General features: G+C 35.5%; 1 protein-coding gene across 1 annotated transcript; it reads right to left on the reverse strand.

Annotated features, from left to right (window-relative positions):
* Positions 1-15071: 15071 nt before the first annotated feature.
* LOC113516423 (ionotropic receptor 75a) lies at positions 15072-34882 on the reverse strand. Its single transcript, XM_052894571.1, has 16 exons — positions 34768-34882; positions 31907-32090; positions 30538-30704; positions 30028-30175; positions 29029-29124; positions 28301-28380; positions 27173-27300; positions 26627-26684; positions 25745-25860; positions 25026-25234; positions 23725-23769; positions 22467-22651; positions 19953-20091; positions 17462-17624; positions 16401-16589; positions 15072-15615 (listed from the first exon to the last, which is right to left on the reverse strand). Exons 2-16 carry the CDS (start codon positions 32061-32063, stop codon positions 15501-15503), a joined length of 1995 nt encoding a protein of 664 aa, XP_052750531.1. The 5' UTR covers positions 32064-32090; positions 34768-34882; the 3' UTR covers positions 15072-15500.
* Between the last annotated feature and the right edge of the window lie 37207 nt (positions 34883-72089).

Below are 72089 nucleotides of genomic sequence, written 5' to 3' on the forward strand. Positions count from 1 at the left end.
CAACACAGGGGGCAAACGAGCATGCGGCTCACCTGATGGTAAGTGACTACCGCCGCCCATGATCACCCACAACACCAGCGGCATTACAGGTGTGCTGCCGGCCTTTTAAAAAGGAATATACTCTTTTCTTGAAGGTTATGTTGTCGTATCGGTTCGGAAATACTGCTGCTGGAAGTTAATTCCAAAGAATGGTTGTGCGTGGAAGAAAGTGCCTTGAAAAATGCACGGTTATGTAATGTTATTTTATTAAGGGAAGGAATTCGTCTTTTAGATGACTCCCATTCACTATTTCTATGTAGCCACATCGTCATTATCATTCCTCAGGCTTTTTCCCATTAATTGAAGTCGGAACATTATGTTTCAGTCCTACATTCTAATTTTGACTTATTCATCTCACTCGTTACTTCACTTCATTCATACTTCACATATATTTGACAACATCCGGTGCATAGTGGTAAACACCTTGTCCTGTGCAAATGCGGTCACAGATTCGATGCCTGGTCGAGCCAATTTAGGTAAATTTTCAGAATTGGCTCGAGTGTGTGTTGTTCTGAATTGTGTGCTCAGAATCACGTTGTCTGTTTTCATATAACATAAAATAGCTTGAAAACCAAGCGATTGTTGTAACCATGTGGCACTTATCATTACTTATTTTTAATATTTTTTTTTAAATATCATTATTCAGCAAAAGATAATAAGGTACAAAAGGTGGACTTAATGCTATTAGCATTCTCTACCAGTCATTCTTTGGAATGAACTATGTATATATCAGCGTATGTAACAATCAGAAACGCGGTACTTCATTACTGGTATAGGTAATAATAGGTAATAACATGTTACTGCCTGCTACTTCGTCTGTTGCAATGTACCCATACGAGGTAGCAGGCAAAGAGTTAATAATAAAATACAACTGATTTTATTATTTATTTATATTTATTTAGCATGCTACTTGGTTTGGTTTTGTCTTATAATTATTTCTTTCAAAATTACTTTAAAACGGCAATTTAATATAATAAATGGAGCAAAATAAAAGCAATAAAATTGGATACAATAGGGAAATAAAAAAGAATTCAAGCCGTTAAGGTCATTGACATTTGTAACCCTTTACCCCCTGAACAGAGCCCTAGAGGCCACAAGAAACCGCGAAGCTAGTGCTACCACCGCGCGGATTCATTCGTCACACGCACAGTTGAAACCGACGTGTGATAAAACCAATGCGGTTTCGCACCATACATCACTCGGGCCCGCACAATATCTCCTGTCACGATATATTTAAGCTGAAAACTTGTTATATTAATGTGTACATAAAAAAAAGTGGATTTATAGTTGTTTTGTATTGCATAAAATGTAGGCAGTTATAAATTCTTTAATTGCGAATTCTGGATATTTACAATTTCAATTGGTCTTATAATAATTATGAACGCACCAAAAAAAAAGCAAGGTGCACGTAAAAAGTGATTATATTATATGTAATATAACATATATATGTTATGTTTTTATTGATTACCATCTAGCACGCAGTTTCGGAATTAAAACCGAAACACAGCCATACAAACACAAATGCTTCACGGTTGAAACACGAATGAGACAGAGGTACCCAAGCAATCTACTTTTGTACAAAGTCTTCCTCTGGTAATATCCCATAACGTTAGCTTCCTACAATCTTCCCCAATAAAGGATTTATCTAATGCAAAAAATATTTTTTAAATCTTTACTATATTAATATAAATTATTTACAAACGATAGTAAAAACCACCTGTCCAGTAAAAGAACGGTACTAAAATATAAGTTTGATGCACAATCAATTCGCTTCGTAAACTCTATACAACTTGTGTAGCGCTTCGAAACTTTACAGCAGTAGCGGCATAAAATATAAACGGGCAGCAATAAAATTATTTACCTATTTCAATCCTGACGGAGATATCATTAGTATGTGGGCGTTAGTGGGCAGGTGCATTACACTAGCTGCGCTCAAGACTTCTCTACGTAGAATGTAGTATTTTCAATTCGGTAAATTTTATAAATTTACGTACATTTATCGATTTATTATCACTTAACAGTAACTAAGACAACTTTGACACGAAAATGTGAATTTTGAATTCATATTTTTCGTGCATGTTATGCGATATCCTTCCTTTCCCGTTGGAATTTCGCGAACTTCTTGCTCGCTGGATTCCTACATTATAAAAGGAATCTCTATTCAAAATTTCATATAACCCCAGCCATAAAAGGATTTCTATTTATGGGAATTAACAGCTTTATTGCTAGCAATATACGCTGCAAGATCCACTACTACGTGTTCACCCTTAAAAAACGTTGTGGTTTTTTTTAATGGATGATAATGGAATGGTAACACCGCCTGCGCTAACGGTATACGCTGGCGGGGCACCAGTGAGGGATGACAGATGAGTCAGTTAGCCCATCGTGATGAATTGCACTAGAATTAACCACGATGGTTTCCAGGGGGAACCACGTGGAGGTCGACCTGACAGGGTATGCTGCTAGTAATGAGGCTATTTGACCCCATTACTAACAACCCCTTTCCCCCCAAACCGTCGTAGTTAGATCCCAGTGCATTAATCATGATGAGCCGTCTGACCTAACTCCGTGCTTATCTATCATACTTCGCTTGTACTTCGCCAGTATAAAGCAAAAGTGCAAATGAGTTCCTGTTGATATTAACAGGAGAATGTTAAAAAATCCAACTATTAAGAAATCTCCAGCTAGTCGTTCTCGAGTTTTGTATTTGACAACAAACTTTGCCATTCCTTTTTATTCAGATTTTAGAAGTGGCAAGTATGATAAGAGGCATGAAAGTGCAGCAGGCAAGTGATACAAGTATATGTAAAGTACTCGTATTTATGTATGTAAAATGAAGCAGGATTTTTTTGACTTTACTGAATTACCTCAAAATACCACCTGTTTTGCTAAAAATAGATGTAGCACGTCTCTAAAATTATACAATTCGTTACCTGACTGTATTAAAAACTTATCAGTAATGAAATTTAAAAGGACGTTAAATCAAATACTACGTGATAACTGTATTTTGGAAATTTAATATATGATGTCATGTATCAATTAATCTTTATATTTACATGTATGTTATTACTATGACAGTATATGTATATATTTATATTTATGATACTGCAATAAATTTTAATTAAAAGTTTAGAGTCACTTTTCCCTCTGCCTACTATGAAAGGGACAAGGCTAAAGATAGATAGATAAAAAAAATATTCCAAAATTATTTTGCATGTCGATGAAACAGATCTTCAAAAACCTATACGATGATTGAATTGATAACATAGCTTTTTTGTAAGAGAGATTGGCCCAAACAAGTCTTATCTGACAAAGCCCTTTCGGGAGGTCCTACAGAGGGCTTAGAAGTGAACCCTTTCAGGAAGAGATCAATGCGCGCGTACCGCGTGGGAGGCGGCGGCGCAAGTTGCAAACTGATAGAATTATTAACTACTTATCCAGAATTAGTTGCAATAAATACGCGATCGGTTTCGCCTTTTAAGACATTTTCAAAGGTAATGAATATAAATTTTAAACGTTTGTTTTTGTTCATGCAAATTTCCACCAATAAACTTAATTATAATTACGTTTGTTTATATTTTTTCTGTGTATTATTATATTTAAAAAAAAAAGTATTTAAGTAGTATTTTTTTCAAAATGTCTGTTTTATTTCTAGGATATCATAGGTCGCGGCTGAAGCACAAAAATAGATATATACACCGATGGAAACAAATTGAACTTTTAAATAAAATCCTTTAATAGGTAACTCTCCTTAACGTGGTAATAGTAAACTAATAACTTACTCTTATAGGGAGAGACTTGCGCCCTATAATAGTTGAAACAACCAGAGTAGCAACGACCGAAAAATGCTCAGTTGGTTTCATAGTCTTAAAAAATATGGTATTACATATAAAAGAACATACATACAAATTTATGTGTCCAAAAAAAAACTAAAACACGCTCACCGCTCGTGCCACACACCACATGTGACAGATATCAGATACGGTTGAGTCTCAAATAAAATCCCGACAAAGTGAAAAGCTGATGCGCGCCCGGCCGCGGCTGCTACGCGTTCAACTTTTAATGTCGTGAGGTTTATATTCCACCGACTGTTTCGTATATAAACCGCGCCTACGCTGCACTTAAGTGTATTTTGTTTTGTGTACAAAAGCTAAAAATAATTCTGTATGCTGGCTGTGTGGGAATAGACTCTTCTAGGCACGACCAACAATCTTCTTTCTGTTTAAAATAGATTCAAATGTGTCTATTCTACTTGGAACGCATGCACCAATTCTGTACGCAATAAATATGAAATTACGCATTAAAAATATATATGCTATTATACTTATATTATAACAATAATACAAAAAAAATTCAACAGATCCATACGTAAACGATTATTGTAACCTTTGGACGCCTGCAACACTCGTGACTTACCCCTAAGGGGGGAAAATTGGTAGAGACAAGTGTAACTGGCCGAATTATTGCGAATTTGTAAATTCACTGTCAAATACCATCCTTCAAACCGAAACACAGCCATGCAAACACTATTGCTTCACGGTAGAAACACGAATGGGAGAGAGGTGCCCAAGCAAACGACTTTTGTACAAAATCACCCTCTGGTCTCATCTGATCAGCATTTACTTAAATACATAAAATAAAAATGAAAACATTCACATGTCTACGTTCCGAAATAAAAATGCTAAATACACTTGCAATACCTAGTTGTAAAATGTTTATTCTAGCACAAACATCAAATTACATTTCCATTACGTACTTTTTTGTTTTCTTTCTTTCACTTCTCGAGTAACACAAGTGAATGTGTAATAAAATGAACAGTTACCGCTGAATACTTAATGTCTGGCTGATTTATAGTACCTGCTACTTCTCTCGGAGCAATATCTTAAAAGCTTTTAATATCTATATGCTACTGCGATTCGTGTCATTTTTCATGGTAAAACATTACATATTTAGGATCCTGTGGCGTTTCGATGATGTAGCACTTTGAAATTGTACTCCATAACAAAATTGCATAGTAAATCTATAATTTTTACAGTCGTATTATGGAATGAGTAGACTTAATATACAGCCCGTGGTTTCTTCTAGAACTCTGGACTATTTTAAACCATCTTCTAGACTTAGAATACGGTAAGTTAATAAACAACTAACACACTAGGCGTGGAGGTATTATATAATAGTCCTCGGAAATGGCAAAGCATAGGAATTATAATGGATCTGACAGTGGGTTTTGTAACATCTAGATTTTGATATAATTTCTACGGAATCATGTGTGAATATATCATTTGAAGTAAAGAAATTTAAAATTGATTTATAAATGACGGAGTTCTGAGGTAACAAATATAAGAAAATACAATCGAACGGAGAGAACCTTTGTCTTTTTTGAAGTCGACTGAAAGAGAAGAAGTCGATTAAATTAATTACAAATTCTATGAAGAAACTAATTTGCTTATAGATAAAATTTTTGTATAAAACAAAAAAAAAATAACAAAATCCACGCAAAATGTATTTTCACTACAGTATCTAACCCAATGAGGATACGCCCTTATAATTCTAACTACGTACAAACAGTCTCGCTATCAAGTATTAAGTTTAAATATACATTATTCACAGGACATGCATTTTATACCGGCGGGACATAAAAGTTTTATTGGCGTCGTAAAACGATCGCCAATATTGACTCCGCGTCCGGCCGCTGGACGGCGCTTCAAATACGTCGATTTATTGTCAACCCACGACTATGGACGTTAATAAAAATTTTAAATTATGCCTCCCAAACTTACGTTGGAACGGAGCTGAAATATGACCAAATGTGTGGAATGTTTTAATGGACGGTCACAGGGACGATGTGAATATGACGACTAAAAATAAATTAACACTGATTAATTTTTATTGAATAAGTAGCTTTTAGCTCACTACTTAGATACAGATTAGAGAGATAGGTAGTATATTTTATCTTTATTTTTCCTTATAGAATCTGTATAAATGTAGTAAACATACTTCAATTTCGCTCGTGTTTCTAGTAAAGACAAACAGCCATGTTTACGTGAATGTTTTTCAACATGGCCGTGAAATTTCAGGACACAATACCCTAACATCGTAATGGTTACCATTCTTAAGTTGCATATATATTTTTTCGTTCTATGGTCTGTAACAATTATCTATGAGCGACTTTTTAAAAAATCAAATTATTTAGTCTATTTAAATTCATTTTACAATGCGTAGACTTTGTACAAAAGTCGTTTGCTTCTCTCTGTCCCATTCGTGTTTCTACCGTGCAGCAGTTGTTTTAGTTTGAAGGGTTCACCCTTTCTATATCCTGTGATATTGGGATATCCACATATCCCAATATGGCAGTGAATTTATAGAGAGTAAAGTAATAAAACCTTAGTACTCAGAAATGGGGGAAACAGTACTCTGTTACGTCCATGGTACTGATCATGTCTATAGGCGACGATTGCCACTGTATCAGGTGGGCCGTCAGTTTGTTTGCCATTCTAAGTTACATAAAAAAATTCAATTAACTATCTTGTTTAAGTGATATATCACTACAATATTAGCTCTTGCTCGCGGCTTTGCACGCATAGTGTCATGTGGAAGCAAGTTATTTAAGTTGAAATTTTCAAAAATCCCTTCATAGCGGATGCTTACGTCAAACAATAAACCTATATTATTTCTAGACTCAATAGTCTTGTCTCTGTGATTTTATAAGTATAAATTTAAAAAATCACTACATAGTATAAAACAAAGTCGCTGTCGCTGTCTGTCCGTCCCTATGTATTTTTAATTCTTTAAAACTGCCCAAACGGATTTTGAAGCGGTTTTTTTTAATAGATACGAGTGATTCAAGAGGAAGGTTTATATGTATAATACATGCATAATATTGTAGAGAAACACTGATAATTTTAAAGGTTTCTAATGTGATGTGATGCAATGTGTAACAATGCGAAGCCGGGGCGGGTCGCTAGTATATAATAAAATAAAAATATGAATTATTCTCTTTTTCCTGTAAAGAACATATTGTTTCTTTTTCCTATTTTTAAGACGAGTATTTGTTTGACAAAGCTTCAATATTCTTTTTTAATATAAAATCCTTCATTCACTGTTTAACTGCTGGCTTCTTCTCTGAATTTCATCAGAATCAGTGCAATTAATTAACTGTGAAAACGTTATAAACAAGCAAACAAACTCACTTCCGCATTCATAATATGGGTCACGAGTTAAGATTTACTTGGCGCTTGATGAAACTTTGAACGTAACGTGATGAACGTAGCTTGTTTATTTTGTTAACATTAAACCACAGATTACATAACAGTTACTACGTAAATCAATTTCAATGGGAAATCATTTCTCTCCCTTCTCATTTAAGAGTTTTTTCTTGTCGATGCAACTAAGTCATGCATTCTCTTCCAGCCAGCTCTTTTACAGGCCATATCTTTGACGACATGACACCTTTTTCTATCTGTCCCATGTAATTATTCCTCGGTCTTCGCCTTTCTCTTTTGCTCTTTATTTTTCCTTCTAGTATGCTAGTAATAGTGACCCAGCAATTTGCCTCATCTATTCTCTATTGTTTTGATTAATGTTCTTTTCCCATTCGCCCTTTACAAAACTTCCTGGTTCGTTACTTTTTCTATCCATTCTCCTCCGTCTTTCATTCGTCCAATCTTTCTTTCCTTTTGCGTTATTATCCATGTTTGACACCCATATAATTCTATGCCCCAAATGTAAGATTTTATAATTTTGACGGTTTATTTTTGATATTTTTGATGTAAATATATGACAAAGATAAAATAAAACGATATATAGTATAAAAGTCCGGCTATATGGTCCCGGCATAGAATAGGCCACCCCTTCCTTTCTCGTGGATGTCGTAAGAGGCGACTAAGAAAAGGCGAGAGATGGGTATCAACGTCCCTTTTAAAACATCTCTAAAACCTGACTGCGGTTGCCAATCCGCCTGCCAAGCGTGGCAACTATTAGCGAAACCCCCCCAAGGCTGATATAATGATGATGATAAAAGAAAGTCACTGCCCGCATCTGTCTGTTTCTCCTTTGCTTCTTCTAAAGCACACAACAAATTTTGATATCCATCTTTTTGATATTTTTTTACAGAAAATTTTAATGTACAGATTTTAAATTTATACATTATTATTAATCAGATTAATCAATATTATACATCATCACCAACCATTACCTTTCCACTATTAAACATAAGCCTTCCCCAAAAAAAGAGAGTTTTACCAGTAGTTGCCACGAGTGGTAAGGCGAATTGGCAACCGCAGTTAGCCTTTAGTGATGTTTAACTGGAACGCTGCTACTAACCCTCAACTATTAGGTTCCCTTAGTCGTCTCTTACTCCTACATATTTAATACGCAATCTTATATGTACAGTACTAAATTGTATTTGCAGGTATATATTTAGTAAATGTATACATTATTTATAATAATTAGCTATTATAATTCATAAATCTAATTAGCGTGTGTAAAATATGTATATATTTGTATTAATATAATCTGCTTAGGGGCTAATAGCTTAACGTATACACGAAGCAAATAGTTTTACCACCAACTTACTGTATACAACCAATCTAATAACTATGCAGAACATAATCAATGTATGTTATTATTAATTTAATCTGTCCATTTGTTCTTTAATATATTATTATGTAATACATTGATTTATCTTTTAATTGAATAAATAATAATAAAGGAAAACATTTATAATAGAAACAAGAATAGAATAGAATAAAAACATTTATTGCCATACAATTACAATATAAAATATAAATAACATATACAAAAAGTGTCCCATACCCGGCAAAAGGAACCGGCTCAGCTGATGCTGTGAGTGTCCCAGCGCAATGTGTACAGCTGCACAGCGCTGGTTTACAGCCAGTCCCTCTCTTAACAAAACATAACCAAAGTTATACTTTATGCTACTGTATTTCACTTGAATTTTCTAATTGTCATTATAATATTTTTTTATGTTTTTGATGCAATAAAGCAGTGTACAATTCACGGCTGATACAACAACTAATAGATATCAGATTTCTTATCATAATCATGATTTTGGCCATTATCTGTCCACTGCTGGACATAAGCCTCCCCAAAAAGACTGCCATAAAGAACGGCCCTGAGCCACCTGCATACATTGACTACCTACAACACATTTCAGATCGTCACTCCATCTAGTGGAGGATCATCCTATACTGCATTTACCCGTACGCAGTTACCACTCAAGAACCAGACTTGTTATATTTTTTTATACAACTTCGAATTGCAAACAATCTGACGGCCCACCTGATGGAAACTGGTAACCGTCGCCTATAGACATGAGCAGTACCATGGACATACTGTACTGTTTCGCCCATAAAACCCCCCATGCGTTGCCATTTCTGAGGACTTAGGTATTACTCCTCTGTACCCTGTAAATTCACGCCACATCCCACCCTTCAAACCGAAACACAGCCATGCAAACATAACTGCAAGCAATAATACATTTATTTTATAATCACACTACTAGCACACTAAATTTGAAGAGGTTTTCACAGTTATATTCTTAAAAATTTAATTTAAAATTTCATATATATCTTATCTTGATACAATAAGTCAGAAGTCGTGTATTATTACATCAGTATTTCAACTTCCAAAATCCACACATATCAAGTCGCGGACCGTGAGTATTTCGCGGCTCACTTTTGGCCACAACAGAATATCAGTGTTTTGCTCTTTTTAGGGCAAAGCAATAAACTGAGTTGTGGCCATTTTGTATAACTGTGGCACACGCATGAAGAAAAAAAATTGTTACTAATTTTATGCATTCTGATTTTTTTTTTAATTTTTTGTACACGTATCTTTTTTAATCTTTTTTCACTTTGCATTTGTGTCTTTTGCTGTTTGTGAGCTGTAAGTAATGCAAATAAATTATTTATCAGTCATAGGAAAATTTTATACAAATGTTGCCTGGTCTTTGTATGGCCTTTGAAACAATATACTTCAAATAATAAGGATCTTCTTCACAATCAGGTAAGTAGGTGAAGGTGTCCAGAATATTATAATACATCTCAACAGAGTGACATCTATCATCTTTGGAACATGTATTGAAATATTTGCAATTGTTACTACCAAAGTTCGTATGAATACAAAGTGAGACTTAATTTTCTTGTGAAAAACGCCCACCAAATTAATTGGTAATTAGAGTAAGTTTTGATAGGTAATTGGTATGTCTGAAACGGGAATATTCAATTCCGTCTGTTTGTACAGTGTATTGAAATGGAATTTTGGATATGTGGCGCTCGGAGTTAATTAGAAATTGATTGCGAAGCCTTACGATAGTTGTGACGCCTGGCTTCCACCACCCGTGCTTAATGTGCCGGAAAATTGTTCGTGTTTATTTATAATCATATTTAGTAACTGTATTTTAAATAATTCTCTAGCAAATTTGTAGATGTACACTTATCAATAATGACTCACGGAACCTAAACATGGTCGTACACGGTTGCCCGTATGCAAAACCCTTAAGTTACTCGGCAAGCTATGGAGGTAACTATGCTAGGAGTTTCTTAACGTGATAGAATCTGAAATGAGGATATTAGCAGAAGAACAAACTGAATTGAATAGAAAAAAGAGAGATATATATATAGAACAAGCTGAAGTGGCAAAGGGCTGGTCACGTTGCTCGAAGAACCGACGACCGATGGGGAAGAAAAGTTCATTTGTGGAGACCCCGTGCAGACAAAGGCAGTGTAGCACAACCTCGCACTATATGGAACAACGACCCCAAATGCATTGCAGGGAGTAGATAGATAGATGGATAGATACTCTTTATTATTTCCTCCAAAAGAATATAATAGTAAACTTATTATAAATATATATATATATATATATATATATATATATATATATATATATATATATATATATATATGTACTTACTTAATTCTATAACATACATTGAGAAATGACAAACAAACTGACGGCCCACCTGATTGAATGTGGTAACCATTGTCGCCTATAGACATGAACAACACAACGGCATTCACAGAATACTCTACAAATGCCACCATTTAAGAGTGTCCATTCTTGAGAACTGCGGTATTAAGGTAAGGAGGCTGCCTTGTAATCTCACTGTCAAATCCCACGCTACAAACCAAAACACTGCCATGTAAACACAACTGCTTAACAGCAAAAACATAATCATATCAGCTTTTACTGTCCACTGCTGAACATAAGCCTCCCCCTAGGGGGTTTAACCGGAGGAGAAGGGCTTGTTAGTGATGGGGACTGCCAGTCCCATTGCTAGCAATACACCCTGCCAGGTCGACCTCCCCGTGATCCCCCCTGGAAACCATCGTGCTAAATGCCAGGTGTATCTATCACGGTGGGCTAACTGACCTGCCTTTTCATTCTCACCTATCATCCGCTAGCGTATACCGTTAGCGCAGGCGGGGTTACCATTCCATTGTCATCCACTAAAAAAACAAAGGGATTTAGCCAATAGTTGCCACGCTTCGCAATTAGGCTTTGGAGATGTTTTAAGAGGGCCCTGCTGCCCAACCGTGGCCCTCCCTTAGTCGCCTCCTACGACACCCACAGGAAAGGAATGGGTGGCCAATTCTATGCCAGAACCACACGGCGAAACATGAATAGAACAGAGATATTTAAGCAGCCGACTTCTGTAGTCTTCCACCTGCAAATAGAGGCAAAAAAAAATTGTTTATTTCTGCTTAAAATGTAATGTAAATTAAGTTAATAATGAATACAATATTGGTTATTAATCAACATGTAGTATTCGATGGAATTATCAGCGGTGAAATCGAAATATATCAAGCCCTATTGATATTATACAAATATCCAAGCCAATAATATTCATATTGAATGTAAATTCAACATTTCGAAATCTGTAACTACCATATATGTGATATTCAATAAAGAATATTTTGTATTCGTTAACCGGTAGATTATACTGCAGTTTAATAAACCCAGTTTTGTCCACGCTAGATAGTAATAAAACCATAATTAACGCCCCTAGCACAGTACAAATATAAATCATATATGTACGTCGTATAGCTCCCAGTGTACAGTACAACAGAGATACGCCTACATTTACTTGGTAATAATACCATATCAATCAATGCTATGCTTTTTTTTTTTTATTTACAGTGTGTTATAAATATGGCTTTACAAAACTAAACCAGGAATGAAAAATGTAAACCTATAAACATAACAGAAAAATTGAGATAAGACGAAATATCTTCACTGTTTTAAATTACTTAGAAAAACACAATTTTTTTATTCATCCGATTCTTTTGCTTCGTTCCGCGATTACGTCGCCAATTCTGAGCCGATTCTTACGATTCTTGTTGCAATCAATTAGATTTACTTTTTTTTATACCACTGAGGTTTCAAACAAGCATACGGCCTACCTGATGATAAGCGGTTACCGTAGCCTATGAACGCCTGCAATACCAGAGGTATTACACGCGCGTTGCCGACCCTGAAAAAACCTCTTTACCTACCTTTTAAAGAAATCCATGCTGTTCATTGCTGTAGTGCTTAGGAAAGTAGTAAGCTTGGTAGGGAGCTTATTCCATAACCTGAGCCCTTGTGGGAGAAAACATCTCTGAAACCGCGTTGTACGCGACCATTTAGGCTGTAGGGTATGAGGGTGAACTCCCTGTCGATGGCGAGCCGTGAAAAAATCAAAATCCATTCCTTAAAACTAGTGTTAGTAATCAAATTGTGTCTTTATTTTGCTAGATTTTTTTAAATTACCATTACTACTACATAATACAAGGTATACACACATATCTATTATTATGTTTTTTATTTAATGAGTGATAATGGTGTAGTTACCCCGCCCGCGCTATCGGTATACACTGGCCGGGCACCAGTGAAGGGTGATAGGTGAGGATAAAGCAGGTCAGTTAGCCCATCGTGACGAATTCAACTAGAATTGTTCACAGTGGTTCCCAGGGGGAACCACGTGGAGGTCGACTTAATAGGGTATATTGCTAGCAATGGGACTGGCAAACTCCATTGCTAACAATCCCTTTCCCCCCTCTATTATGTATTGATGAAATTATTATTTTTTTTTTTTGATTTTTAACAATATAAAGATTTTAAATTTTGGTAATATTTTTTTTTATTTATTAAGAAAAAAACATTTTTGAGACCCTATTAATGAATAACTAACCCTAGTTTTAAGGAATGGATTTCATTAATAAACACTGTATATTTGTTCTACCTTCAGGACTTTACTATTTTATGTATATATTTTTTTATTTTACAAAATGTATTCAAATGTGAATATAAAAATACCAGAAGTTCTCACAAAACGATAAATAACGAAGTAATCTTTAAACCTCTCGCAATCAGACTGCCAACAGTGTCCGGCAACTGTCAACTTTATTCCAATACATTAAAGGCGACATTGTCGGCTGCTATTTTTTGCTCCATCTAGCCTGTTAAGTAATATAATATCCCCGTGACATTTTCCATCTGTATGCAAATGCACCGGCGACGAGACAAGAACGGGACGGGGCTGAGGCCGCGACGAGTTCGGAATGAAAACGTCTTTAAATACAAGTAATGTCTGCATAGCCATTAACAATGCTTGACAATGTTGACAGTTTGGTCTTATATGGAGTCTCGTATTATAAATACAGCTTATAAACTTGATAAGTCGACTCTTATACAGTTATTAAAGCTGCTTAGATCATGGGATTTTTAAACTTTTTAAAAGTTTTTAAATTTAAACTGATGTTATAAACAGGAAAGATTTCATTTTTTTGGGTGTAATGAAATGAAATTTTGTCACGGATTTTGAGAAAAGTAACCGCTTCTAGTGTACCACTTCAAGAACACAACTATGAAAATTGCATTCGTCTTGGTGTAATAGTTTTTACGTGATTACAGAACAAACATACAGACAAACATTCTAGAACTTACCGTTTTGGCTTCTAATGCCCTTATTAAAATCCCACTATGATTTCCTAAATAATTCCTATGTACAGACATAGTTTTGATACAATTTTGTTATTAGTATGGAAGCCAGTTTGATATCGGTCTTAAATCGCCAGCATGTACACCTATTTTTTTTTTTATTTATATAATTTCTATGTATTTAAGTATTGTTTTGTAATGCTCTTAGTGTTAGTTATATCAATGTTAGTTATATAAACATATTTATCATTCTTATTAATATATAAATAAATATAAATTAAAATATTAAAAAAAAAATTATAAAAAAAAAAAACAAGATTTAAAAACCCAAGCACTTTATTCACATTGTCTAACAAAAACCGTGATAAGTTAAATACTTATCAAAGATAAAAAAAATAGGAGAAGATATTATTATAATAATCTATTAAGATTTAATTTTAATTTTAAAATAACAATAGTCAATCAAAAACAATCTTGAACGTTAATTTTGGGAAAACACTTAAACTCCCAATAGACAAACGCTGCTGTCTACTTAGTGCATCAAGTGAGCGAATTGAATGAGGGCCCATCGGGAGTAAACAAGAATTGATCGCGTCATTTATAACGGAGCGATTTAGATAGCCCGCGCGACGCGCCGCCATCACTCACGGGCCGCGGCGGACGCGGGACGAGCGCGAGACGGGCGCGGGACGGGCGCGGGCCCCGCGCGGGACGCGTACGTGAGACGCGCGCCGAGTCAGTGTAGTGTAGGGATGCACGTAGTTGGCAAAATATCGATACAACATAGACAAGTGATACATTAGTGGCTGCAGCGTATGTGTGCATGAGATAGAGCAAAAGCGAAACAGAAGCATCCTGCGTTTTGCTTTTTAAGTGTGCGTTAACAATAACAAATGTGTTATATTAATTATATCTATATTTGTTTGCTACTTCTATAAAGGAACTGCTCTCTAGACAAATGGCAAGCGAATTCTCCGATGGCATCAACATCGCTAGTTCGTGAGATAGAATGAGATAGCAACGCCGGATGTCTCATTCTAACTCACGGACTCACACAAGGACAACACACTAACTTATCTAGAGGGCCAGTGGTATTTATATTTAATATTGTTAACTTAATAATAATCCAATAATCCTGTTTTAGATTGCTTAGATTAATACAGGATTTCTGAAATCTAGCTAATTATTATAACTTCTAACCAGCATTGATAGCACATAAATATATTAATATGTCGATATTTTTCCTATAATACTGATATTGTGATACTGAAATAAAAATTTACATGTCTGTATACGAGCTGACTATATTGTATAAATGTAATATAATTAAAACTTTATATAATACCGCATTTTGCAAATAAATAATTCGAATTGATTAAAGATCCCAGTATCGATATTAAATTATGTATATTTTAGTCCTTGATGCCGATAATATCGACAAATACCGCTCCCCCCTGGGCCGGCGGCGAGGGAGCGCGTCAAACATCTTCCCGTTATTGTTTTTTTACTCTCCTGAATTATGTCCTCAATGTGGCTCTGTGCGTTATGTGCGCGATTACGCGGCCGCGCTGCGGTGCGATTGACTTTTTGTAAGTTGATCGGTTTATCGCCGCTTGTTTTTTCTGCTCCATCCTGGAATGTAATGGATGTGTTTTATTTCTGTACTTTTTAAAGATATTACTCTGTTTTTGGGTGAAGTTATAAAGGCCTCAATTATAATGTTTTTATATTTTTCTCATTACGGATTAATCCTACGTATATTATTTTTAGACAGCAATTCTAGATAAGAAATCGTAAGAATAAGCTCGCATCGTAAAGCTCGCTGTGACTTACAAATCTTTCACATCATATTTCCATAATCATATTTCACCAAAATTACGCCGTATATTCTTATATATTATTACTATGCGAAATTATGACAATTATTATTAAATCAGCCATTAACTGTCCACTGCTGGACATAGGCTTCCCTCATAAGGGAGGTTTGGTATTAGTTGCCACGTTTCGCAAGTGGGTTAGCAACCGCAGTTAGGCTTTAGGGATGTTTTAAGAGCTGCTGCTCATCCCTTGGTCAATAAGCTTCCTTAGTTGCGTCTTACGACACCCACAGGATAAGAAGGGATAGCCCATTCTATGCTGGGACCAGAAGGCTTAACAAATATGCGTATACTTTCTTAATAATATTATTTAACAATGTTAATTGAAAGTTCAGTAAATTTTGTAAATTTTACTATTTACATAAAGCAGTTTACTGTACATATCATTTTTCTTTTTTACCATAGATTAAACAACATGCAAACGAATGTATCGAAAGAATAATAATCAACGGTGAACGCCGCTCCATCATTTCATCACATTTAGAAATAGCAAAAACGTCTTTATTGATATTTTCGTTTACCGTTTATCTAGAGCCTTACCTGTGCCATATTATCTCAATTATTAATATGAATACAGCCAGCAAAATAAGTAGAAAGAACAAAAAGAAGGCAGGAGCAGCTTGGCCGAGGGCGAGCGCGCGCGGAGTGCTCCCCGAGCACGCGGGCGTGACGGCGGCGACTCGTGCGCGTGACGCTGTGTAGTGCCCGCGCTCGAATAAACGCATAAGACTGTCAAAAAAATTTTATTTTTTAAAGTTAAATAAGAAGATGTAATACCTCCTTATCCATAAGAAGGTCAAATCTCCTATAAACCTATTTTAGCTATAGAAATATTTTTCTTTTTTGCGTTAATTTCGTAATTTAAAAGCCAGTGACAAGATACTAATAGTTGAAATAGACTTGTAGGATATTTTAGTTTTTGTGAATAAGAGGGTTGCTCCACTCTCCTATTGGTTACTCTGACTCTATAAACTGTATAGCGCTGGAACTAATTGCTTAAATTCATACAAACTTTCCTTATCAAAAATGTATGATACTGAATCCATAGTAGTAGGTTCTTACTTTGGAGGATCTGTAAGATTCAGAGGGTCCACTGCTGGATATAGGCCTCCTCCATAGATCATTGGGGAGTTTTACAGTAGTTGCCATGCTTGGCAGGTGGGTTGGCAACCGCAATCAGGACTTTGATGATATTTTAAGAGGGACGCTGGTGCCTCCTCTCCGCTGGTATTCCTCGATTATAAGCTCCCTTAATTTTCTCTTAAGACTCCCACGGGAAAGGAAGAGGTGGTCCATTTTATTCCGGGAGCTACACGGCAATGTTTATTTTTTGATGGGTGAAAATGGTATGGTAACCCCACCTTCGCTAACGGGATACGATGGCGGAGCACCAGTGAAGGGTGATAGATGAGAATAAAAACAGGCCAGTTAGCCCATCATGATGAATTCATCAGGAATTAACCATGAAAGTTTCCAGGGAGAACCGCGAGGAGATCGACCTGGTTGGATATATTACTAGCAATGGGATTCTCAGTCTCCATTACTAACAATCCCTTTCCCCCCACACGGCAATATTTCCTACATAACCAGCTGCAATTTACCTCCATATAAAGAACTCCTTATAAGGGCTCTGCTTCTGCGCCATAATGTAGACATACGCTGGCGCCATCATTTGCAGGGATCCCAGTGCACACAGCTCCCGGTCTTCGAAGGTTTTCGATATCACTTGATTGGCTGTATACGGCTCAGTATGGTAAGCAAACCCTGGCAAAAGGACAAATAGAAACTTGAAGGTGCTGTTGTGTTATGGTTTCGTGATTGACCATAATTTTACATAATTTTAAGTTATGGCACCTCTGTCCCATTCGTGTTTCTACCGTGAAGAAGTTGTATTTGCATGGCTGTGTTTCGGTTTGAAGGGTGGGATATGGTGTGAAATTACTGGGTACAGAGGAATAACACTTGAGTCCTCAGGAATGGCAACGCATGGGGGGTATCATGGGCGAAACAGTACACTCTGTTATGTCCATGGTACTGCTCATGTCTATAGGCGACGATTACCACTTTCCATCAGGTGGGCCGTCAGCTTGTTTGCCATTCTAAGTTGTATAAAAGAAAAATCGCAATCAATATGAAATTAATACAAAAGAAAATCCCTTACAAATACAAAAAGAAATTTCAAAATTGATAACATATCACATACGAATACAGGGGAATATAAAACGTCTCTGTTATGAAGTCACATGAGACTACAGTTTGACTTAATCCCTTTGCCCCTTTCACTATCACTTGTATTCACTATCACGCCTATTTACCTTAATTTCCACTTTACCGAGCCCTTGCAATCTCATTATGTAAAACTTAATACGTACAACTGCGCAGTATCCGTAAATGTATTCATACCTCAAATCGTTTCGTATTAAACTGGCTAATCCCTAAATCATATTATTCCGCTACTCACAATAACCGAATGCTATTAATCTTTAAGCCTACGATTGTTCCTTGCAGTGTCGTCAACTTCAAAGCGAATGAAGTAAAGGTAAATGTGTAAGGAAAGCGCCCTTTGGCACGTGGTTCTCATTGCCTACCTTATAATGTGCCTTGTGTGAATACAGAGAATGAGAGGGGGGGGGGGGGTGTTAGTAATGTGGACTACTAGTCCCTAGCAATAGTCGGCCTCCACGTAGTTCCCCCTGGAAAACAATGTATTGAATTCCACGTGTATACTTCACGATGAGCTAACTGACTTGCCTTTTCGTTCTCACCTATCATCCCTCACTGGTGCTCCGCCAGCGTTTCCCGTTAGCACAGGTGGGGATACCATTCCATTATCATCCAATGAAAAAGTAGCCATGTTTCGAAGTAAAAGGTCATTTCATTTTTAAATTACAGGACAGATATGAGTTTACATCTGGCCGCAAAACACGACAGATGGCTTTTTATGTAACTTTTGCCGGCCGCTGCCCGCTTGTATGTGTCCAGTTTTGGGAAATAGGTATTTTGTTGATGATTGATTGACTGATTGACAGACCGTCAGACTGACTGACTGACTGACAGATTAACTGACTGACTAAATTATTGACTGACTAATTGAATGACTGATTGATTGACTGACTGATTGACTGACTAACTGATTGACTGACTGATGGACGGACTGAGTAACTGTCTGACTAAATTATTGACTGACTAATTGAATGACTGATTGATTGATTGACTGACTGACTGACTGACTGACTGACTGATTGACTAATTGACTGACTGATTGAGTGACTGATGGACTGACTGATGGACTGATTGACTGACTCACTGGTGGACTGATTGATTGATTGACTGACTGACTGACTGATTGAGTGACTGGTGGACTGATTGACTGGCTGACTGATTGACTGACTCACTGATGGACTGATTGACCGATTGGTTGACTGATTGATTGATTGATTGATTGACAGATAGATAGACAGACAGACTGAGAGGGACAGAGGTCCCCAGCAATCGACTTTTGTACAAAGTCTCCATCTGGTGGTTAACGATATAGAGTTATCACCTGACAAAAAGTACTATATTGAGTTCAGATCTATAATCCAATTACTCATTTAAATAATTTTTAATTTTAAATGAAACTTTCTGTGCATCAAAATAGTTGAAACTATTCGCTTTATTTGCCTGATTAAATCAAATAGTACATTACTGCAGCGGCCAGCAACTGAGGCATTGATGGACGAACGTGCAAATCCATCAATGCCTAGTTGTGGCCAAGACTTGTATAGTACTTTTCTCAAACAATGCGCGGAAATCAAAAACCACAATTTTACTTTTTAAATTCAATGACGAATAAGGAACAATAATAATTTTTAACGCGCCATAATGTTCCTTTGTTTTTTTTCTCAATAAACAGCTTTCTATTTGCAAGCCAGTTCAAAATTTTAATAAAACCTTGTATTAGTGACCTCCTTGATAGGCGTGTTTCGAAGTAAAATGTCATTCCATTTTTAAATTACAGGACAGATATGAGTTTACATAGTAATTTATCTGGCCGCAAAACACGACAGATATGACTTTTCATACAACTTTTACAAAAAAATGTATACTTGCCACCCTTCCGTACAAGTTCAATGCCATCCTCGACGCGTTGCATCAGTGGCACAGTTCGTTTGGCACGCGTTACCTTCTTCTCTCTCAGCTCGTCTTCTTTAACATTTTTGTAACCACTGTAGTAGAAGAAACCCGGATTCTGTATTCAGAAAAGAAAAAATGTTTGGGCATGTTACACGTGATCTAGTCCAAAACTAAGCAGAGCTTTTAATATAATATATATTTTTTTATAAATACATAGGTACATAGTATACGCAGTGTAGGCCGACCCCCCCACTTAATAGAGTGACGACCTAAAATGCATTGCAGGGAGTTAATGGATGCAGGTGGCTCAGGACCGTTCCTTATGTCAGGACTGTATCTCGGGACAGTCTATGTCGGAGGCCTATTCCCAGCAGTGGACGGATAATGGCTGAAATAATGATGCAGAACTTTCGACCTTTGAAACGAAACGAACCTTTGACCATCAGATGATGAGACTGTATTAAACTGCTACACTACTAACATCATTATAAAACAAGTGCATTATAATGTTATATCTTGTATTTATTTTTTGCGTAGGTAGATATTCTGAACTAATTTTAGATTTAACTTCAATATTCAATTTAATTTTATTTTTAAATTTGTTTTACTCAATATATAAAATACGTTTATGCTGCAAAGAAATAGCGTAAATCCTGACAGACCTATACTTACTACAATACTACCTAGCGGCGCAACCGCATGAAGTTAGCGCAAGTAGTGTGTCGTATTGGTCTGGGATAGTTTGTAGGATCATCTGCTGTTATGTTCGCACAATATACCTACAGTGCGAGTATTATAGCGGATGCACCATATTACTATTACTATAAAGTATGGTTTTGCTTGCTTAACGGATGCTTATGTTTTACGCTGTCGATAACTATAATTGGCTAGCGTGTAGTATTTTTTTTTTATGGGTGAAAATGGTATGGTAGCCCCGCCTGCGCTAACGGGATACGCTGGCGGAGCACCAGTGAAGGGCGATAGATGAGAATGAAAACAGGCCAGTTAGCCCATCATGATGAACTCATCAGAAATTAACCATGATAGTTTCCAGGCGGAACCGCGTGAAGGTAAACCTGGTTGGGTATATTGCTAGCAATGAGATTCTCAGTCTCCATTACTAACGATCCCTTTCCCCCCAGCGTGTAGTAATTGTAATGTAATATGTATTGAATTTTGTAAAAAGCTGTTATTATCCCAAATAAAATTAATTAATTAATTAATTAATGTAGTAAAGTCAACAGTCTCCACCGGCCACTAACGCACAAATAAATAGTACAAATGCAATACATTTAATATTTCCATTTTGTACAAATAACTGGCGCGTAATTAAGCTGTCAAATTTATTAGTTCACAACTTTTTAATTGCCGACACTGTAACTGAAGTAAATCCAATTTGATTCAATACACTCACAACTAACAAGTCAATATTATATATATAGTTTTCAATATACAGAATGTTTTCTTTCTAAAGTCGAAACGTTCTAATTAACACAAATTAAGAAATAGTTATTGGTACGATAACTAAAACATTGAATTTTTTTATACAACTTAGAATGACAAACAAGCTGACGGCCCACCTGATGAAAAGTGGTAACCGTCGCCTACAGACATAAGGGCATCACAGAATATTCTGTCATACCCCTAGTACCCTATATGCATTGTCTTTTTTTTCTTAATGGGTGATAATGGAATGGTAAATCCACCCGCGCTGTCGGTATACACCGGCGGGGCGCCAGTGAAGGATGATAGGTGAAGATGAAGCAGGTCAGTCAGCCCATCGTGACGAATTCGACAAGAATTGTTCACGATGGTTTCCAGGGGGAACCTCGTGGAGGTCGACCTAATAGAGCATATTGCTAGCAATGAGGCTGATAAACTCCATTGCTAACAATCCCTTTGCACAACCCCCTATGCATTGTAATTTTTAAGGACTATCTTCTTATGGTATCCTCTAATTTCACTTTACAGCAAAAAGAGCAACGGGAAGTAATTGCTAGTAATGAGGTCTAGCAACTCCTTTGTTAACAATATATCCTATTAGATCGACCTCCACGCAGTTTTCTCTGGAAAGCATCACGGCTATTTCTTGTTTAATTCGTCATGATGGGCTAAATGTTTTGTTTTTGTTTTATACAACTTAGAATAGCAAACAAGCTGAAAGTCCACCTGATGGAAAGTGATAACAGTCACCTATAGATATGAGCAGTACCATGGACATAACAGAGTATACTGTTTCGCCCATGATACCTCCCATGCGTTGCCATTTCTGAGGACTCAAGTGTTATTCCTCTGTACCCAGTAAATTCACGCCATATCCGACCCTTCAAACCGAAACACAGTCATGCAAACACAACTGCAAACACACCAAAAATGATATGCTTTTATTCCTCACTAGTGCCTCGTCAGTGTATACCGACATAGGTCGACAGGGATTACCATTCCATGTTCACTCATTCGAAAATCAGTTAAAAATATACAAGGACTTACATCCAGCCAGCCCCTGGTATAGCCTATATCCTCAAAGATGAGCTGCAGGTCGCTGTTTATGAGGCCGTCCATCGTGGCAATGGTGGGAGCTGCAGCATTCAGCAGCCAGGAGACCACGCTGCTGGTATAGTAGTTGTAAAGCAGCATACTCGTCAGACCTATTACCAGTAGTGTTACCCGACGACCTGATCAAGTATTTTTTATGTAGAATTTATTAAATACCTAGTTTCGTACCCTATCTAGGTAGATAGACCGCACGAATGCTAAAGTTTAATGAGTTAAGGGGCCGCCTTAAAATCAACGCTCTATAGGTACATCTCGCTGGAGATGTGCATATATATAGCAACAGCTCAGGCGGATCACGTTACCAGCAAAATGATTTTTTTTTCTATATTTATTGTTGTTATTTTTACCTGTAATTATTATTGTTGTTGGCAATAAAGAATCTATCTACATAGATTAGTGCACTATACCCTGATCTATTGAATAACTTTCTATGTAATTTATATTTTATATCTTTTATTTGTTAAAAATCTTTATGACACATAATTTAGATTGGACACATTAAACGATTTAATGTACAATGGCGGACTTATTCCACAGAGGGATCTCTTACAGTCAACCTTTGAGAGGCTGGAAGAAAATTATAGAATGTTCAAGGGTAAAAATAAAAATAAACTCATTAATACCTAGTTAAAATTGAACATATAATACAATAAAAAATAACTGTATATACCTTCATATGTAAATAATAACATAACCTACATAAATATATATATATATATATATATATATATATATATATATATATATATATATATATATATATATATATATATATATATATATATATATATATATATATATATATATATATATATTAACAACACATACATAGATTAATACTTAATATTCACAATTAATGAAAAAGTTTTTTAAATATTTGGAAATTGTAAATATTTACTATATTGTTTATATTTTTTTATGAACAATCTTCAGAAACGACAAGTAGGTCCTAAGTTCATAAAATACATAAAATACACACATATCGTTAAAAATGATCATAAATTTTATTTATTTTTCTTATTCACAGAAGAGAGGATTTAATACGTTTGAATTTAGAAAACTTTGTTTAGAAAAAAAAATTGTTGCATATATCTAGCTACAAACTGTCAAATATTTTATTTGCCAGTTTGTAACTAGTGGGAGGACACATTTATTAATATTTTATCTAGTATAACAGGTAAACTTCACTCACCTTGACTAGAAAATCTTTCTTCGAGTGTTTGAAAATCATCGTATGCTGGGAAAAGAAAATGATATTGCATTATACACTATATTACAATATACTAATAATAAATATTAGTTTTTAATATAAAAATACTATATTAGAATGTATGTTTATTTTAAATACAAATTAATTATACTTGTACGTATGTAATTTACTTCTTAATCTGCCATCGAGCATCTTTGCATATTCTAAAGGTGACTGTTTAGCTTTAAGTCCGTCTTTTGGTCACACACACATCACATTTTATCGGTCAATAGAGTTTAAATAAATAAAGTAATAAATACTACAGGTATATAGTATAGAGAGCCGTAAATTTCTGATAATAAGACTTTATACAAAAGTCAATTGCTTGGGTACCTCTATCCCATTCGTGTTTCAACCGTGAAGTAGTTGTGTTTGCATGGCTGTGTTTCGGTTTGAAGGGTGGGATATGGCGTGAATTTACTGGGTACAGAGGAATAACACCTGAGTCCTCAGGAATGGCAACGCATGGGGGGTATCATGGGCGAAACAGTATACTCTGTTATGTCCATGCTACTGCTCATGTCTATAGGCGACGGTTACCACTTTTCATCAGGTGGGCCGTCAGCTTGTTTGCCATTCTAAGTTGTATAAAAAAAATAAAATAAAAAAAAATCCAAAATGAGCTTATACTATGAATACTAAACAGTCGATGGCCATATAGAATTTGAAAACACACGAACCAAAATAAAAACATAGACTTATGAATACAAAATGTTGGGGGGAAAGGGATTGTTAGTAATGACATAGCAATGGTGCTAGCAATATGCTCAGGTCAACCTCCACGCGGTTCCCCCTAGAAACCATCATGGTTAAGTCTTGTCGAATTCATCATGGTGGGCCAACTGACCTGCATTCATTCTCACCTATCGTCTTCCACTGATGCCTCGTCGGTGTACACCGATAGCGCGGGCAGGTTTACCATTCCATTTTCATCATTAAAAAAAAATACAAAATGTTTGTATTTTATCGGATTCGAACCCACGATCATTAGAAGATGAGGTGGTATGTGTCATGTCACTTATTACTTACTTATTCTAATCATTTATAAAGGCGCAAGTTTGTGAGAATGTATAAATGGATAATGTCACTCTTTCATACAAAAATTACTGAACAGATTTGAACAAAAATTGGTGCACGTATAGGTTATATTCTAACTTAAAATATAAAATACTTTATATAACGATACACGCGAGCGTAGCCACAGGATATAGTTAATTATACTACATTACTTATATCAATAATACCTTGTTGACAGATCGCTGCCAGAACACTGAAGAATGCATATATCGCAGCCTGTGGTCTACTTTCGAACAAAGATGCAACTGTAAGCACCAAGACGCAGAGTATACCAGCAGCAAAGGAGCCCCACCACACCCCGGCCGAGAGAGGGGACAAGAAGCGGTTTTCATAGTCACCCACGCCTTTATCCGGGATCAGATAATAAAACTTAGTTCTGTAATAAAAAATTCTATTATTAACTGAAACTCATTGAATATCTCACGAAATATTAAAAGATTGAGTTCCACAAAGACGAATTAAAAAAAAAACGAATTCAAGTATAGCAAAAGTGTGCGTTTTTCAAGGCACTTTCTTCCACGCAAAACAACTCTTTGGAATCAACTTCCAGCAGCAGTATTTCCGAACCGATACGACATCATAACCTTCAAGAAAAGAGCATATTCCTTTTTGAAAGGCCGGCAGCACACCTGCAATGCCGCTGGTGTTGTCGAGGATCATGGGCGGCGGTAGTCACTTACCATCAGGTGAACCGCATGATTAATTATTGAAGTTATAAAGAATCTGTTACAATTAGGTACTATATAAATAGTATAAAAATAAAAAAAAAAATTGCAGTTGCAATAAACTTGGACAATTAGATAAGATAGACAAACAACACCCGTTCACGAGTATGACGAGTAGTTAAATACCTTCGCAATCATAAATAACACGTGAAGAGACTCACTCGAGATTCGTCGCAGGAGGATAAAAGATGTCTACCCACTCGAGCCATTTCGGGAAGATCCTGGCGCAAGTACACGAAATGTCTTGTTCGCCCCAAAACAACGTATTGGTGACTGCCTGTACAAAATATAAATATAATACATACTTGTACAACTGGCAATACTTGCTATTAACTTTAAAACCGAACTACTGATTTTGATGATTTTTCTTAGGGACAAAACTACAAGTATAAATATATCAGAGACTTTTTTCGACGTAGTAATTTTTTTAATGAATGATAATGGAATGATAACCCCACCTGCGCTATCGGTATACGTTGGCGGGGCACGAGTGAGGGATGATAGGTGAGAATAAAAAGGTAGGTCAGTTAGCCAATCGTGATGAACACACCTGGAATTCAGCACGATGATTTCCAGGGGGAACCACGTGGAGGTCGACCTAATAACGGATATTGCTAGCAATAGGACTGGTAGTTCGCATTACTATTATTATTAATCCCTTTCCCCCTCGACGTAACGTTATTCGTAGTTTGAGTACGGACTGACTAGCGATCTAATAATTTGCCTGAGGATGTCTCGTTTAGAGGGGAAACACGTGTCGCAAAACGTGCGTAAACAAAATAGCAGTCGGAGATTAATTGCTAATATGGAAGGTTGCGATACTTCTGCTAGTAATAGTGGTGGTCAAACGTCGAGTGTTGGCAATCACACGCATACTAATGGTAACGGACTTGAAACAAACATAATAAAATTACAACCGAAATTTGGATCTTCTCCTTTATTTAAAATCGATTAATACGATACCATTCATCCTTACCAATGTTAATGAATAAATACAAACAATGAAGTTTGAAAATAACAAATCACAGAACAAATAACATTACCTTTGTAGAGTTTCTCGCGGGTTCTCCGATCCATCGTCCGACTATCGTATAATTGAATCTGCAAACATCATTATACATATGTATCAGTCAATATTAAGAAGAGACTGGACAGACTACGCGAGCTGTCAAACGAAGACGCCGCTCACTTCAGTCCAGTCGTGACCGCGACGTTGTGCAATCCACGTCGAAATGGCGACAATAAAGAAGAAGGTATGTAGGTACTATTTACCTATAAAAGCTTTTGATGTAAAAACGTTAAGTGCCAATTGTGTATTTAAAATATTTTACATATTATCCACTCGTACCGTGGATCCCTACGTAACCGAGGTTAGACTTGACTAGTTTACCAAGGGAGACTGTATAAAAGTCGTTTGCTTGTGCACCTCTGTCGCATTCATGTTTCTACTGTAAAGCAGTTGTGTTTGCTTGGCTGTGTTTCAGTTTGAAGGGTAGAATATGGCAGTGAATTTACAAAGTACAGAGAAATAACACCTGAGTCCTTAGGAATGGCAACGCATGGGGGGTGTCATGGGCGAAACAGTATACCTGAAATTGTGTTGCTCCATCAGAAGTTTCAGCAACTGCGCAACTATTTTGGTCATGGACGATATTCCCGCTGTGTACTGAATGTCGGTTAACATCTCCGGGTAGAATGTATTGGGACGGTCTCGAATCTATATAAATATTGCATAAACATATAGAAAGAATAATTATTTGATACTATATATACTATTTTTTATATTATATATTTTTATACTATATATACATGACCTTTCAGGTTTTCAAAATTGGAACGGACTCGCAAAACAAAACTTCAACGCATTACATTAAATTTATATTACATCAACGCTTCAAATTATTATCTATTTTTATTTACCCTAGTTAAACCGCTTCAAATACTAGGTGTATTTATTCATCATCATCATCATCATCATCATCATCCGTTCATCATCAAAACGCAAACGCACATCATTAACATAATTTTTGGTATAATAACATATAGAAAGAATAATTATTTGATACTATATATACTATTTTTTATATTCGTAAAATTAAAAAAGTACTGTATATGAAATGTATAGTACAAAAGTATTTCTTTTTCAAGAGGAAAAGGCTTTATTGATAGACTTAACAGAGAAGTGAAGCCGTTTAAAATAGAATAAACAAGATATCGTACAAACACACAAAAATACATCAAATCCGACATATCTTTAATACTTCGAAAATTTAATATCTTGCTTCCTACGTAAAAACTTCCATTTTTATTATATCTACATTACTTATGGAACTTAATAAGTTCTATTGATTGCGAATTATAGTTATAATCAAAGGTGACTTATAATTATCAAACAAAAAAATATACCTCTTTCTTTTTCAAATCGCTTTTGCATTTGAAGTCACAGGTTATCACTCCAAGTTATGATTTATCATAATCAATTTTAAAAATTCTAAAATCCTGATAGTTTCTTCATAATAGTTACAAATAAGTAACTACTTGAAACCGTTTCGATTAGAAATCCTAATCGATTCCAATGTATAATTTAATATTACCACAGTTTATTACAACATGAGAAATATTTAAACGAGCAGCGCAATCCATCGGTTAACAAACCCGGCTGATTGTATTAGGAGGAGCAGTTACGGCTTTCCAATACAATTTCAATTAGTACTCACCACCGACACGGCGCGGAGCGTCAAATTGTGGAAATCCCACCGATTGTAATATTGGAATCCCTTCACAGCGAGCCTCACGCCTGCGAAATGAGAACGTGACGCCGTAACACGGATCCAACATTACATTACACCCTGTCAACTTTTGTAATATTTAATAACATGTGTCAATATAATTAAAAACACAGATTAGATATTTATGCAGAACTTTGCAAACTTGTAAAGTATATGGGTCGACAACGCGCACGTGACACCTCTAGTGTCCGTAGGTTACAATGGCCGTTTACCATCAGACGGGCTGTATGCTTGTTGGCTACCTTCGTAGTATAAATTTTTTTTTTTTTTTAATCTAGAACCTAAGAAAACAGTTCAATCGAGAAGAATAAAGAAAGAACTACAGTATACAATGTTATTATCCATTTATTTACTTCCAAATCTCTATCTCTCATAGTTTTTTTTTTCTATATTAATACAAAATGCAAAGTTTTTTTTTTATACAACTTAGAATGGCAAGCAAGCTGACGGCCCACCTGATGGAAAGTGGTAACCGTCGCCCATAGACATGAGCAGTACCATGGACATAACAGAGTATACAGTTTCGTCCATGATACCCCCCATGCGTTGCCATTTCTGAGGACTTGGGTGTTATTCCTCTGTACCCAGTAAATTCACATCATTTTATTATTATTTTTTTACAATACAAATGCATGACAAATATACCAGCACAGTACCAGAGGCCTCCGTCCAAGTACCGGCGCTTACTCGCTCCAAGTGATTTCCTTGAATCCTGCCGAAGTTGTATACATCAGTAAACAGGTAATGGGTTCCTGAAACATAATATCGTGAACAACAATGTCAAAATTAGATTTTCTACAAAATCAATCTTTTCCCCGAGGAACCTAATTTGAAAATATTAAAATGAATCTAAAGTTATCTATTGGAGTACATAGTCACCGTGCTTATATGAGAGAAATGCTGTCTTCGGAGGGGGGACAGAGATTATTAATAATGGGGTCTAACATCCCCGTTGCGAACAATATAACCTACCAGGTCGACCTCCACTCAGTTTCCCCCTGGAAACCATCGTGATTAATTCTTGTGAAATTCGTCATGATGAACTAACTGGCCAGTTTTTATCCTCACCTTTCACCTCTCACTGGTACCTCGCCAGCGTATACCAATTGCACAGGCGAAGTAACCATTCATTTAAAAGCTGATTTTTTTATGCAACTTAGAATAGCAAACAAGCTGACGGCCCACCTGATGGTAAGTGATAACCGTCGCTTATAGACATGAACAGTACCGTGGACATAACAGAGTATACTGTTTCTCCCGTGATACCCGTCATGCGCTGCCATTGAATAAACAAATGAATGATTTATTTTCTCTTCACAAAAGTTGGTATAAAGTAACAACTTGAGGTACAATTAAATATGTAAGACCAATTTTGTGAGAGACTGGTGCTTGCAGTAGGTTTTATTGGATTGCCATTTCTGAAGACTCAGGTGTTATTCCTCTGTATCCAGTAAATTCACTGCCATATCCCACCCTTCTAACCGAAACACAGCCATGCAAACACAACTGCTTCACGGTATAAACACGAATGGTACAGAGGTATCCAAGCAAACGACTTTTGTACAAAGTCTCCCTCTGGTGAGCAAAAAAGATAAAGTATAAGTTAATTGTAGATGACAGAATAGAACCTATCATGAATTTAAGTACGTAATTACCCCGATAATCAGCCACTACTATGTCCGCATTTACGCTTAAATTAAGATCACAGAAGTGTTCATTAATAAAGTCAAGTGCATTGTTTCCATTTTCATTGCTCAGTACCAGCCACACGTGCATTGCATCAAATTGTTTATATCTGGATGCCTGAAAGATAAATAATGATTAATGCGTATCTAAAAGTTCGAAACGAGGATATCCGTAAAAGAACCAAAGTAACCGACATAGCCTGAAGGGCAAGCGAGCTGAAGTGACAATAAGCTAGTCACATAGCTTGAAGAACCGTTAACCGATGGGGAAAAAAGGATCTTGAGTGGCGACCCCGTCCATTCCGGCAATTGCAGTATGTACTATACTGCATCCTACCCCGCTACCCCCTCCCCCGCCCTCCACTAGATAAAATGACGACCTCAAATACATTGCAGGGAGTCAGTGGATGCAAGTGACTCAAGACAGTTTCTAACGGCAATCTATGGGGTGGCCTATGTTCAGCGTTGACAGAAACTTACCTCATTTAGAATAGGTATTATATTGTCACAATTTCCATCTAGAAGAACACCAACAGAGACTTTCCGATACGTTAAAAAAATTGGCTTGTATGTAGTATCTTCTCTGATATCTTTCACTGATATTCTTATGTCGTGCTCGAATAATTTTCTTACCAGTTGCATATTATCTGGAATGTTAACATCATCATACTGATCATCTAGTAATTTGGTATTTAAATCAACCGAAAAGTCTTTAAAATTAAGTCTTTTTTCCTAAATTCTATTATAACATTTACAGATCCACCTATTGATATAGTAACATTTTTGCAGATTTTTACCATTATGGTAACCGTAACTCTCGACATTTTTTATGCCATGCCTACATTTCGCCGAGCAATCTGGATAGTATAACTTATTTGAGGATCAATTTACTACTATCACTTGAGTTCATTACATTCTTTAATTTACTATTTACGAACGCTACATACGAAATAACCACGTTTAAAGTACATAACTTGAGATAGTATCATTCTCAAATAATTTGGTTAAAAGTTTGTAATTTTCATATTGAAACATGTTCGTATAAAATTAAAGTTAGGTTATTATATATTTGTAACTGAAAATGTTTTTATAGTTTCTTTTAAATTATTCAATAACATTATTCTTTGTAATAGAAATATTTTTAAAATATATTATTTGTATAAAGTACAAATTCTCATCTGTATCTAAATGGGACTGATGGAGCTCGCGTAATCTTTTAAAGATCAAAGTTACATTTGATATTATAGTTCATGAAAAATTTTGAATTACTTTAAAATTATATGTACAATAGATGGATTTTATATAAGCCGTTACCCGCGATTTCGTTCTTGTTACCTGGTTATATGTTCGTTGACTGGGATGAAAACTCTATATCCTAGTCCATCCTACATACACGTATATAAATAATTTGGTATAAACTAAATTTCATAATAATAGATATAATATTTTAAAGCACAAACAAACACACTGACATTTATCATTTATCATCATCATCACATCATCCATAAACTGTCCACCGCCGAACTTTTTCCCAGTAGTTACTACGGTTGGCAGGCGACTTGGCAACTGTAGTTTACTTTTGGTGACGTTTTAAGAGGGTGCTACTGTCCATCTCTCGACTCTTAAGTTCCCTTAGTCATCTCTTACGACACTCACAGGAAATGAAGGGATGGTTATTTCTATGCTGGACCACACGGCAACATTTTATCACAATAGGTCCAGTAAATTTTACATGAAAAGTGAGATTTCGGGCAACAGATATTTAAGAATAAAAATAGATCTATGAAAGAATGTATGCAATATATTTCAATTCAAATCTGTTTCTATTTACTATTAATTTATTACTCACAATGTTGAATTTCACACGAGAAATAACAAACGAACTTCACATTTTTGAAGTGGAAGTAATCAGCCGCCATCCGCTCCGCTGCTGGTTTCAGGCTGATGACGTTTCTTACTGCACTGATGGTAATGGTAACCACAAGTAGAAATCCCAGGTGCTTCATATTTCCGTCCGTACAATAATTAAGACCCTTAAAATATTATTATTATTCAAAATAAAATTTATAAACACCACTTCCACCCACTGGATGGAATGTTTATTCCATCCACTTAAAGTTACACATACCAGAGGGAGACTTTGTACAAAAGTCGATTGCTTGGGTACCTCTGTCCCATTCGTGTTTCTACCGTGAAGCAGTTGTGTTTGCATGGCTGTGTTTCGGTTTGAAGGGTGAGATATGGCGTGAATTTACTGGGTACAGGGGAATAACACCTGAGTCCTCAGGAATGGCAACGCATGGGGATATCATGGGCGAAACAGTATACACTGTTATGTCCATGATACTGCTCATGTCTATAGGTGATGGTTACCACTTTCCATCAGGTGGGCCGTCAGCTTGTTTGCCATTCTAAATTGCATAAACAAAAACGTATTTAATCGTAAATCTATATAATCGTTATAGATAGATAGATAGATAGTCTTCATTATTTCCTCCAAAAGATTACAATAGCAAACTTATTATAAATATAAACAATTACAAGAAATAATCACGATGAGAAAACAATGGGCGACCTTATCGCTAAAAGCAATCTCTTCCAGGCAACCTTTGGATGGAGAGGAGAAATTATAAACAATTTTATACGTACTAACAATATTCTGAGATGCGCATTTTGTCCGTCTTTTCCCTTCCGCTGTAGATATTTACATAGTTTTAATTAAGTTGTCTGATTCAGTCTCGGGACGCGACGTCGCGTCGTTACGTACAAGTTTCATAATTTAACTGCTGCGATTCAATATTTAGTTTCGACTTGTGAAATAATCGTTTCAGTTATCTTTACATGAATTGCATTAAAAATATAAGGACAAAAAAACAATGAAAATAATAAATAAAACATATTCGGTTTACTACTAGCGTCTCTCGGATTTTTTTTTAATGAATGATAATGGAATGGTAACCCGCCTGCGTTAACGGTATACGCTGGTGGGGCACCAGTGATATGATAGGTGAGAATAAAATAGTAGGTCAGTTAGCCCGTCGTGATGAATACACCTGGAATTCAGCACGATTTCCAAGGGACTACGTGGAGGTCGACCTGACAGGATATATCCCATTGCTAGCAATATATCGCTAAGTAATTGAAAAGTGGTAACCGTAACTTATAGACATGAACAGTAATCATGAACATGACAAAGTATACTGTGTCGCCCATGATACCCTTCATGCGTTGCCATTCCTCAGGACTACGATTTTATGCCGCTACGCTATGAATCCATTAATTTTATTGTCATATCCCACCAAAACAAAACCATTGCAAACACAACTGCTTCTCGGCAAAAACACGAATGAATTAGAGGACTTTACAGAAGTCTCCCTATGAGTGTTTTATGTTTTCCGTAAATTACATAGTAAAAATAAATTTAAAAAATTTATATATAGACTTATTAATTTCTAGATCATGGGATTTTAAACACCAGAGGGCGTCTTTATACAAAAGTCGTTTGCTTGGGTACCTCTGTCCCATTTGTGTTTCAACCGTGAAGCAGTTGTGTTTGCATGGCTGTGTACGGAGGAATAACACCTGAGTCCTTTGGAATAGCAACGCATGGCGAAATAGTATACTCTGTTATGTCCATAGTACTTCTCATGTCTATAGGTGACGGTTACCACTTTCCATCAGGTGGGCCGTCAGCTTGTTTGCTATTCTAAGTTGTATAAAAAATATTTTTAGTTTTTCGTATATATAAATTGGAATAAAAAATATTAGAATAAATAATTACATATTTGCATGTACATAGGTACAGGCTATACATTTGTCAGTGTTCAATGTATGTAGTATGTAAATCAGTAATCGCTATGTAATATAATCCTGGGCATGCTCCATCAATACATTAGGTTTAAGCTTAATTAAATAGTATAACTACAAATATATACTCGTAAATATTTAAACTAAAACTTAGTTAATATATTTGGGTTTTAAACAATAATTAACTAGTAAACCATTAAAAAACCAGTTAGTTTAATTTCAAAACTACAGTACTGAACCGATTTTGATAAAATTCCTATGCGATCAATCTGTAAGTAAGTATATCCTTTCAGATAAAAAAAAATCCAAATCGGTTTACAACTGACGAATTTTTAGAGGGGAAAGGGGTTGTTAATAATGTGAATGAGCAATCTTATTACTAGCAATATACCCTATCGGGCCGATCTCCTCGCGGTTCCCCCTGGAAACCATCCTCATTGATTCAGGCGGGGATACCATTCCACGATCGTCGTTTAAAAAAAATCTATCGGAGATTTGAAACAGTAAAAAATACAATCGAATTGTGAACCTCTTTCTTTTTCAAGTCGATTGAGAATTAATTAATCTTTTATTAAACTCACTTATAATGTAACACTTAAGAAAATTAGCGTAAATTTTTGTATCAATAATTACGTATTATGAAAAAAAATTAATTATTTATTATTTTTTTCATAATACTTAAAATATCAAATATATAAAAGGCCCACCTAAAAGATGTAACCGTCACCTATAGAAAAAACAGCACCATGGTCGTCACAGAGTATTCTGTGACGCCCCTGGTACTTCTCATGCTATTGTTGATGAAAATGACTATTTTTTCTTAATCATAACCAAGATAAAACATAACTATTATAACTTTAATGCTTTTTATTGGCTTTAAATTAAAATCTAATCCCTCTTTACCGGTTTATTAAAAAATCACAGAGAAGTGTGACAATTCGCGCGAAATCCACCATAACCATATATTGCGGCGGGTCGCATGTGGCGAGTGCAGCTGACGGCCGGCGATCCGCAAATACGCACGTCGCAGGGCCGACGGCCGACGGCCGACGCGCGCGGTGCAGTTTGCATTACGTGCGAGATGCTCACCCGACCGCCACCGACCACCGACACTCTCCCAGAGAGGAGACGTTTCCAAAACTAAAACAATTTTTACCAGAGGGAGAATTTGTACAAAAGTCGATTTCTTGGGTACCTCTGTTTCATTCGTGTTTCAACCGTGAAGCAGTTGTGTTTACATGGCTGTGTTTCGGTTTCAAGGGTGGAATACGGCGTGAATTTACTGGGTGCAAAGGAATAACACCTGAGTCCTCGGGAATGGCAACGCATGGGGAGTATCATGAGCGAAACAGTATACTCTGTTATGTCCATGTAATAACATATACCACTAAGGTGGCAAACAAACTTACGGCCTACCTAATGGTAAGCGGTTACCTAGCGGAGAATAGGCCACCCCTTCCTTTCCCGTGAGTGTCGTAAAAGGCAACTAAGGAACGACGAGGGATAGACAGCAGCGTCTGTCTTAAAACATCTCCAAAGCCTAACTGTGGTTACCAATCCGCCTGCCAAGCGTTGCAACTACTGGAAAACCCCCCAAGGGAGAGGCTTCTGTTCAGCAGGGAACAGTCAAAGGCTGATATGGTGATGGATTACAAATCATTACATAATTTTTATGATTTACATAGTACATAGTACGTTTCACAGGAAAGTATTTTTTTTGTTGTTATTTTTTTTTTTATTTTAACAAAAGGTTTCTCTAACTACAGAAATCCTTCGATACATAATTGGCGGTAACAATTCGCAAGCATAACCTCATGCGATCGGCAATCATATGCTCAAACTGTCATTCATTCACGTGGTCGCTCTATTTAATATTTACATGCAAATTGTGTTCAGGTTCGAGTGAATTAAACACGGAATTATGGCTTGTTATATGTGACCCATTATCCAATGGTTGTTTGTCACGCTTTAATTATGAATAATGAGGTTGGTTTAAAATTAATGTTGTATATAGAATATAGAAAATCCGAAACGAGGATATCCGCGAAAGAACCAAAGTAACCGACTAAGCCAGAAGGATATGCAAGCTGAAGTGGCAATGGCCTGACCACATAGCTCAAAGAACCGACAACCGATGGGGAAGAAAGGTTCTTAAGTGGCGACCACGTACGGGTATAGTTTTAGTCGACTCCCCCCCCCCTCCACTAAATGGAGTGACGACCTCAAATATATTGCAGGGAGTCTGTGGATGCAGATAGCTTAAAACAATTCCTTATGGCAGTCTATGGAGCAGGCCTATGTCTAGCAGTGGACGGATAATAATAAATGATGATGATAATGACGATAATAATTTAATTAAAAATATCAAATACCATTAATTAAAAATAACCATTAAAATCGGTTATTAAACAAAAAATTGCATACAATGAAATAGAAATTAATAGTTTTAGAGTGCTGTTCCCCAACAGCTAGCTCGCTTTTGTACCGCTTCTAGCATGTTTGCTCAATCTCGCGTAGATGACTACTACGCTATAAGGAGAAAGAGAATTGCATCATTGCTACTTAGGGACAGGACAAGCACCAACAGCATTCTAAAAGTAATAGGCAATAAATATAACTCGCCTATAATTGGGCATTTCATTCAGATGCTGTTCTAGTCGGCTGGCTCACATCTGAGTGAACTGCTTTAATTAATTTGCTTTTCTTTTTTGTTAACATAGTTTGTAAGAAAACTGTTACCAACAAAATGGACCAAATTGTAGTCTGAATAATAAAGAATACTATTATTATTATTAAATATAGAAAACAGAATATTTAAAATGTAATTTTAGTATCCTTAATAAAGCTTCAAGTAAAATATTACGAGTATTAACTACAAATTTAAAAACTCTTTAGAAAAACTTGTTCTCTATTTTGTAAAATATGATTGTACACATGGAATTATTTTTTATACATTTATATAGCACTTTATGTATCTTCTTTTTTATATGTGCTTGTGTTTACATTAATTACTTAAACTGTGCACATAATGTAATTGGATTGTAACCTAGCTGTATCGCAAATATAAATACTATTTGAGTTTTTTTATGGTTATACTTATCGCTAAATATATATAAATATATATATATATATATATATATATATATATATATATATATATATATATATAGATATTTAAATATACATACCTACGTATGAATAAAATATACGTCAAATTCTAGTGATAGCGTAAATAATTGAATAAAGTTATAGGTATCTCTTATTTTTGTAAGAAAGCCTCTAAGAGTGTCTTGTTAACTGGCTTACTTAGGCCATTACCGGCGAATTATTGAAAGAAATTGTTCGCCTCGGGACACTGATTTCTAACTTTACACGAGAATAAACCTTAAAGGCTAAGTATCAAGGTTGCTTTTAATGAAATTCCACCAATACAACGCTTTCGAGGAAAACCGATCCGATTTTTTATGGGTTCCCCTTAATAATGTAGCATGTAGCTCCATTAGCCACTAATTAAAGTCGAGCAGATCCTTTGACTGTTGCGCCGTTTTATTTCTACATATTTCAATATTAATTCATTTGCAATTTAATCCAAAAACGTTGCGCCGAATTCGCTAAGTCTTTATTGTTTATATTGCGAAGTCATCTATATGTATGTATACATACACATTCTTACTTATACTTGTAGTATAAATGTGAAAGTGAGTTTGTTCATACGTCACTTTATAGCGACTAAACGGTTTAATTAATCACTATAATGAATCATAAAGGAATGTTAACAAAGGAGATTGTTAGATTATGTATTTTGTTTTTGTATTTTTGTTTTTTTATTTTTATTCTTTTGTCTCTTTTGCTGTGTATTACGTGTATGTTTTTTTTTTATTGTAATTTGTGTGCTGTAAGTAATGCAAATAAATTGTCTATCTATCTATCTATCTATCTATCTATAAAATTTGGTATACACTTACTTCATAGGATTTTTTTTTATACAACTTAGAATGGCAAACAAGCTGACGGTCCACCTGATGGAAAGTGGTAACCGTCGCCTATAGACATGAGCAGCACCATGGACATAACAGAGTATACTATTTCGCCCATGATACCCCCCATGCGTTGTCATTCCTGAGGATGAATAACTATATACGTTATATTAACTTTTTTACCAGTGACTTCGTCCGTATGACCGGGCTCTGATTACTGACCGGGCTAAAAAAGCCGATTGCTTGGGTACCTCTGTCCCATTCGTGTTTCAACCGTGAAGCAGTTGTGTTTGCATGGCTGTGTTTCGGTTTGAAGGGTGGAATATGGCGTGAATTTACTGGGTACAGAGGAATAACACCTGAGTCCTCAGGAATGGCAACGCATGGGGGGTGTCATGGGCGAAACACTTTACTCTGTTATGTCCATGGTACTGCTCATATCTGTAGGCGACGGTTACCACTTTCCATCAGGTGGACCGTCAGCTTGTTTGCTATTCTAAGTCGTATAAAAAAATCTACTGTCTAGTGTCTGTAAAAATCTAGTGTCTGTATATAGGAGAAAAAAATTATACAAGTAGTATTAATAAAAGCAATAGAAGCCAGAACATTACTTTTTATAATTTTTGACTGTCTGTCTGTATAGTTGTTACGGTATTAAACTACATGCATTTTCATATTTGTGCTCCCGAGTTCTTTTAAAAACTCTATGATGCTATATTTTTTTTAATTCATCTTTACGTGAATATATAAATATACCAATTTTATTTTTACCTCCGAAATGTAATAGTACCCATTCATAACAATCCTATATAAAGAAGCAATCGGAAATATTTATTTATTTCGATCGCTTATTACTAAGAAACCGTTTGGATGAATTTCTACGGAACCAATACGAAGCGCCGTACCGTAAATTTCTCTACTAAAAAACAAAAAAGGTTTTATTTAATACAAATCAACTATCGAAGCTACACTAATAATTTTTTCTCTTTAAAAAAAAAACATCGATTTTGTAAAAAAAAATGCACCCACAAATAACAAGACATTTCATGGAGATATATTAAATAAATATTTTAATGCAATCTTCGGAATCGATTTGCTTCGCAGAAGTTTTTTGCTCCACAAAAAAAGGCAATTTTAATCATTTCATAATATAGGAGTAAACTCTGTCGATTTTAAAAAGAATTATCAGAAACGGTACGGAATTGGTGACGTAATCGCATAACATATAAAAATAAAATACAAATTGAAGAAGGATGTCTTTTTTTAAAAGAGCTCAAACCCTTCTAATACGAGTGTAGTAAATTTGTAACTAGCGGATATCTGTACATAGGAGATATTTGAAAAAAAAAATTAAAACTTTAGTTTTCAAATCGGTAAAGGAAGGGGTGGCCTATTCTATGCCGGGACCACACGGCCAATATAATATAATCAAATCAAATTTATTAATAGTATCATATAATATTTAATCTGGTACATATTTTATCTTAATATCTACTCTATGAGCAGTGTTCATTGTTTTTTTTTTTATTTCTAAATACGTGCAAAGTAGCGGGCAACAAACTATGTTAGTATATATATATATATATAAAACTAAAGACTGCGATATACAGATAAGCAGACCATAACTATAAAAGTTTTATATGGTACCCTTATTAAATTTACCAGCGGACTCGCATGGAACTCCGACACCATGAAACAAACTAGTCGACATGGGACCAGATTTACAACTAAGAAATTATTTGGTAACGTAGTAAATTTTACTATTGTTACTACAAATTCCTTCTCCAGTAACATGGGATAGATGTATCATTAAATATACATACTATACGATAATGATTATATGTATAATTTCTACTAAACATGTTTAGTTTTTACTCAATAAATAAATGACTTTAAAAATAATAAAATGGGTATTTTTTTAATACCACTGAGGTCTAGAACACCTGCAATACCAGAGGTATTACGCGTGCGTTGCCGACCCTGAAGAAACCTCTTTACCCCCATTTTGAAGAACCCCATGCTGTAATCTCTTGGGAAAACCTCGGCAGGGAGCTCATTCCACAACCTGAGTGTTCGTGGGAGGAAACATCTCTGAAACCGCGCAGTACGCGAACATTGTGGCTGAAGTAGGTAATGACATACCTTAACTGCAACCGATTTACTTTATTGATTTGTTTTAATTATATACTATATATATATATATATATATATATATATATTTAATTTTATGATTTGATACCGCTTAATAGTTTGTTTTCACACAAATTCATTATTTATAATTTTTTTTTATACAATTTATGCTCTTTTATGCTCGTGTCTATAGGCGACGGTTACCACTTTCCATCAGATGGGCCGTCAGCTTGTTTGCCATTCTAAGTTGTATAAAAAAAAGTAGATTTTTCATAATTCATTCAATCATATCAGCTATTTATCGTCAATTGCTGAACAAGCCTCTCCCATAAGGGAGTTTTTGCTAGTGGTTGGCATGCTTAGCATGTATGTTGGTAAACGCATTTAGACTTTTGTATATATTTTAATAGGAACGCTGCTGCCCATCCCTAGACCTTTAAATTCTCTTAGTTGCCTCTTACAACCACGGGAAAGAAAGGGGTGGATATATCAAGAAATAAATATTGAACTAATTCGACAGCGAACGTAAAGATCGTAAAAAATAACAAAACCATATCTGAAACGGTAATAATATCTCGTAACATAAATAAATATGGGCAAATTAACAATCCCCTTCCGAAAGTGGCTTAATAATGGGTAACTTCCTTCAGTTTCCTCAATATTACTGACATTACAATCAGCGGTGCTTTGTTTTTGGAATTAATCTCAATGTTGTTGAAGATTTCACAAAAGCAGCGCGAGCATTGCCCCCGGGCGGTACATATGGCATTTATTTCCCTTTCATTGCTGAATTGTCAACGGTGTGCGACTTTGGGACCGTATTTCGTGGTAATAACATTAGATGTTGTATCAACGGTTAAGAAATATGCGCTATATATAAGAATTTATTTTTAAATTAAACATAATTTAATTTTACACGAACGAAACTCGACAGTCCGTCACTTTTTTTATTCTGAAAATTATGAGTATTTTTTTTTTATTTTGCTAAGATTATATAAATATCAATTTAGAAAATAATAAAACAAAATTATGTCTAAAACTATGGTTTAAAAAACAGTTTTTGTATTAATTTTTTTTTAAAATCAATAGCTTTAATTATGTCTAATTAATTTATATTCTAAAGTATTTCATGCTTTAATATTTATTTCAGTTTTATAATTCTACGTAAATACGTAAATTTATCACAAAATTCATGGAAGTCTTAATTGTAAATGCAAATTTAATAATTCTATGAATATTGTTTAAATTAAAATTATAAAACAATAAATATCAGTTGAACAGAGCAATTGCGTTTCTATGATTAATCACTAACGTCACCTAACTGACATTTATAGGGGGGAAAGGGATTGTTAGTAATGGAGACTGAGATTCCCATTGCTAGCAATATACCCAACCAGGTCGACCTCCTCGCGGTTCTCCCTGGAAACTATCATGGTTAATTTCTGATGAGTTCATCATGATGGGCTAACTGGCCTGTTTTCATTCTCATCTATCACCCTTCACTGGTGCTCCGCCAGCGTATCCCGTTAGCGCAGGCGGGGTTACCATTCTATTTTCACCCATAAAAAAACTAACATTTATAAAGAAGTTAAAAATATTTATTCGAAGTTATCTAACTCCCTTTCTGTGTTACGTATAAAAATATTTTTTTACATAAATATATTTAGAATTAATATTGAATCTAATTAACTTGCCTTTTAGTCACATCGTATTTGGAATAAATTTAGAATTAGGATGTTTTCTGAGACTCCTCTAAAATTTTGTCCATAATAGTTATGAGTGACTGGCAGTCAGCCGTTTCGTCTTTTACTTCTAGGTAAAAGACGAAATTAAGTACATAAAAAGCGATTAAATATAAGACTGAAAAACTGTAAAATTATAATAATATTATCCTTATTTCTCACACACACACAGACGCACATACACACTTTACGGTTGAAACACGAATGGCACAGAGGTACCCAAGCTATCGACTTTTGTACAAAGTCTCCCTATGATAAACGTGAAATTGAGTTTGTTTATTACTATACGAGTATAGCGCCTTAACGACTTAAACACTAAGAAATTTGGTATTTGCACGTACTACAAGTATATATAGGCTACTTTTTATCCTGGCTAGTCAACATAACCCGGTCACGTGAGCAAAGTCGCGGGTAAAAGCTAGTGGTTTTATAGTTTGAAAGCAAAGCCACTTCTAGGCCAAATGATGACCCACTCGGGCGTTATCGAGCGAAAAATCGGTTGCGCCACGGACATACTTACTTCGAACATTGACAAGGCGACTTTATTTTTTTTACTTGCTTTCCAAAGAAAACGGGGTAAGATTTTAAGAATGTATATATATATAATGTATGTCTAGGCTTTATCTTAATATAAAACTGGCTGGCCAGGCCACCCCTTCCTTTCCCGTGGGTGTCGTAAGAGGCGACTACGGGAGCTATGGTGGAGGGATGAGCAGTAGCGTCCCTCTTGAAACATCACCAAAAGCCAAACTGCAGTTGTCAATCCGCCTGCCAAGCATAACGACTACTGGCAAAACCCTCCAAGGGAGAAACTTATGTTCAGCAGTGGACAGTTAAAATATATTATTTTTATATTGATTTATTTTTATTGGTGACTTTAATAATTCCAATCCAATTCTGGGTACAGATTTCTGCTCACTAGAAGAGAGTATAGCTTATTATCATGACAGCTTGATATGGGACTTATATATTTTTTTTATTTTATACCTATTACACTAACGTATTATTTATTTATTTATCATGCAAATATCTATAAACAAAAACTTACGAATTTTTAGTGCCACTTCAACCTCTTGGGCTTGTGTGTAGCACTTTATATTCCATTCTCAAATTATTATTTTTTTATACAACTTAGAATGGCAAACAATCTAACGGCCCACCTGATGGAAAGTGGTAACCGTTGCCTATAGACAAGAGCAGTAGCATGGACATAACAGAGTATACTGTTTCGCCCATGATACCCCCCATGCGTTGCCATTCCTGAGGACTCAGGTGTTATTCCTCTGTACCCAGTAAATTCACGCCATATCTCACCCTTCAAACCGAAACACAGCCATGCAAACACAGCTGCTTCACGGTTGAAACACGAATGGGACAGAGGTACCCAAGCAATCGACTTTTGTACAAAGTATTACATTACTCGTAGTACTGATTAAGGATAACTAAATAAATGTACAGTAATTTTATAATAACACACTGACACTATTGTAAAATCTTCGAGCACGCTCGCGTGTCTCTTGTAAATGGGACAAACGCTGTTCCCATCCAGCCGAATGACAGTAGGACTCGTCGGCGGCAAGTAGCGACGCGCTAAAAGCATTGTCTTGTCGTGAACTAACCGCAGATACTCGAACTATAAATAAGAACACTGCATAGCCACGTGTGCCACCGATACGTACGTACTACGATGCAATTCCTATTCGAAGCTTTCAATTGATAAACAATAATGGACTTTAAGTCTATTTCATACAGATTAATACTGCTTCTTCTAATTATCAAAATATAATTCAGAAAATACTTTAAAGACCACTATAAAGTGTTTTAAGGGTATTATATAAAGAAGAAATTGAAAATCATAACAAAGTTTCTTAAGGGTAGGGAATGCACGCGATCACTCTTATGGACACATTTTTATTAATAATATAGTAATATAAAAAAACTCATATTTATAATAATAATAATAATAAAGATTTATTGCACATAAAGATTACAGTCATGAGCTTAGAGTAATTTCAAATTGAAATATATATACATATATACTAGCTGGCTCGACAAACGCTGTTTTACCATATACATTATTTCGAGAACTATGCATGATAATTTCTCGTACTTCAATTGTTATATTCGATTGCCATCTTGCAACTCTATTGCGGCATATAAAAATCGCGTTTAAAAAATGGGTTGATCATAAAACGGTGAAAATTTGAATTTCTATGTATTTTTCAATGCTAAATCATAACAAAATTAAAATAAAAAAATTGGTCAAAAAAATAAAAAAAAAATATTTAGGGGTTTGGTCACCCTTATGATTGAGGGGTATGAAAAATAAATGTTGGCTGATTCTTAGACCTACCAGATATGAACAGAAAATTTCATAAAAATCGGTAAAGCCATTTCGGTGGAGTTTGGTAACAAACACCGCGACACGAGAATTTTATATATTAGATGTATAAAGCGTTACATTATGCCCAGCACATTAGTGTCTAAACTACACCTAGCTTCCTATCTATCTAGCTACCTTAGACACCCACTTAACTACACTAAACCACTAAACCGATTTAGATAAAATTTCAATCTTTGGGATAAAAAAAGGATTTTCTAGATCGGTTTATATGTGACCGAATTCTGGGTGAAACGAACATAAAAAATACAATCGAATTAGGAACTTCCTTTTTTGAAGTTATTTGAAGGATTTTTTTTATTCAATATACTTTATTATTTGCTGAATAAAGGATTATCTCTGTCTAGTCTCAGTATGCTGGCTAGTGGCTTGATATATACTTTCATTGGGAACTTTCCATCTCTTGTATCAATGTGTAATTTGGCGAGCTCACTTTTCAAAATATTCTGTAGTCGTAAATGAATGTTAACATACCATACATATTTTCATTATATCACCATACAAATAGAATTATATATTATATGTAAGTAGTTTATACGATTTCAAGCATTCATTCATTTTCATTTAAGAGTTTCCTCTTGTCGGTGCAACTAATTCATGCATCTTCCTCCAGCCAGCTCTATCCCAGGCCATATCCTTTATCTCCCTATACGACATGACGCCTATTGTTTCCTTTATCTGTCCCATGTAGTTAATCCTCGGTCTTCCTCTTCCTCTTTTGCCCTCTATCTTTCCTTCTTCCTCTATATTTTAAGCATGTATGAAAATATAGAAATAGATGCAATTTGATAATACAAAAATATTTACAAATAGCGCTATTTCTTGATACAAAATCAAGCACCTAATATTTAGATTTATTCAAATTCAAATTCAAATTCAAAAATCATTTATTCATGTAGGACATTTTAGCCGCTTATGAACGTCAAATTTGTACATTATAATTTTATATTTACCCTACCGTCCAGTTCGGTATATAGATCCAATTGAGAAGAACTGGCAAGAAACTCAATTGAATTACTTTTTTTTTTAAAGCCAGTTTATTTACAATGTATATTTATATAGGTGTCTATGTCTAACATTAAATGAAAATTCAGTGCATGAACAACTATTGCCATGCACACTCGTCATTCAAGTAATCGTTTAGTGAGTAATAGGCTTTGCTCAGTAAATATGATTTAACAGATGTTTTGAATTTATTTAAGGGTAATTCCAACATATCCTTTGGTATCTTATTGTAAATTTTTATACCTATTCCCATAAAAGACCTATTAACTTTTTCTAAACGATACTTGGGGACAGCAAGTTTGTCTTTAAATCTAGTATTAATATTATGAATATTGCTGTTTTTTGGAATAAGTCAAGATTTTTATGAACATATAGAATATTTGAATATATAAATTGAGAAGCAACGGTGAGAATATTTGCCTCTTTGAATTTCTCTCTTAATGAGTCACGACTCTTCATACATATAGTAGATCGCTCGAACGGCACGTTTTTGTAATATGAATATATTCTTAATATCTGCCGCTTTTCCCCATAGTAATATTCCATAAGAGAGTAAACTATGAAAATAACTAAAATAGACTAATCTAGCAGTATCAGTATCAGTGTACTGTCTAACTTTACGCACGGCAAAAGCTGCTGAACTTAGTTTCGCTGCAAGGCTTTGAATTTGTGCACCCTATTGTGTTTTATTATCTAGTGTGATTCCTAGAAAGACAGTAGAGTCTATGAATTCGAGAGATTCGTCATTTAATTTAATATTGCAATTAGTATTAAAACTTTTAGATAGAGAGAAATTAACACATTTTGTTTTTTTAGCGTTTAACATAAGATTGTTAGTTGTAAACCAGTGCAGGAGACGCCGCAAAGCACTATTTACATCGTCATAATTATTAGTCATTCTATTAACTTTAAAAATCAATGAAGTATCGTCTGCAAACAATACTATGCCGCATCTATCCTGCATGGCATATGGGAGATCATTAATGTAAACTAGGAATAAAAATGGACCGAGAATAGATCCTTGAGGTACACCCATTTGCACAAGTGACCCGTCAGACGTAGCGTTGCTAATCTTCACTTTCTATATTCTATCAGATAGATAAGATTTTATTAAATTTAAAGCATTGTCTTTGACGCCATAAAAAGCAAGTTTTTTTAGCAATGTATTATGATCAACGCAATCAAAAGCCTTAGAAAGGTCACAAAAAACACCTATCACATCCATTTTAGTTTCCCATGCAGCAAATACGTGTCTAAGCAACTCTGCACCTGCGTCTGTAGTTGAACGACCCTTGGAAAAACCGAATTGACTATTGTGGATTAAATTATTTAAATTGAAATAACTGACAAGTTGCATAAGGATTATTTTTTCAAAAATTTTACTGAGTGCTGGGAGTATAGATATAGGTCTATAATTTATTGGGTCACTCCTATCTCCAGATTTAAAAAGCGGTATGATTTTACTAATTTTCATTATGTTAAGAAATTTACCTTCATCTATACATTTATTGAAAATAAAAGCAAGAGAGGGCGCAATAATTTCCATTATACTATCCAGTATTTTAACAGACATACCCCATAGATCCTCTGTTTTTTTTATTATTAAGTTGTCTAATGTCTTATTGTAATCATAGTTGTGATTCATTGTAATAAAAAACAGAACAGAAATTTAATCGAGAATACTGAATATAAATAATAATAATACACAAAAAGTGTGTACAATTCCGCATTATGATCATTACATACAAAGTGAACTCCAATTTAAAACTTTATTCTCAGAGGCAATTCAATCTAGAAGTTTTGAACATTCGCCGCCGGATTACAACAAACAAGAAGTCGGAAGAAATCTCGCTAATATCAACAATTCATAATTAACTTGCTACGTACAAAGATGGGATAGAACATTTTTATCTCGCTGCAAACAATAAGAGAGAGCTCACTTTGAACAGGGATCAAAAAAGGTAGCAATTACAGGTCCACTTTGTGCCGGCACCACCTCCTGATGTTGTCGAAACAAACAACTTATTTTTGGGAACACAAAGAATTCATGAATTTATAATGCCCAGGGAAATTAGCTTTTTCCTCTCACTTGAGCGGGAGCGGGCCACCTGCCCGCGTCCACGCCCGGCTCTGTCCTGGCCTACGCTTTTAAAACACCTTATTTAAATAGGTAGCCGCCACTTAAAATGTATTTTTGTCAAAATATTTATTTATTTAAATAAGTGCTTTAAAGTCATACCACAAATGAAATAATGTTTAGCGTACAAATAAATCAGCAATACATCGCATCCTCATATTTCACAAGGGATATTAAAATGAAATATAGCAAGAGTAAGGATTATAATAATTATATAATATTACCAGAGGGAGACTTTGTACAAAAGTCGTTTGCTTGGGTACCTCTGTCCCATTCGTGTTTCAACCGTGAAGCAGTTGTGTTTGCATAGCTGTGTTTCGGTTTGAAGGGTGGAATATGGCGTGAATTTACTGGGTACAGAGGAATAACACCTGAGTCCTCAAGAATGACAACGCATGGGGGGTATCATGAGTGAAACAGTATACTCTATTATGTCCATGGCACTGCTCATGTCTATAGACGACGGTTACTACTTCCCATCAGGTGGGCCGTCAGCTTGTTTGCCATTCTAAGTTGTAAAAAAAAATCAAATCTTTGCTCTTTATAATATTATAATACTCGCATACAGAGTATCGATTACATTAATTTGGTTCAAGAAATTATTTAAATAAGTACACAAAATGTTTGTCAATCGAATTCGAACTCGTTACTCTTGTCATAAGTCAACGCTGTTAATAAATAAGATGATGCAATTTTCAGAAAGAAAGAAATATTTTTTATTTAAGTAAACTCATATTTAAACATTATTGAATAGTCATTTTTCACGATGCTACCGCCCATTCCGATTGCAATTTCAACTAAGAAAAACGATCAACAAACTCAGCTGTTGTTTTTTCTAAAAAGTTAAATATTATGACGTCATTTAGTATACCACTAAGTAATGGCTTTCTTTTGATTTATTAATGAATCATGATTATCATATCCGTCGTTATCTGCCCACTGTTGGACGTAGGCCTCCTCCATGAACTGCTATAAGGAACGGTTCTGAGCCACCTGCATCGCTGCAATACATTTGAGGTCAACACGCCATCTAGTGGGAATCGTCCTACACGTGTCTATACTGGCCACCGCTCTAAGAACTATTAATAAATGGTACTTGATAATTTTAATTAATATATTTACATGAATCTGCCACCGAACCACTGCCGCCGACATTTATTATAATGCGAACAAATATTATAAATTGTTACTAGAGAAAGTATGTACTTATTTCGCTTCTCCTTCCTTCACCGTCCGACTGCCGGCATCAAACCAGACGCCTCCCGTTCGTTCATTTGTAAATTATACTCTTAAGGTGTTATCATCACTTTTTGCAGCCGGGCCGGCGTCGCTCTCCACCAAATTATAGCCGCTACATATTTAATGTGATCCACAAATTATTTCTCCCCCGAAAACTTTATACGCACAAATTAAAATTGATGGGTATAATTTATTCAAAGTAACCGATATTCTTCTAGGAATGGAAAACAGTTTAACGACCAACCTGATGGAAGATGGCCTTTCGGTTATGCAAAATATACAATACAGGAAGTCTCCTCATACGTTAGCACTCCTGAATACGTGTAATGAAATTATTTCATATGATGTTCGAATGGGACAGAGGTACCCAAGTAATCGACTTTTGTACAAAGTCTCCCCCCTCTGGTGAGTAAACTTGTCAATTAGTATGATATATATCGTTTATCCCTGTACGATCCCGGTATAGAATGGGCCACTACGTCCTTTCCCGAGGGTGTCGTAAGGGGCGACTAAGGGAGGGCGAGGTATGGGCAGTAACATCCCTCTTAAAACATCACCAAAGCTCAACTGCGGTTGCCAACCTGCCTGCCAAGCGTGGCAATTACTAGCAAAAACCCCTTATGGGGAGGCCTAAGTTTAGTAGTGGACAGTTAATTACTGAAATAATAATAATAACCAGAGGGGAGACTTTGTACAAAAGTCGATTGCTTGGATACCTCTGTCCCATTCGTGTTTCAACCGTGAAGCAGTTGTGTTTGCATGCCTGTGTTTCCGTTTGAAGGGTGGGATATAGCGTGAATTTACTGGGTACAGAGGAATAACACCCGAGTCCTCAGGAATGGCAACGCATGGGGAGTATCATAGGCGAAACAGTATACTCTGTTATGTCCATGGTACTGCTCATGTCTATAGGCGACCACCTTTAGTTACCACTTTCTATCAGGTGAGCAGTCAGCTTGTTTGCCATTCTAAGTTGTATAAAAAAAAAGTTTAATATTTCAATTAAATTAATAAGGTAATCTAAATAACAAACTTTGTTATAGTTTACTACCGCCAAATAGCAAAATACGTTATGTGTAGCGATTGACAATTTTGAAGTTAGTATTTAAATATATAACAACAGTTAGTAATAGGCAAAAAATATTACAGTTTTTAATACATAAGTACATTAATATTTTGCTATTTCCATATAGCCATTTTTTAGTGTTCGCGTCCAATCATTTTCGGCCACCTTCCGACATCGAGCCCCCTTTGACTGACAGACTGAATAAATATTCATTTCCTACATCACGCTCCTTGATAATAAATTTGTAACCGATTGTCAAGTCGCGTAAATCAATCCAGTTATTATAAAATACTTTCAGATTTTCATCACGTAACGAAATTTTAAATACATTTTTATTAAAAAAATTTTTCGAATGTAATATTTAGCCTATGTTTCGTTGTTAATGTAGCTTTTCACAGTTGATTTTTTTTTTATCTTTTTGAAGGAGCCCTCTCCTCTAATCCCCTAGAAAATAATCTTAAATATACCAAGGTATACATTTACAAATTTGTCAAATTCTCGTGTTCTATATTCAGCTATTAAAAAAAAACCTAAAAAACTGATTTAATTTCCATTTACGATGTTCTGGATAGAACCTCGTAAATGGAAATTAATTAAAAATTGATTGATTCCTCCACTCTGTATGAATATAAACCGATAATAAATATAATAAAAAATATCAATACATACAAAACTAAAGAAAGATTACCTATTTATATCAAAACGTCTTTTGACAAATAATCCTGTTTCGATTACTACGAGAAATTGTTTAAGGTAACACAAAGTCTTCCTTCCATTTTTCAATTTTGGCAATACAATCCTTATCAGTCAACATTACAATATAGACACCTTATTTTCATTCACAGGAATTATAAAACGAGGCAAAGACAGGGCATTTATTAGGGCAGCCCGTGAAAATGCTGCCACTAAATTAGCGACTTGCAAGTGCGTTAAAACACGCTATATCTTTATTGCAAAGACAATGTTTCATGTTATAGTTATACCACAAGTATCATATATCAGTATTTGTATTTATAAAATTTCCAGCTCATTAAATTAGTTATAAATATTTTTTTTTTTAATTAGGATCATATTAGAAGGTTATTAAAAAAGAAACATTAAAATTGGCTTATAATAGACAATACATTCGTATTTAAAATCATCTTCGTAATTAAAGGCCGGCAGCACACCTGCAATGCCGCTGGTGTTGTGGGTGATCATGGGCGGCGATAGTCACTTACCATCAGGTGAGCCGAATGCTCGTTTGCCCCGTGTTGTAAAAAAAAATCTCCTTTGTGATATTAGTTTAAAACACTGTTTTTAATTACTAGTGCAGTGATTAATTTATTATTCTAATTAATATATTAGTCTATGATACTGTTCATGTCTATAGGCGCCGGTTACCGTTTTCCATTAGATGGGCTAACAGATTATTTGGCATTCTAAGTTCGTAAAAAAATAACACCTTCATTCATTTATTCACTATTTCAGCCATTAATCGTCTGCTATAAGAAGTTAACTCTCTGCACGAGATCCGAGATTGCCACTCCACCTAATAGATACATACGTTTCCCGACACAAAGTCGTACTCGACTACATTTTTGTCCGTCAATTGTTATATATAATCTACTGCCCCTTCATTTCCTTATCCTTCACAATATCAGTTACTATTACAGTAGTCGTCATATTTTTTTACCACTACCTTTAAGAAAGAAAGAAATATATTTATTTGGCGCTTAATAATAATAACAATTACAAATTAAAACCTAAATAATTATAACTCTAAAGAAAAAGGAAATATCATACAATACGTTTACACCTAATTAGAAATAATGCGAATAAAATGTTCGCCACTCAGCTAAGTGTTTAGACATTCATACATAAATGCCTAAACGCTGATTTTCTGTGGAACCAATGGGAATTAAGCACTAGGCTTTACAAGCCGCTCCCGCCGCTGACTTGTTCCGCTCGTTAGCAGCCAACCGCTCGCTTGGCGGCCCCGCTGGCTCACTCTACTAGTGATAGATGACCCGCCAACGCCACCCGGTGTGAAATCTGCATCTGCTTATAACGAACCCCGGATTTGCACTACACTTTCCCTGCGCCCACTTTATAAATCGCCTCTCCCGCTGGATATTCACAATTATTTTTTATTGAGCTTATGAATTCTACTTTATTTTTCATTTCTTAAGAGTAATGGCCTGCGCATAAGAGGGATATTTCGTCCGCGATAAAATGTTTGTTTTCCTCGTCTTACCAGACATTTAAGTCCAAAAAGAGTAACCTCTGCGTATATTTTAGTCCGTAATATATTAATATATTCTGTTAAACTGAACATGTGAAATCATAATTCATAATTTAAATACTTATATTGGGGGGAAAGGGATTGTTAGTAATGGAAACTAAAAATGCCCATTGCTAGCAATATACCCAACCAGGTCTACCTCCTCGCGGTTCCCCCTGGAAACTATCATGGTTAATTCCTGATGAATTCATCATGATGGGCTAACTGGCCTGTTTTCATTCTCATCTATCACCCTTCACTGGTGCTCCGCCAGCGTATCCCATTAGCGTAGGCAGGGTTACCATACCATTTTCATTTACAAAAAAAAACTATTATTCATTAATTTATATTTACATACTAAAAAAAACCTCCTAGATCGGCGAACATTCACTCGTCAAGTGAATGATGGGAAACACAAAATTTCAATTAAAAATCCACTAATGATTGTTACATCACTGTGTAAACTGTGAATTCTCTCCTATTGGTATCTATTCTTTAAATACTGTCATCAATAAAATCAACAACTACGCTAGTTTTTTTTATTGAAATACAATCCATGTTATTCGCTGATAGTGTAGATAGTTAAAAGGATGTTTATAATTGATAGATAGATACTCTTTATTGTTTCCTCCAAAAGATTACAATAGTAAACTTATTATAAATATAAACAATTACAAGAAATAATCACAATGAGAAAACAATGGGCGACCCTATCGCTAAAAGCGATCTCTTCCAGGCAACCTTTGGATGGAGAGGAGTAATTTTAAACAGTTTGATCGAAGGCACGAACTATTAACTAAAAACAAAAAAAAAAAACAAATGTTTCCTGTCCATGATATTAGTTTAGACAGTGTGGAGTCCATCCACCTGCACGCTGCTCGCTCACACTCATCACATTAAGTGCCGAACAGCGCACATTCGTAATGATTAATGAGCAGAATTAGCGCACATCGCTCCACCGCAGCGCTGCAGCGCTGCAGCGTTGCTACTACACATTTGTCTCTCGAATGCACCGTTTAATTCACTGCACGACTTGGCTCTCTTGTTAAGGGCCGTGTACACCTGCGGCGGCGGTAGTTTAGTAACGACGGCTCTCCGACGGAATTTGTACTTGGCAGTGGGAAACTTCCGATACCCCGCGGGTGGGTTACACGATTTAACTATTCAAAACATAGACTCAATTAGAATGTTTTTTTATGCTTATAACCTTAGAACTCCATTATTAATAATAAACATATACGGAATATTCTTTTGTTTTTTAATCTGAAAAGATATGCTTTTGTTTTAGTTTGATTTTCAAATAAAAATAAATGATATTTCCACAATTGAAACCGGTGTAGTGACAAAAATCGAAAAAGGAATGTTGCGTTGGTTTGGTCATTTGGAGAGGATGGATGAAAGAAGAATTACGAAAGAGATTTATCTAGCAAGAATGAATGGAGATGTCGGTAGGGGCCGCCCTAGACGAACGTATGTCGACCAAATAGGCGACGTGCTGAAGAAGGGCCAAATTAAAGTGCCCGTAACCGGCGAGCGGGTATGAGAAGATTGATGAATGTGGTAGAAGCGAAAGAGGTTTGTTTGAATCGAAGCATTTGGCGTTCCATTGTTTCTGCCTACTCTAATGGGAGATAGGCGTGACAGATATGTATGTATGTGAAACCGGTGTTTTTAGTGGAACGAAATCTACCTACAATATTGGTAAACATTGTGGCATTTCATATACGAGTCGTATTATATTAGAAATTCAATAAATTTACAACATTCATAATTATAAAGAGCTACCTGTCGAGGTTTTTCCAAGAGACTACAGCATGGAGTTTTTAAAAAAAGGGATAAAGAGGTTTCTTTAGGGTCGGCAACGCGCACGTAAACCCCTGGTATTGCAGACGTTCATAGGCTACGATAACCGCTTACCATCAGGTGTACCGTATGCTTGTTTGCCACCTTCAGTCGACTAAACTTTTCCTCTTTAATTGTGATAAAAAAATAAATACCGTTAATTTTTTTATCACATGAAAAATAGTGTACAGGTTCTTTTAGAACCGTCCCAGTAACTGTCTCGTTCTAAACAAATAGTACAGAGCAGGATGAAGTGGGGAACCGGCGTTTGATACGGAGTTAGCTAGGTGTAAAACGATAAATGATTGATGCTTGCACATAAGGCCTGTTCGTATTCCGTTTCCCTTACAGATACGTTGCAGTTTATTTTATTAATAAATGTAAAATAATAATAACATTGTTTAAACAAAATTTAAATCAATAAAACAAAATAGTGCCAAACAATTACACCTTAAGCTTTGATATCTAGTTTTACGAGAAAACGTATAAAAAACATCATGAAGCATAACCCATAATACATGGATCCAATTAAAAAAATCCAGTTAGTTCTATCCAGAAATTATCGTTTTCTAGATTAACCTAACCGGGAATCGAATCTAATGTTATTTACGCAAGGTATCATATGCTTCTCATTTAAATCATATTTATAAATATCCTAATTTATATATTTTTTTACAACACAAGGGGCAAACGAGCATGCGGCTCACCTGATGGTAAATGACTACCGCCGCCCATGATCACCCACAACACAGGCACACACAGCAGGTGTGCTGCTGGCCTTTTAAAAAGAAATATACTCTTTTCTTGAAGGTTATGTTGTCGTATAGGTTCGGAAATACTGCTGCTGGAAGTTGATTCCAAAGAATGATTGTGCGTGGAAGAAAGTGCCTTGAAAAACGCACGGTGGAAGACCGCCACTCGTCCAGATTATTGGGATGAAACTTTATATATATATATATATATATATATATATATAATTTAATTTAATTTTGTTTATATATATATATATATATATATATATATATATATATATATATATATATATATATATATATATATATATATATATATATATAATAGTCTTTCTCAATGTCCTCTACCCAAAGGTTGTCTGGAAGAGATTGCTTAGCGATAAGGCCGGCTTTTGTGTCATCACTTTTCTTAAAAATTTACTGTATTTACTGTATTTTATATATTTATTTGTATTTTTATAAATGACGCAATAAAGTATAAAATAAATAAACAAGTCTATTTGAATTAATTACTATTTCTATTCTATTCTTTATTTTATACTAGCATTATATTTATAATCTTAATAAGGATTTATATTGCATGACACTCATACTACCGACCGACATTGTATTAGGCTTTCAGCATAAACTATTTGTACGTACTGCTAAGCAACAGCGAATCATGTAATATCAACCCCCGAATTGAGCCTTGATCATCTCTACAAGGGGATAGATGCACCGACGGCGGCGAGGGGGGAGGGACGGTAGGACGGAGGGATGGGTGCATGAATAATCACCCTTGAAGAGAGCTACGTTGACCTGCGATTGGGGGTGCCGAGTAAGCTCCAGCCGACAGATAAATGGGGTACGTTCTATTTGAATCCACAATAAAGCGCTGAATATACCGGCGCTGGAATACTAGCTTGCTTACTGACTGTACTCTATTAGTATTGTTCTCTAACTTGGATTATAATATGATTATTGAACTTCAAAAAGAAGGGAGTTTTCGATTCGGTTGTATTTTTTTATGTTTGTTTGGATTTTTTTTTTTATCTAAAAGGATATTCTTATAGATTGATTCCATAGAAATTTTATCATAATCGCTTCAATAGTTTAGTTACATACATACATATCTGTCACGCCTGTCTCCTATTAGGGTAGGCAGAAACAATAGATTAGTTTTATAATCAAAATATCTTGTTTTGCCACAATTGAAGTCGGTTTTATATACAACTTAGAATAGCAAACAAGCTGACGGCCCACCTGATGGAAAGTGGTAACCGTCGCCTATAGACATGAGCAGTACCATGGACATAACAGAGTATACTGTTTCGCCCATGATACCCCCATGCGTTGCCATTCCTGAGGACTCAGGTGTTATTCTTCTATACCATGTAAATTCACTGTCATATCCCACCCTTCAAACCGAAACACAGCCGTGCAAACACAACTGCTTCACGGTAGAAACACGAATGGGACAGAGGTGCCCAAGCAAACGACTTTTGTACAAAGTCTCCCTCTAGTCTTTTTTTTGTGTAGAACACATTTTAATTATAAGATAACGCTTTTATTTATAATTTTCAAATAACATAAACATTCATAGTAATACGGTTTTTCTGAAAAATTTGAAGTTTTCAATAGTATTTATTTGTTTAATTTTGTTTATATTTGTTTAATTTTGTTTATATTTGTTTAATTTTGTTTAATTAAGTATTGTCTAATTTTGTGTTTCGTTTACTTGTATTTTATTTTATGCAAATTCTAGTGGCTACCAAATTACTATTAAATTATATATTTATATATCATTTTAGCTGTTTGTTTGCCTTAAATATATAAATAAATAAATACTACTAGCATTACCATCTAATATAAAATTGCTCTTATTTTTGTTATTATTATTGGAGGCTGTAATTAAAAAACATTGTCTTTAAAAACAATGTCTGTAAAAGATTGCTTGGCGATGAGCCCGCCTTTTGTATCACTTCGCATTAATAATTTACAATATTTATTAATTTCTGTGACTGTTGCAATAAAGTAGAATAAAAAAACAGATAAATATTTTGTTAAAAATCAAAACGTTTACAAAAAGATGTATACACGTATAATTTCGTAATAGCTCGTGTCAGGTTGTTTGTAGTCACACTCCTCCGAATCGGCTCGATCGATTATTATGAATTTTTATGTATATTTAGTATATAAGAATAGATCTAATATATATTTTATACCGCTAGGTGGTAGGGTGTCCCTGTCCCTTTTATATTTTTAGTGTCCCAATTTATATGACAGAACTACGTTTACCAGGTCAGCTGGTACATATATATATACATACATATATATATATATATATATATATATATATATATATATATATATATATATATATATATATATATATATATATATATATAAATTAGCGTCGAGTTCATAAACGAAATGATGTCGGAGAAATTCATTTTACTAAAAAAAAATAGTTACATGTATGACAATAATAATACACATTACATTAAAATAAATTGTCTATCATTCCCCGTTATCAATTATCGCGACCTATTACGTCATTAATTGCAAAATCAACTTAAACTTACACACCCAATTAAGAGGAATACAAACCTTCAGTACACAATGTTAATGGGAGAGATAAGTCAACAGAGCTCGAATGGAGGCTTGCGTGTTGTCATTCCTCATAACTCAGTGGATGAGTGTTCATTTTGCTTCCATAAGGGGAGTAAGAATGAAAACGCGTCTAATAAGGCGTGTGTGTAGTTGAGTTAATAAGACGGAGCGGGCCAACAGAGGGCGACACTGCGCGCCTCCTCACTCAGCGTGGCAGCGACAAATGTCATAATTTAGAGGCGCGTCGCGGCACGCCACGCAGCGGCCCACCGCTGCGAGACACACGCGCGGGTATAACGCGCGGTCACGTTGTGCTTTAAAAATAACAGCCACTCAAACATTCCAATATTCAAACATTCAATAGTGACGTATGTATACAACTTTTTTTTTAATGGGTGATAATGGAATGGTAACCACCCGCGCTATCGGTATACACCGGCGGGGCACCAGTGAAGGATGATAGATGAGGATGAAACAGGTCAGTTAGCCCATCGTGACGAATTCAACAAGAATTATTCACGATGGTTTCCAGGAGGAACCACGTAGAGGTCGACCTAATAGGGCATATTGCTAGCAATGGGGCTGTCAAACTCCATTGTTAAGAATCCCTTTCCCCCAGTATGTATACAAATATTATGGATTATTGCCGTCGGTCTAGGCATTGAATAGGCCATCCCTTGCTTTCCCGTAGATGTCATAAGAGGCTACTGATGGACAGCGAGAAATGGGCCGCAGTGTCCCTCTTAAAACTTGCTTAGCAATAAGACCGCCTTTTGTACTGCACTATACTTATCGAAAATTCTTCAACAAATCCTGTAATATTGGTGCAATAAAGTGTTAAATAAATGAAACATCTCCAAAGCCTGAATGCGGTTGCCAGTTCGCTTGCCGAGAGTGGCAACTACTGGCAAAAGCCCCCAAGGGGGGACTTATATTCAGCAGTGGACAGTTGAAGGCTGATATGATATGGATTATCGCTAGCCTATTCCAAATATGTAACGGATTAGTACATTTAGTAGTATTAGTATTATTAGTACTCGGTATTAGTAGGATTAGTACTCTGCAACAAACAGAATTTTTGTTCTAAAAGGAAAAACAATAGGATAATTAACGCAAAATATTATATGATAGTATTTAACGATAATAAAACCTATTAATGCTAAAGCAATTGGGTGAAATACATTCTGAATTTTATTTAATCTATGTATATATATTCGTATGACTTCATATATTTGGTTATATACTTTTTTTATTGCGATTGTAATTGTTAACGTAAGGTTGATATGAAATATACTATTCGAGAAATCTTAAAAATTATACTAAAAACGAATAATTTAGGTTAAAAAGCTCCACATAAAAAATGAAAGAGTGGACAAGCCAGAAGACATAAGGGAGACCTTTAAAAGTATTGATAAAATTAACAGATTAGTACAATCGTGTGAACTCGAAGAGATTAGCTAGTATATTTAATAATATATCTATAAAAAAACTGCTGCTTTTGAAAACAGTTTCCAACGCCGTGTGTGCAGTGTCGAACGCGCCGCGAAAGATATGTGCGGCAATCAAGTGAGACGAAACATTGCTGCTGTACCACTTACACGCTCCTTCCTATTAACATTGCCCCATTTTTCTCTTCTCATATACGAATTGTGTGATCTTATAAAGCAAGCCTTTAAGTTCTACTGAAAATACGCGGTCACAAAGAAAAATAACTACTCCAGTCGTGACTAAATACAGGAATAGAATAGAATAGAAAACATTTATTGCCAGTAAACAACGTCAGGGGTGTTCTTCTCTGGAAATCTGTCCGATTCTAGAATAAGGGCATACAGGTATGCGACCCCGGCCTCTCGAGCCGCTGCAGTGTCCCAGACCTTTCCGCAACTACAGTGTCCCCCCCCCCCCTCTTTCCTTACCCACATAAGTCCTTTATTCCTCTCATTCACCAATTTCCTTTACGCATTTCCAACGTTCCCTTCCTTTTTTCCTCAATCCTTTCCTTCATACCGTAGGTGGCGGAAACCACCATCAAATGCATTCCCAAAGAGGGTTGACGTCAGGCAGGTGGCCGGTCGTAAAACTAAAAACCGAATCTTTTTGTAATATGGATAAAATCATATTACGCCGACCCCAAATGATTGGGATAAGGGTAGGAAGATGATGATATTGCCAGTGATACACAATCACAATATAAAATATAGAAAATACATATACAAAGAGTGTCCCACACTCGGCAAAAGGAACCGGCTCAGCTAATGCTGTGAGTGTCCCAACGCAATGTGAACAGCTGCACAGCGTTGGTTTTCAGCCAGTCCCTCTCTTCAACATCGACACCAAATCAACCAACATTGAATCGATTGCAAAAAGAAATATTAAAATTAGTTTATAATTGTTGTAATGTTTAAATTTGCCGCCTTCTATTTTGTTCTGACGTTTAACATAGATTGATAGTTCGTTGAGACTTCTGACATATTCTCTCTAATCTGTATTGTTCACTTTAAAATAAAATGGTTCCCTGCTACTTTCTGAATTTAACTTCTATTAAATAATAAAATAGTTTAAATAAAATAACAACAATTCGTGAAGACATCGCGTAATATGCATATAAACATTCTTCCTTTATAAGACGGACAAAGTGATCAACGGAGAACGTTTCAATCTATTGACGTACAGAGCCCTAAAAATTTATTAAGACAGTATATCGGATCATCGCCGGTGGCTTTTCCGGAGTCCATTAAAAAGTAACCAGGGTCCCGAAGACACGCGTCGCCCCGGTGAAATAAAGCCATGTATCTAATGGGATAGTGGATAGTGCGGGGACAGCGACGCGTCAGCGCGGCCCGCGCGTGACTCCGGCCTCCCGGAGGTATATGGGCGTTTCACACCACGGCCGGTTTGGACCATAGAGTTTTTTTTTTTATTTTTATTGTTTTAGTAAGTGTTTCAGTCCAAAAATTTGCTAAAATTTAGCATACTTGTCTACATTCGGTTTCAATACAATATTATATAATACCATTAGAGTGGTTTCATGAAGGAGACAAAAGGTGGCTTAAGAATTCCTCGTATCATCATCATCTTCATCATCATCAGCCGTTAACTGTCATCTGCTAAACATAAGCCTTCAAGATTCAAGATTCAAGATTTATTTATTTGTAAAACATGCGTATAAATACATGCAGATGTTGACAATATAATAACGTTCGACAGGTTTAGCCTGTACGCCATACAAACATATGTGGTTACACAGATAGTTCACGTTGTACATCAAGTCCATTTTATACCATTAATCGTCATCACATTACAATTTTCAAATACATTTAAATAAATAGTAATTGTCAGTCAAAATTAAAAGAACGATGTCACAATGATGTTAATAACTATAAATAAATATTCGTTTTGTCAGATTTTATCATTAAAGAATTCACATACATTGTAATAACATTTATCAATTAAAAATTTTTTTAATTTATACTTAAATACATTAGTTGGTGCATCCTTTATAGATTTTGGTATTTTATTATAGATTTTTGGTGCCATACATAATATACTATCGTGCATAAGTTTTGTACTAGATTTTTTTAGATATAACTTATCATTATCACGTCGATTGCGTTTAACAATTTCTGAAATTCCCATAAGGGAAGTGTTGCCACACTTAATGGGCGGGTTGGCAACCGCATTCACGCTTTGGTGATTTTTTAAAAGAAACGCAGCTGCCCATCCCTGGTCCTTCAAATTCTCTTAGTTGCCTCTTACAATAAAGAAGAGATAGCTCATTCTATGCCGGGACCACACGTCAACTGTATTGAGATATCATCATTATCATACCAGCCTTTAACTGTCCACTGCTGAACATAATCCTACCCCTTGGGGGTAATGCTAGTAATTGCTTCGCTTGGCAGGCGAATTGACAACCGCAGTTAGGCTTTAGAGATGTCTTAAGAGAGACGCTGCTGTCCCTCGCCCTCCCTTAGTTACCACTTACGACACCAATGAGAAAGAAAGGGGTGGCCTACTCTATGCCGGGACCACACGGCCATTGAATATTACGGCACAGAAACATGAATGGTATATATTAATCTATTGTGATTAAGAACTAAGATGTTAGTCTATCAATCGTATTGATCATCTGTAGGTACACAGTAATTTCAATGTAATTTTGTTTCCTGAATTATATATTAAAAACATGTCTTATATGGTCATTTATAAACATCGAATGCCATTTAGTAAATAGCTAATCTGTTTATACTACGTTTATTCACATGATGAGCTATTTTTTTTTTATTTTTCTTTATTTTATTAGAGTTAACAAACAGTAATACAATATATAATTATAAAAAGATTGCATTAAAATGTGATTAATAGTGCTACCAACAACGTTAACTACAGATTGCTATATAAAGAAAGAAAGTATATAAACATGCAAATATTGACGAGAAGTGGAGTTGACCATTATATCTATTAATTAAGTTAAATTATAAATAACATTGACACAACCACATCACCGGTACCAATTATGCAAAACAAACAAAAAAAAAAGGTATTTAAATATACACATCTACTTTATAATTTACGAATTATGTGCACGCATTACTAAATTCGTGAGAGAGGGAGGAGGTTACTAATTGTTCAGCTAACATTTGCCGCGGTAATCCGAAAGGACTTATTGAAACGCAGCACTTGGGCGATTCGCACCACTGCCGTACGAGTATGCGGTGTCAAACGCCCATGACTCGCCCGCTGGCCGAGCCGCATCGCAACGCGTCTATTAAATATTGAAAACTAATATCTTACCTGCCAGCGATCGCACGTGGCTGTCCCGTGGAGCCGCCCAGCCGCCACCTAACTGGAACAAATGGTAAACATATTGTTTCCCGAACCCGAAGGTGTCACGGACAATATTTACCGTAAGCGGTCACGTAATCGGTGTATTTATTTTTTCGTTCAAATCATTTTTTTGTTTAAGTACATTGACATTATTACTCTATCAATTTAATAGTTTTTTAATAGTTTCAATTTTAGGAACTACAAGAATAACTTTATTTACTTAAACGAACTTAGCCTATGGTAAGTTAGAACTAATCCATACGGAAATTTAATGAATTTATTATGTTGGTCATTTCGGACATTTATTTCAACTTAATATGGAATTGTTCCTCAGTACACAAAGACAAGTATAAGTTTCATATTTAATCCATTTGGTCATATGAATATTTCCATACGTATCCTCGCGATACTCCTAATCCAAAGACCCAGAGAGCGGCTTAAATTAAATCGTATGTTATCTCGGCTAACGCGCACAAAGCCACGGATAAAACAAGTATGACTACGTAACTGAATTTAATTGCAATTAAATTATAATGCATATATTTTTCGGTGTTTATTGTAATATTAAAAAAAAAGATATAAGTACATATAATATTCTGATAATAATAATCCAAAAGTTACGTTCGATGCGTAAATTTCTAAAACGATACAAGTTCACATTACGACACTACAAGCATTGAACGACATACTTTCACTACTTAAAATAAATAAATAATTTATTTTTTTTTATAACACAGAGGGAATAAGAGCATACAGTTCACCTGATGGTAAGTGACTACCGACGTCCATGATCACCCGCAAACACACACCAAAAACTTTGCAGATGTGCTGCCGGCCTTTTAAAAAGGAATATGCTGGCGTGGTATATTTTGTAGATCTACTTTCAGAAGTCATCTAAATTGGTTTCAAATTAGCAAAAATATCTGCATAACGCACCAAAATTAAACGTAAAAACTATTAAGAAGTTCCTTTTTCGGAATACCATATAAGTATACAAGTTGCATCAGAATTAGCGTTGTGTGTAGTTCGCAGAATCTAATAATGTAAATAAAGCACAACTGAAATTTATAATGGCTCATACGTGGACCCGTTCTATAATAATTTAACTTACCTTCGGTATAGGGTATAGGTCACGGCCGGGGAATTATTTCGGTGAATTGTGAAATTATTTACGTTCTAAACATAGAGTACGGAATACACAGACATAGATGGCGATAGACATACCTTAGCCTTTATGAAAACTAACTGCTACATTACTAAACCACTGACTGTGATGTTACAAAAGCTATTTAATAATAAATCAAAGCACTTTCGAAATCAAAATACTTTCGAAAAAACTAACTGTACCTATTTCTGTTTTTCCGTACTAAATCGTGTATCTAGTCCTGGCACATAATTGACCACCCTTTCCTTTATGGTAGGTATTATATAAGGCAACTAAGGGAATTTAATGGTCCAGTAGTTGACAACAGCATCCCTCTTAATACATCACCAAAATCTAACTACGGTTGCCAATCCGCCTGCTAAACATAGCAACTATATAACTCCAAAATGAAACTTATTCGAAGAATTCAAAGTACTTGGCACGTAGAACATAACAATTAAACCGTAGAAAAGAAGAAAGAAAAATCGACACTAATACAGAAAAAAATATATAAATAAATTAATTATTTTTTTGATAACAATAATTTTCATTTTAATAATAATAATAATTTATTTAATAATAATTTATTGACTAAAACACAGTCATGCAAACACATCTACTTCAAGGTAGGAAACACGAATGGGACAGAGGTACCCAAGCAAACGACTTTTGTACAAAGTCTCCCTCTGGTAATTGCTAATTTAATCAAAACTCACAATATAAGGGCATATCATTTACTGCTAGATTACTGTTTTTCTGTGCAATTGCCACGTAAAATTCAAGTACCTGTATATAGCTGCGTCATCTAAATATTTTTTAATTCACATCCATGGACCAATACAAAAATAGAGCAAGCTAAAACGAACATAGGAGCTAAAAGCATCGCATCTTGTGCAGTTACTTGATAAACCACTAAAATGCGAGTCGTAAACTCGTAAATGCACAATCGTTTCGCGATGCTGCAGCGGTGCGCAGCGTGGCATCCGAGGAATCCCTGGCGGGCCGGGATTGCGCTGCATTTCCGGGAGCAGGGCGCATATCTCATTGTGGAATCCGAAATGCACGTCCGATGTTTTTGGATGGCAGTCATTACTCTCGCAGACTGTAAGTGTAACTTCTACAGTCACTGGATCAGTTACTATTTGTCTATTCCATTTGATAAATGCCACACGTGAAACTCTAGCTGTTTTACACAAAAAAAATTAAATTTGCGATAAACAAATACTCTATATATGTTTACACATCTTACTACAATATATCTAAAACAAAAAGAAACAGGCGGGAGTGCCGACAGTAATGAAAACCTGAATAATTACGTGTGAATTTTTTAATCGTCAGAGGTGTCAGTTACGGTAACAGTTGGTTATGAAGTTTGACAGCCCCACTGCTAGCAATATACCCTAATAGATCGACCTCCACGTGGTTCCCCCTGGAAACCATCGTGAACAATTCTTGTTGAATTCGTCACGATGGGCTAACTGACCTGCTTCATCCTCACCTATCATCCTTCACTGGTGCCCCGCCATGTCATGAGTTCAATGGTTTTTCCCCCATCTCAAAAATGCCAACGCGCCTTAATGAAGTTATCACTTAAAGAAAAAAATTAGTAATACTCCTCTCCGTCTAAAGATTGTTTGGAAAACATCGTTTTTAGCGATAAGGCCGCACATTGTTTTCTCACTGTGATTATTTCTTGTAATTGTTTGTATCTATAACAAGTTTACTATTGTATGCTTTTAGAGGAAACAATAAAGATTATTTATCTATCTATAAATAGGTTTTGTTTCGCAATAAGTAAGATCATGCTCCAGCAAAAAAGTAGCTCAAGACTAAATCCCTTTCGATTGAAAAAAATTAATTATGTACACACAAAACATACATTAACATATGTATAAAAGTATACTCATAAAGGCGACCATACACCCATCATTCAACATACACATAAAGACATATTTTTCGAAATCTATTTGAAATAATGTTTTTAATAATAAGAATGTAAACTACAAATCACTGGAGTCAGCGGCGTGGAAACAGTAGCACATATTTCATTGAATAATGTATTCATTCTGTAAAATCACACTCTGGATGAAATGTAAACATGGTCGGACAGAAAAACCAACAGATGTGGAAGATAATAAAATATAAAACAAAGCTGATTTTAATTAAACACAATCGCACATTCTACTGTTACACGTACGTGACCTCGTTGATAGCGAACATTTAGAGAAAATTAGGGTCACATTCGAAATGGCCAAAACTGTACTTTTGTACTTTTTAAGAGCTTCCATAAGAAGAATTAAGAATCTCTCAATTCTTCTGGATCTTCATCATCATCACCATTATTTCAGCCGTTAATTGTTCCTAAGCCTCCCCTACAAGCAGGATTTTGCTAGTAAATACCACGCTTGGGAAGAGGATTGGCAACCGCAATTAGGCTTTGGTAATTTTTTTAAAGAGATGCTGCTGCCCATCTCTCGAGCCTTAGTTCCCTTAGTCGCTTATTACGATACCTACAGGAAAGGAAGGGATGTCCTATTCTATGCCGGGACTACATGACGTCATATAGGATTTTTACGACTACATTATTCGAATACGTCACCAATTTTGAACTGATTTTTAGAATTCTTTTGTCAATCGACGCGGAATACTTCCGTGTCGTTGCCATATTAATTATGTACCCATTGAAACTAGTATTTATCTTTGCAGAGCAAAAAACTCTTTATTAAGTTAAAGTAAATTTACATGTAAATACGCGATTCCGTGTTCTAAACTGAAATATTTACAATGTACGGTGACTAAGATACATCTGACCTCCGAGACAAGACAAAGCATGAAGCTCAATTCTTTTTTTATCTTGTACACAACTCTCCTGCACTAGATTACTCGCTAATCATTTCATGTCTCACTGCATTAGGTTGGCTGGAAGAGATCGCTTTCAGAGATAAACTCACCTTTACTAACAAGTTGCTATTACGAACGCTTTATATCTTTATGTTCAAATGTAATAATGAATATATCAGCGTTTAACTGTCCACTGCTGAACTTAAGGGGTTTGCCAATAGTTGCCACGCTTGGCAGACGGATTGGCAACCGCAGTTAGGCTTTAGAGATATTTTCAGAGGGATGTTGCTGCTCATCTTAGTCCGCTCTTACGACACCCACTGGAAAGGAAGGGGTGGCCTATTCTATTTTTTTTAACAATTCAGAATGGCAAACAAGCTGACAGCCCACCTGATGGAAAGTGGTAACCGTCGCCTATAGACATGAGCAGTTTCCTGGACATAACTGAGTATACTGTTTCGCCCATGATACCCCCCATGCGTTGCCATTCCTAAGGACTCAAATGTTATTCCTCTGTACCCTGTAAATTCACGCCATATCCCACCCAAACCGAAACAGAGCCGTAAAAAACACAACTGCTTTACAGTTGAAACACGAATGGGACATTGCCATTTTAAGTTGTACAATAAAAAAAACTAGTGAATTAATAATTCCTTAGATTGTCTCATATCCGTTTAAGATAACATGAATATTATAGAGACGAACCAGGACAACATAAATATAGCGATTGCCATCACAAAATTGCAAAGAAATAACTATAATATAATAATTATTATTACTCAAATGCGTTTAGATTTACTTGCTACTCTGCTAAATTACTAAAGCAGTTCAAACGAGGCTTAAGAACAGCAAACACTCAAAAGTGACTACCGTCTTTTATGTAGTGTAGCCTGCGTCCATTCATTACGTTACGTTGCCGCAACTCGCCGCTTGCACTTTCTAAATAATAGTTCTCTAATAAAAATATGTCACTGTTTGATAACAAATTTCATTCGAATTCAAAGATTCTCTCATAAACAAATAAATAGATAATAATAATAATAAAAACAATGAAATTACGGCATTCGAAGATAAAAAAGAGATTATATTTATTATTATATGCCCTTAACTGTCCACTGATGAATATAGGACACCTAATAAAAGGTATTTTGCCAGTAGTTGGCACGCTTTGGCAGACGGGTTTGCCAACCCGTCTACCATAGTTAGGCTTTGATGATATTTTAAGAGGAACGCTGAAATGATTGAAAATTTGATATAATTTCGTCAATTTAGAAGTTAGACGCGTAACATTTCAGATTTAGGCTCTTGGTTCATAAAGAAAATTAATATATTTATTAGTTCTTAAAGAATTCTTCCCTAAAGCAGTGAAATGTATCGATGAAAATGTATATAAGAGCGTGCGAAGTCGCAGTCATAAGCTAATTTCCTACAAAAAACAAGTGCATTTGAATACGCAAATATGTTTACCTACTTACAAAATTACTTGCCACTTGATCAATTTACTAAAGCAGTTCAAACAAGGCTCGAATACAACAAACATTCAAAAGTGACGGCCGTCTTCCGTGTGTAGTATAGCCCGCGTCCACACATCGCGTCACGGTGCGGCTCGAGCCGAAGGAGGCCGGAATGCAGGGTAATTTATGGGCCGCGCGGGAAATTAGCGACGCGGCCGCCGCCCCCCGCCAGCCGCCCGCCGCCGCCCAGGCCCAATGCGACGCGCCGTAATGAACGTATTGTACACACGGCTTAGTGTTACGCGCCCACAAAAATGAGAACTTACACAGTATGACTAATTAGCTTGAGGTGATAGTTCCCTAATAAATACGACTAAAATCACTACCCGATAATAAATTTAGTCCTAATTAAAAGTGTCTCTCTATTTATGTTTATTTTCAGTATATTTATTTTTACTTTTAATTTAATTTGAGTAATTTGAATTATTAGGTGTCATCATGTAAATTATTGTTTTTATTAATTTGATGCCACTTAATAATTTTTTAATAATTTAATTCTTCTTGCAATAATTTAATTATATTTTAATATTTTTTATACACAAAGCATGCTGTGTTTGCCTCTAAATGTAAGAACAGTTGGATCTAATCCACTAATGTAAATAAATAATGTTTTAAAATATATCAGGTCGACCTCCACGTGGTTCCCTCTTGAAACCATCGTGAACAATTCTTGTTGAATTCGTCACGATTGGCTAGTTGACCTGCTTCATCCTCACCTATCATTCTTCACTGGTGCCCCGCCGGTGTATACCGATAGCGCGGGTAGGGTTACTATTCCATTATCACTCATTAAATAAAAAAAAGTCGTGTAAGTACTGTGCAAACTATTTATAAGTATTTTTTAGCAGCAGCGTTCCTCTCAAACATCTCTAAAGCCGAACTGCAATTGCCAGTACACCTGCTAAGCGTGACGACTACTAGCAAAACCCCTCTAGGGGCAGGCTTATGTTCAGCAGTGAATAGTTCAAAGTTGGTATGATGATGATGATGAAGTATTCTTAAAACAATTTAGAATGGCAAACAAGCTGACGATCCACCTAATGGAAAGTGGTAACCGTCGCCTATAGACATGAGCGGTAACATGGACATAACAGAGTATACTGAAAAGTGATTTCCATTACTATTTTTGCAATTAATAATAGGTTTAACTGTATTAATTTTGTATTAATCGATTAATCAATCATTTATTTACATAAACATAGGTATAGTTATAAATTGGATGTTGTACCATAGATAGTAGTTCAGCCATTATCCGTCCACTGCTGAACATAAGCCTCCCCCATAGACTGCTGTAAAGAACAGTCCTGAGCCAACTGCATCCACTGACTCCCTGCAAGCATAAGATGTATAAATGTATGTATGTATGTGCATATATAGTACTAACAGAATTTTACATCGCCTCCCACCAAATTGTTTATAATTACTCCTCTCCACCCAAAGGTTGCCTGGAAGAGATCGCTCTTAGCGATAAGGTCGCCCATTGTTTTCTCATTGTGATTATTTCTTGTAATTATTTATATTTATAATAAGTTTACTATTGTAATCTTTTGGAGGAAACAATAAAGAGTATCTATCTATCTATAAATCATTATTCATGTCATGTCGCCATTTTATTTTAACTCAACTTTTACAACAGCAGACGTGATAGCCATGTCTCATTACATAGAGCATTTCGTGCACCTCTGTCTGCCGAGTCACAGATACGTCACAAATATACTCTTGTAAGTACTGGAATTGGCTTACTCTTTTCCATTTTCTGAAGATTAAATAAAAAATGTCCCATATGAGAATCTGGGCCTTTTTTTATTTAACACTACTATAACCGTTTTAAGACATATATAAAAAGGACTCTCTGTACAAAAGCATATTATAAATTAAATGACTATCTAAATGACAAAACTGCATGGATTTGAATATTGTATTAATGTGAATTGTATTGTAAATGTAATTATTGTATTTTTTTCTTAAATCAATATTATTTTCTATAGTAATTATTATAATTATAAAGTGACGTATCATAAGTATCTGTAACAGATGTATATGAATAAAGATGATTGATTGATTGATTGATAATCGGAGCGAGTTGCTAGTTCTTAATAAAATAGTAATACAAAACACTATATATAATTTAACAACTAGCTTTTATTTATTTATTTAAACTGTAATGCACATTGTAATTCTATGTACATTTGGCGTAATTAATACCAAATGGTGTTAATTACCAGTCAACCAGATAAATAAGTAAGTGGTGCATTAATTTTTTTATAATACAAGGAGCAAACGAGCATGCGGCTCACTTGATGGTAAGTGACTACCATCGCCTACAATCACCCGCAACACCAGAGGCATTGCACGTGTGCTGCCGGCCTTTTAAAAAGGGATATGCTCTTTTATTGAGAGTTATTATGTCCTATTGATTCGGAAATACTACTGCTGGAAGTTGATTCCAAAAATTTTACCAGAGGGAGACTTTGTGCAAAAATCGTTTGTTTGGATACCTCTGTCCCATTCGTGTTTCTCCCGTCAAGCAGTTGTGTATGCATGGTTGTGTTCGGTTTGAAGGGTGGGATATGGCATGACTTTACAGGATACGGAGGAATAACACCTGAATCCTCAGGAATAGTAACGGAATAGTAACTCTGTCCCATGCGTTCATTCATGGGCGAAATAGTATACTCTGTTATGTCCATGGTACTGCTCATGTCTATAGGGGACGGTTACCACTTTCCGGTCACAAATTTTATACCTTATTATATATTTTATTTATATAATTTGGTATGCGCATGGGGAGTATCATGGGCGAAACAGTGTACTCTGTTATGTCCATGGTACTGCTCATGTCTATAGGCGACGGTTACCACTTTCCATCAGGTGGGCCGTCAGCTTGTTTGCCATTCTAAATTGTATAAAAAAAATCAAACAAGCTCATTCACATTCATAATATTAGTGAGAATGACAGTTCAAGTAAAGCTCTATCAGCGTGGATTACACAACCGGCGTGCACTCAGGCGGCTCATCTCGAGGGATGCACATTTGCACCTACCCTTCGTGCCTTGCCTCTCTCGCGACCTCTTTAATCCTCTTTCAGAATGTGACGTCACCTCACGACGAATGCAGTGCATTACTTTTGACATCAAATTCTTTTTAAGTAAGTAATTTTTATTGTCTGTATGTACGATACTAATATGTTTAACCAAACATAATATATTGGCAAAGTAAAATGAAATACAATACGCTACTTGCAGGAATTAATTATCCAGAATAAAATTTAAATTAATTATGAAATTGTTCAAAATTAACCTTTTTATATATTGACCATTGTAGTTTTTTATAAAAAAGAATATTTATAAACAATTGAAAAAGAACAAAAATACATATATAATACTTCAAGCCAACAGACGGCATTTACTTACAAATAATATAATTAATATAATTAATACCGATGAGTGCCGGAATAGACTTGTGTCTGAAATCGAAACTTCACTCCATCAAGTTTCGATCTGGGGTGAACAAAATCTTGTCCAATTTAACCCCAAAAAGACACAAGTCTGCGCGTTTACCGCAAAAAAGACACCGTTTGTCGTATCTCCTCACTTTCAGGGCACTTCCCTTGATAAAAAGTCGAGTCTAGGAATTCTGGGCGTTGATATATCTTGCGACGTCCAGTTTTGCGGTCATCTGGAGGAGAAGACTAAGATAGCTTCCAAAAAGTTAGGAGTGCTCAATAGGGTGAGACGATATTTCATGCCAGAACACCGCCTGAAATTATATAAAGCCCAAGTCAGGCCGCATATGGAATACTGTTCTCACCTGTGGGCAGGAGCGCCACAGTACCAACTCCTTCCGTTAGACCGCATTCAAAGTCGGGCGGCTCGAATTATCGATAGTCAACGCCTTACTGTCCGACTTGATCCACTGAAACTGCGCAGAGATGTTGCATCTCTGTGCATCTTCTACCGAATTTATCATGGGGAGTGTTCTGAGGAATTGTTCGGATTGATACCTGCTGCTGATTTTCACCACCGTACAACCCGCCACAAACTAAAGTTTCATCCCAATCATCTGGACGGGTGGCGGTCTTCCACCGTGCGTTTTTCAAGGCACTTTCTTCCACGCACAACCATTCTTTGGAATCAACTTCCAGCAGCAGTATTTCCGAACCGATACGACAACATAACCTTCAAGAAAAGAGTATATTCCTTTTTAAAAGGCCGGCAGCACACCTGCAATGCCGCTGGTGTTATGGGTAGTCATGGGCGGCGGTAGTCACTTACCACCAGGTGAGCCGCATGCTCGTTTGCCCCCTGTGTTGTAAAAAAAAAATAATAATAAATATATATATATATATATATATATATATATATATATATATATATATATATATATATATATATATATATATATATATATATATATATAACAAGAACCCGCATATTTTACATATACAGAAATCTTATTTTAAAAAGCATCCTTTTTACAATGTCTTGAAATTTTTAAACCAAAAAGTAATCAAATTGTAAAATTGTGAAATCTAGCAGTGTCTGTAGTCTGTACAAGTGTTTCTTTTTTTTTCTTATATTATTCTCGTATTAGTTTATATTATTCTATCAAAATTGATATTATAAATATAACTGTTGAACTTATACATGTCTAATTTGATAATCTTCCATTCTTTTCTATTCCCAGTCATTACCGCATTCACTCCCATTCTGGCCATATTGTCCCTCACACAATCCATCCATGTCTTTTTAGG

Source organism: Galleria mellonella, unplaced genomic scaffold (genome assembly GCF_026898425.1).
Source record: "Galleria mellonella isolate WM207_F2 unplaced genomic scaffold, CSIRO_AGI_GalMel_v1 utg213, whole genome shotgun sequence".
In the NCBI taxonomy this organism is placed as follows: Eukaryota; Metazoa; Arthropoda; class Insecta; order Lepidoptera; family Pyralidae; genus Galleria; species Galleria mellonella.

Bases quoted from the DNA above. Each gene is read 5' to 3' on its own strand.
- LOC113516423 (XM_052894571.1), bottom strand. From the start codon at position 32,063: ATGAAGCACCTGGGATTTCTACTTGTGGTTACCATTACCATCAGTGCA. The intron at 22,652-23,724 runs GTGAGTGAAGTT...ATACTTGATCAG, and splicing joins AGAAAGATTTTCTAGTCAAG to GTCGTCGGGTAACACTACTG. The intron at 15,616-16,400 runs GTAAGGCTCTAG...ATTACATTCCAG, and splicing joins ATTGAGATAATATGGCACAG to GATGGAGCAGAAAAAACAAG.